We start from the raw sequence: 71,417 nt of genomic DNA on the forward strand, positions 1-71,417 counted from the left end.
CTGAGCAACACAGATTAATCTGAATAGTATGCAAAAGCTTGAAAGAAACGACATTTACTTCGTTATTCACCCTGCTTTGCTATTCTTTCCAGTTCCACATGAAACAGACACCAGGCAACAGAAGGGTTTAGAAGCCTTGGTAATGTTGGTTGGGGGTTGCTCAGCAAACCTCCCCCCACATAGCCACCAAGATCTCATAGTCGTCTCACCAGATGTTACAAGAATGCTTTTCTTAAAATGTATTGCTTCTGACAATTGGGTTTTCAAAAAACCAGAGTCTGTGTTAACACGGGTGCACTTTGGCTGGGGGTGGGGGGGATGCATTGGAGAATGAGATGTTCCATGGAATCAGCAAGCTGAATTAGAAGTCTGCTGCCTGCGAAACATAGAATCAGAGAATCACAGAGTTGGAATGGTCCCATAAAGGCCATCTAGTCCAACATAAGAGAAGCCATGTTAGATCAGGCCAATGGCCCATCCAGTCCAACACTCTGTGTCACACAGTGGCAAAAATTTTATATACACACACGCACACACATACGCACAAACACACAGGGGCTAATAGCCACTGATGGACCTCTGCTCCATATTTTTATCTAAGCCCCTCTTGAAGGTGGCTATGCTTGTGGCCGCCACCACCTCCTGTGGCAGTGAATTCCACATGTTAATCACCCTTTGGGTGAAGAAGTACTTCCTTTTATCCGTTTTAATCTGTCTGCTCAGCAATTTAATCGAATGCCCACGAGTTCTTGTATTGTGAGAAAGGGAGAAAAGTACTTCTTTCTCTACTTTCTCCATCCCATGCATTATCTTGTAAACATCTATCATGTCACCCCGCAGTTGATGTTTCTCCAAGCTAACGAGCCCCAAGCGTTTCAACCTTTCTTCATAGGGAAAGTGTTCCAGCCCTTTAATCATTCTAGTTGCCCTGTTCTGGACTTTCTCCAATGCTATAATATCCTTTTTGAGGTGCGGCGACCAGAACTGCACACAGTACTCCAAATCAGACTGCACCATCGATTTATACAGGGGCATTATACAGAGGAGAGTGACGAGGATGATTGGGGGCCTGGAGATCAAGCCCTAGAAGGAAGAGGACACGATTGCTCTCAATTAAGTATTTGAAGGGCTGCCGCTTAGAGGAGGGCAAGGAGCTGTTCCTTTTGGCAGCGGAGGAGAGGACTCACAAGAATGAGGTGAAATTAAGGAAGGAAAGAGCTAGAGCTTCCTTTACCCCGTTCCCTGGATCCCATGGGAGAATACAAAGAAAGCACTTTTAACTGGAGAGCCAGTTTGGTGTAGTGGTTAAGTGTGCGGACTCTTATCTGGGAGAACCGGGTTTGATTCCCCACTCCTCCACTTGCACCTGCTGGAATGGCCTTGGGTCAGCCATAGCTCCAGCAGAGGTTGTCCTTGAAAGGGCAGCTGCTGTGAGAGCCCTCTCCAGCCCCACCCACCTCACAGGGTGTCTGTTGTGGGGGAGGAAGGTAAAGGAGATTGTAGGCCGCTCTGAGCCTCTGTCCTTGAAAGGGCAGCTTCTGGGAGAGCCCTCTCAGCCTCACCCGCCTCACCGGGTGTCTGTTGTGGGGGAGGAAGGGAAAGGAGATTGTAGGCCGCTCTGAGCCTCTGTCCTTGAAAGGGCAGCTTCTGGGAGAGCCCTCTCAGCCTCACCCGCCTCACCGGGTGTCTGTTGTGGGGGAGGAAGGGAAAGGAGATTGTAGGCCACTCTGAGCCTGTCCTTGAAAGGGCAGCTTCTGGGAGAGCCCTCTCCAGTCCCACCCACCTCACAGGGTGTCTGTTGTGGGGGAAGAAGGTAAAGGAGATTGTAGGACCAGACCAAACTGATTAATTATTGTAATTTTAGCCACCTCATGTGTAATTGGAACTGATGTATGATAATGCGTAAATTGTGACCGATAGAAGTATAGCACCTATTTCTATCTATTTTTATATTTTTATATTTTCTAATTTTAAACTTTAATTAATTTATAACTGTACCATTTAAATCATTGTGTATCTGTCTTAACCAAATCATGGCTTGCCATGTCTGTGAGCCGCCCTGAGCCCGCCTTTTGGCGGGGGAGGGCGTGATATAAGAATAAAATTTGCTTTGCTTGCTTTGCTTTGCTTAGGCCACTCTGAGCCTCTGTCCTTGAAAGGGCAGCTTCTGGGAGAGTCCTCTCCAGTCCCACCCACCTCACAGGGTGTCTGTTGTAGGGGGGAGGAAGGTAAAGGAGATTGTAGGCCGCTCTGAGCCTGTCCTTGAAAGGGCAGCTTCTGGGAGAGCCCTCTCAGCCTCACCCGCCTCACCGGGTGTCTGTTGTGGGGGAGGAAGGGAAAGGAGATTGTAGGCCACTCTGAGCCTGTCCTTGAAAGGGCAGCTTCTGGGAGAGTCCTCTCCAGTCCCACCCACCTCACAGGGTGTCTGTTGTGGGGGAGGAAGGGAAAGGAGATTGTGAGCCGCTCTGAGACTCTTCGGAGTGGAGGGCGGGGTATAAATCCAATATCTTCACCTTCTGTCTTCTTAAGATCAATGAGTGCTAACGTCTTAAGCATGTTTTTAGTTTAAAAACATATATGTATCTGTGTTCTTTATAAAATTTATAAAATCTCTGCTACCTTATCTTAAATAGGTACACACATGGCCTGGCCCAACATAGCCTCATTTATGTCAGATACGGCCCTCGTGAGTTCGACACCCCTGGTCTAGAGTATCCTTGACCGGTGTTTACCCAGCCACTGCTTCAAGACTACCAGGGAGGGGGAGCTCAACACCTCTCTCCAGAGCCAACTGCACTGTTGAACAATCCTGATTGTAAAAATTGGTTTTCCTGCTATCCAGCTGGTACCTTCCCGCCCTTAATTTCACCTCATTCTTGTGAGTCCTCTCCTCCGCTGCCAAAAGGAACAGCTCCCTGCCCTCCTCTAAGCGGCAGCCCTTCAAATACTTAATAGAGAGCAATCGTGTCCTCTTCCTCCTAGGGCTTGATCTCCAGGCCCCCGATCATCCTCGTCGCTCTCCTCTGCACCCGCTCCATTCGGTCTGCATCCTTCTTGAAGCGTGGCCTCCAGAACGGCACACAGGACTCCAGCTGCGGCCTGACCAATGTAGTATGCGGAGGGACTCTGGCATCTTGCAATTTGGATGTTATGCCTCTGTTGATACACCCCAAGATCATCTTAGGCCACAGGTGGCCAGACTGTGGCTTGGGAGCCACATGTGGTTCTTTCACACATGTTGTGTGGCTCTCAAAGTCCCCGCTGCCCTGTCACCCAACTTGGAGAAGGCATTTGTCTCTTTAAAAGACTTTTTAAAATGAGAGCCAGTTTGGTGAAGTGGTGAAGTATGTGGACTCTTTATCTGGGAGAACCAGGTTTGATTCCTTACTCCTCCACTTGCAGCTGCTGGAATGGCCTTAGCTCTGGCAGAGGTTGCCCTTGAAAGGACAGCTGCTGTGAGAGTCCTCTAAGCCTCACCCACCTCACAGAGTGTCTGTTGTGTGGGGGCAAGATAAAGGAGATTGTGAGCCACTCTGAGACTCTTGAGTGGAGGGCGGGATATAAATCCAATGTCTTCACGGATTGTCAATGTCATGTGGAGAGCCAGTTTGGTGTAGTGGTTAAGTGTGCGGACTCTTATCTGGGAGAACTGGGTTTGATTCCCCACTCCTCCACTTGCACCTGCTGGAATGGCCTTGGGTCAGCCATAGCTCTGGCAGAGGTTGTCCTTGAAAGGGCAGCTGCTTTGAGAGCCCTCTCCAGCCCCACCCACCTCACAGGGTGTCTGTTGTGGGGGAGGAAGGTAAAGGAGATTGTGAGCCGCTCTGAGACTCTTCAGAGTGGAGGGAGGGATATAAATCCAATATCATCTTCTTCTTCTTCATCTACCTCACAGAGTGTCTGTTGTGGGGGAGGAAGATAAGGAGATTGTGAGCCGCTGAGACTCTTCGGAGTGGAGGGCGGGATATAAATCCAATGTCTTCATCTACCACACAGGGTGTCTATTGTGGGGGAGGAAGATAAAGGAGATTGTGAGCCGCTCTGAGACTCTTCGGAGTGGAGGGCGGGGTATAAATCCAATATCTTCATCTACCTCACAGGGTGTCTGTTGTGGGGGGGAGGAAGGGAAAGGAGATTGTGAGCCGCTCTGAGACTCTTCGGAGTGGAGGGCGGGATATAAATCCAGTATCTTCATCTACCTCACAGGGTATCTTTTGTGGGGGAGGAAGGGAAAGGAGATTGTGAGGCGCTCTGAGACTCTTTGGAGTGGAGGGCGGGATATAAATCCAATATCTTCATCTACTTCACAGGGTGTCTGTTGTGGGGGAGGAAGGGAAAGGAGACTGTGAGCCGCTCTGAGACTCTTCAGAGTGGAGGGCGGGGTATAAATCCAACATCTTCATCTACCTCACAGGGTGTCTGTTGTGGGGTGGGGGGAAGGTAAAGGAGATTGTGAGCCACTCTGAGACTCCTGAGTGGAGGGCGGAATATAAATCCAATGTCGTCGTCTTCTTCAAGCCAAGCCAGCCAACAGCTGGGAGAATGCACTTAAAGTTCTATTCTTTCCACCTCTTCCTCCTCCCTCACCCCATCCATTTGCCTTCCTTCCTGTCTCATGGCTCTCAGACATCTGATATTTATTCTATGTGACTCATACATCAAGCAAGTTTGGCCACCCCCCGCCTTAGCCTTTTTTGTCGCTGCATCACACTGGCTGCATCACTCGTATTTTCAGTCCCCCCCGTATCCCAGGATCTTGTTCACACACACTGCTGCCTGCTGCCCTGAAGTGCAACCCCCATCCCAGTATGTGTGTTCCTCATTTTTGTAACACGGATGTAGAACTCTGCATTGATCCTCGTTGAACTGCATCTTGTTAAACCGCATACTCTTCCAGTATGTTCCGATCCTGTTGAATTCTATATAGCAGGGGTGCCCAACCGTAGCTCTCCAGATGTTTTTTTGCCTACAACTCCCATCAGCCCCAGCCACTGGCCATGCTGGCTGGGGCTGATGGGAGTTGTAGGGAAAAAAAAAAACCTTCTGGAGAGCTACCGTTGGCCCCCCCTGCTATATATCTTCTGGTCTGTTTGCTGCTCCTCCCAATTTGGTATCACCTACAAATTCAATGAGTTATTAGTCCCTCCACACCCTCATCCAGATCATTGATAAAAACGGGTGGGATTCTAGCAGGAGCTCTTGTGCATATTAGGCCACCCCCCCCCCCCGATGTAGCCAATCCTCCAAGAGCTTACAAGTTTTTTTTTTGTAAGCTCTTGGAGGATTGGCTACATCGGAGGGGTGTGTGTGTGTGTGTGGCCTAATATGCAAAGGAGCTCCTGCTAGAATTCCACCCTTGGATAAAAATATCGAAAAGTACCGGGGGTCCAGCGTAAAAGAATCGAGAAAACAGGGATGTGTTTTTCCAAAACAACTTTATAGGTTAACTGAGGAGAACAGGTTTCACTGCTATTGGTGGATAAGCACGTACTGCAAGCATCCGATCAGCTTGCAGCTGGAGACACCGTTCAGACGTTACTCTCTCTCGAGCACCCCTTTGTTTTTTTGAAATCAGAGGTCTCCAAGACCTCCAAAGCCAGCTAAGCAGTCCCGGATCGCTCAAGAGCTGCCAGCCGCCTTTTCCACACAAGGACCCTTCCACCCAGTCTCTCCTTTTCGAACAAATGGCAGCAGATAAAAGCTCACCAGCTATGGTAGATCGGAGTGGACACGGAAGGAGCTTGGGCGTTAGACGTTCAGCGCCGATGAAGGAAGAGGCCCTTTAAAGCCTCAATACGTGTGAGCTTTTCTCTACCCAAGCAGCGTTGCATGCAGCCCATCCCACCCCCACCCCCCACCGGAACGCTTGGGCCTTGAAGCGTAAAGCCACGAGTTTCGCACAATTAGGAGACACCACGATATATCAACTGACTGGCATTCAGAAACCGGTGATCCGAAGTCCGTCGGGGAAACCTCTCGCCCGCCGTCGCCTCGTAAAGCGCGTTTTGCAAACCAAACGGTCCCTTCTCGAGCTTCCGCGCCCGTCCTGTACGCGGCCACCTTCCAGAGCACTTCTCTTCGCCTTCACTCTGAGACAAGGCCTGGGGGGGACCAGCCGCTGGCCCTGTATGACTTGGGAACGTGTGCACGGCAACCCGAACCACAGCTGAGCCCAGGCTATAATGCCTCCGGGGTGCCTCCACTGCCATTTCTGGAGCTGCAGCAGCCACCTGCCTCGTCGTCTCGCCATCCCTTTTATTGTATTTTTTTCCCACTCTGAAACTTATCTTGCTTGCTCTGCTCAATCCTACAAACTCTTGCGTTCCAGGCTGAGACGGCTAGGGGACGGACAGTGCTCATACGAGAGAGGATGGAAACGACACTGTCTCTCGGTTTCGACGGTTCTTGCGGAACAGCGATTTGTTCCCCTCCATCGTTCCCGCTGTGCTCCCCCAGCTTCCCTCTCTCTCTCCTGGGATTCCAGCCTCTCTGTTTTCCCACCAGCCAGCCTCTCTCTCTCTCTCTCTCTGTTCCCAGCATCCTCCTCTCCTCCTCCGCAGAGGCACTGCTGTGGGGAGCAAGCGCAGAGTGCTCCCCTCCCCGGAAAGGGGACCCGCGTCCCGTGTTTCACTTCTGCTCTAGCTCGTCTGCTACCGTTGTCACCTCGATGGTGGTGTGCTCTTCCGTGGCCGGGCTGCCCTCGACGACACTGGACGGCACGGTCACGATGGTGCTCCCTCCGGGAGCCACCTGCGTCATGTTCTGGATGGCCGTGCTCAGTCCGGGGAGGGTGAGCAGCTGGATGGGGCTGACCACTTTCAGCACGGTGCTGCCGTCTTGGATGGCCGCCGTGCTCAGGACCGTGAGGTTGGAGGCGTCCGGGTGGATCTCGACGGTGTTAGGGAAAGCGGACCCCGCGGAGGCCAGGACGGTGTAGCCGCCCAGCAGCGGAGAGACTGGAGAGTTCGCGGAGGTGACCTGCGTCACGGTCTTCCCGAGGGTGGACGCCGGGAGAGTCGAGACCACTTTGCCGAGGGGCAGGTTGGCGAGCTGAGTGATGGGCATTCCCGGGGCCAGGGCAATCTGCGCCGACTGGGTCAGGATTTGAGAGGTGATGGCCGGGGGACCCGACGTGGCCCTGGTCAGCCTGGGGCGCTTCGCAGCCTGGGACGGAAGGGAGACCGGCGTCAGGGTCATCAGGACGTTGTTGAGATGCTGCGATTTGTGCTTCAGCTCCTTCGCTCTCTTCCGGTGCTCGTCGCACTGCTGTTCCAAAGCTGGAGGGAGAGGAATGACAAAGGGGTAAAGAAGATCCCTTAAGTGTGAGAGGGTCTGCCCGTCAGGGACCACTGAAACTGTCCAACACGCTCTCCTCTCACGCCAACGTTATCAGGAGATACGGACAAGATTAATTAGCCCCTTCCTAAGTAGGTTTCGGGGCCATTCCAGTCTTTCTAATTCTGAGGTCACTAGGAAGTTTCTAATGGGAGCGAACCCACAGATCACAGGTCCTCGTGCAAGGGTCGTTTCAAATGCATGCAAAGTTTGCAAAGATATATTATGTCCGGAAGCTAAATTCTAATTGCTATTTTATATATCCTATTTCCTGCTGTTAGAGAGCCCCGTGACGCAGAGTGTTAAAGCTGCAGTACTGCAGTCCTAAGCTCTGCTCGCAACCTGAGTTCGATCCCGGTGGAAGCTGGGTTCAGGTAGCCGGCTCCAGGTTGACTCAGCCTTCCATCCTTCCGAGGTCGGTCAAAGGAGTCCCCAGCTTGCTGGGGGGAAAGTGTAATGACCGGGGAAGGCAATGGCAAACCACCCTGTAAAAAGTCTGCCGTGAAAACATTGTGAAAGCAACGTCACCCTAGAGTTGGAAACGACTGGTGCTTGAACTACCTTTACCTTTTTTACCTTTAAGTAGATTTTGGGGCCATTCCAGTCTTTCTAATTCTGAGGTCACTAGGAAGTTTCTAATGGGAGCGAACCCACAGATCACAGGTCCTCGTGCAAGGGTCGTTTCAAATGCATGCAAAGTTTGCAAAGATATATTATGTCCGGAAGCTAAATTCTAATTGCTATTTTATATATCCTATTTCCTGCTGTTAGAGAGCCCCGTGACGCAGAGTGTTAAAGCTGCAGTACTGCCGTCCTAAGCTCTGCTCGCAACCTGAGTTCGATCCCGGTGGAAGCTGGGTTCAGGTAGCCGGCTCCAGGTTGACTCAGCCTTCCATCCTTCCGAGGTCGGTCAAAGGAGTCCCCAGCTTGCTGGGGGGAAAGTGTAATGACCGGGGAAGGCAATGGCAAACCACCCTGTAAAAAGTCTGCCGTGAAAACATTGTGAAAGCAACGTCACCCTAGAGTTGGAAACGACTGGTGCTTGAACTACCTTTACCTTTTTTACCTTTAAGTAGATTTTGGGGCCATTCCAGTCTTTCTAATTCTGAGGTCACTAGGAAGTTTCTAATGGGAGCGAACCCACAGATCACAGGTCCTCGTGCAAGGGTCGTTTCAAATGCATGCAAAGTTTGCAAAGATATATTATGTCCGGAAGCTAAATTCTAATTGCTATTTTATATATCCTATTTCCTGCTGTTAGAGAGCCCCGTGACGCAGAGTGTTAAAGCTGCAGTACTGCCGTCCTAAGCTCTGCTCGCAACCTGAGTTCGATCCCGGTGGAAGCTGGGTTCAGGTAGCCGGCTCCAGGTTGACTCAGCCTTCCATCCTTCCGAGGTCGGTCAAAGGAGTCCCCAGCTTGCTGGGCGGGAAAGTGTAATGACCGGGGAAGGCAATGGCAAACCACCCTGTAAAAAGTCTGCCGTGAAAACATTGTGAAAGCAACGTCACCCTAGAGTTGGAAACGACTGGTGCTTGAACTACCTTTACCTTTTTTACCTTTAAGTAGATTTCGGAGCCATTCCAGTCTTTCTAATTTTGAGGTCACGAGGAAGTTTCTAATGGGAGCGAAGCCACAGATCACAGGTCCTCGTGCAAGGGTCTTTTCAATTGCATACAAAGTTTGCAAAGATATATCATGTCCTGAAGCTAAATTTTAATTGCTATTTTATATACCCTATTTCCTGCTGCTATCTTATGCAATACTTGAATATTTTATAAGTATTTTAGCTTTGTTCTTTAAAGGTAAAAAGGGTAAAGCATGTCCCCGGTGCAAGCACCAGTCGTTTCCGACTCTGGGTTTACGTTGCATTCACAACATTCTCACAGCAGACTTTTTACAGGGTGGTTTGCCATTGCCTTCCCCAGTCATCTACACTTTCCCCCCAGCAAGCTGGGGACTCATTTTACCGACCTCGGAAGGATGGAAGGCTGAGTCGATCTGGGGCCGGCTACCTGAACCCAGCTTCCACCGGGATCAAACTCAGGTCGTGAGCAGGGAGCTCAGACTTCAGTACTGCAGCTTTACCATACTGCACCACGGGGCTCTAGATAGATAGATAGATAGATAGATAGATAGATAGATAGATAGATAGATAGATAGATAGATAGATAGATAGATAGATAGATAGATAGATAGATAGATAGATAGATAGATAGATAGATAGATAGATAGATAGATAGATGATAGATAGATAGATAGATGGATAGATGGATAGATGGATAGATAGATGGATAGATGGATAGATGGATAGATGGATAGATGGATAGATGGATAGATAGATGGATCAGATAGATGGATAGATGGATAGATGGATAGATAGATCAGATAGATGGATAGATAGATCAGATAGATAGATAGATAGATAGATCAGATAGATAGATCAGATAGATAGATCAGATAGATAGATCAGATAGATAGATCAGATAGATAGATGATAGATGATAGATAGATAGATAGATAGATAGATAGATAGATAGATAGATAGATAGATAGATAGATAGATAGATAGATAGATAGATAGATAGATAGATAGATAAGTAGGTAGGTAGGAGGTAGGTAGGTAGGTAGGTAGGTAAAGGTAGTCCCCTGTGCAAGCACCAGTTGTTTCCGACTCTGGGGTGACGTTGCTTTCACAGCGTTTTCACGGCAGACTTTTTACGGGGCGGCTTGCCATTGCCTTCCCCAGTCATCTACGCTTTCCCCCCAGCAAGCTGGGGACTCCTTTGACCGACCTCGGAAGGATGGAAGGCCGAGTCGACCTTGAACCAGCTTCCGTTGGAATTGAACTCAGGTCGTGAGCAGAGGGCTCCGACTGCAGTACTGCAGCTTTTTTTCTGATTTGTGCTGGTCATTGACCATATCAAAATCGAATGAACGAACACACTGCTAACCAAGGCCTCCTTCCAGTCCAGTCGAAATTTGCATGTCTGAATGTGACAGTGCACCAATGATGGCGTTAACAGACATTTCATATAGGACATCATTTAACACGTCCGGGAGCACAAAATTTGCTATCTCTCCTCGGACCAAGGGAAGCCAGCTTGAGCTCTACAAGGCCCGGGGCCTTCTCGGTGGCAGCACCAATGACGTGGAACGCCCTCCCAGAGGCCATAAGGGCTCTGAGGCATCTCTCCCAATTCTGCAGGGCCTGCAAAACAGAACTATTCCAATTGGCCTATACTAACTAAACGGGAGAGGACTGCCATCTTAATACTGGCTGAGCGACATCAATAATGAGGAACTGGGACCATCGTATGGACCACTGTCAGGAAAAGGAAGAAATTATGACGTCAATATCCATTGGTCTGCTGCCTGAAGAAAGCTGTGATCCCACCTATATTTTTTTTTTTAGTAGCACCGTAATGCAGCTTAACAGATTTTAATGTCTTAAAGTTTTATTGTATTCATCTAAAATTGTTTGTTTAAATGATTGTCAGCTGCCCTGAGTCCACTTGCGGAGAGAGCAGGATATAAATTTGAACATATGAAGCTGCCTTATACTGAATCAGACCCTCGGTCCATTGAAGTCAGTATTGTCTACTCAGACAGGCAGCCATTCTCCAGGGTCTCAAGCTGATGTTTTTCTCACCTATTTGCCTGGACCCTTTTTGAAGATGCCAGGGATTGAACCTGGGACCTTCTGCTTACCAAGCAGATGCTCTGCCACTGAGCCACCGTCCCTCCCCTGCTCTCCAGGGTCTCAAGCGGAGGTTTTTCATGCCTACTTGCCTGGACCCTTTTTAGTTGGAGATGCCGGGGATTGAACCTGGGACCTTCTGCTTACCAAGCAGACGCTCTACCACTGAGCCACCGTCCCTCCCCTGCTCTCCAGGGTCTCAAGCTGAGAATTTTCATGCCTACTTGCCTGGACCCTTTTTAGTTGGAGATGCCGGGGATTGAACCTGGGACCTTCTGCTTACCAAGCAGATGCTCTACCACTGAGCCACCGTCCTTCCCTGAAACTAAAGTGAGTAAAAAGGAAGGGAGGGAGGGAGGGAGGGAGGGAGGGAGGGAGGAAGGAAGGAAGGAAGGAAGGAAGGAAGGAAGGAAGGAAGGAAGGAAGGAAGGAAGGAAGGAAGGAAGGAAGGAAGGAAGGAAGGAAGGAAGGAAGGAAGGAAGGAAGGAAGGAAGGAAGGAAGGAAGGAAGGAAGGAAGGAAGGAAGGAAGGAAGGATCTCTTCCAGGCAAATCTGCATCACCTGGGCAGATCCCCCCCCCAGTGGTAAATGCAGGGAGATATGTGCCTGCCACATGGGCGATGACCAATGCTTCCTCTAAGCTGTGGAGTCTTGTGAGCAGAAATTTTACTTGGTGAGCTACTGGCATTCAAGTTGTGAGTGAGCAATATGGCTACTGTATACCTTTAGGTTGCTCTGGGGCCAGTTTTCCTGGACTAGGACAAACATCTGCAAGCCAGAGGCTAAAAACAATGAGCTAGCTCACGCTAACTTGACTTAGAGGGAACACTGGCGGTGACATTGGCACGTGTGAAAACCCAGCACCACACCTGCCCTGCTTAAATCCCGAGAGGGAAGGGGTTCTCCTGTCCAAAATTCCCTAGAAAAAACAAGAGTGTATCTCTCATATACAAGAATAAGGGGCGGCACCTGCTAAGTCTCGGGTGTATTGCTCTCTGGAACGGTCCATTTGGCATTTGTGGCTCGCCAAAACTTTCTTCACCAGATCTAACATGCCAAAGTTCTGGACGGTATTGTTGAGTAAGACGGCATCTAAAAAAAATAAAATAAATAACAACATAGGAACATAAGAGAAGCCATGCTGGATCAGGCCAGTGATACATCCACGTTGGATCAGGCCAGTGATAAAGTGATACAAAATAATACATCCCTATTGTCAAGTCTGCTATGAATTACTCAATACCTGTATTAAGTTTGGTTCTGAAGTGAAGGAGTCTGGGTACTTTACAGTGTACACCGATTGCTGCTAGCTCACTTTCCTGCCCCCTCACTAGAGAAGCCTTTGTTGTGTAGTCTGCTTTGAAATGCTAACATGTGAATAAGATAAGGGCGCCTTCCCAGCCTTGCTCTCTGTGGGAGAGGCTTCGGCCTGGGAACGAAGGGAGTAGCATCCTAGTGCGAAAATGTGTTGCATAGATTACCCCCACCGTAGGAATTCCTTTCATCTATACCTTAAATGCTGGTTTAGAGCCTATGTATTTTAGTCCTTCAATCTTTGCCATGGTCTCTAGTTCTGTTTACAATAAACTTGCTGCTCTGTTTCACCAAGAGACTCGTTATTGAATTCAGCCGACTTGACATTTTGAAGGACTCCCCTATCTTGGAGTTCAACCTTTCCGGCAACTGAAAAGGCGATGTCCGAACAGTCTCCGGAGAACGGAGAACTCCCAACCAGAGTGGAGGGGGCCGAGACACCCTGGCACATCCATACGGCCAGAAGGACCGCGGCCTCCCCTCCCCAGTTTCAGCTGGTGGTGACCCCACGGCAATACCAGCCAAGGACCTCCACCACGCTGATGGATCAAGCCCCGATCCGACGGGAGGCGATCATGACCCGCCACACCAAGTGGGTCCAACTGGCCGAGGCCGCCGCCGCCAACCCGGGCGAGACGAGCGAAGGCGCCGGAGCTGCGGGGACTCAAGACCCCGGGAGTGGAGGCGAAGGGGCCGAGTGCGGAGCGGATGACGGAGGGGCGAGACCCAAGGACCAGACCGATGAGGATTACGAAACGTTTCGGGCGATGGTCCGCAGGGAGATTGACGGGGCGGTGAGAGACCTCAAGGACCAGATGCAGACCCTGACCGCGCAGCTGGGCAGAGCGCTGGGGGTGACCGGGGCTCGCCAGCAGCAGCCAGCCCCGGCGGGTCCGCGGGGACCCCCGGCTCAACCGGGCCCTGCCGCCCCTCCACCCGGAGCGGCCCCGCAAGCCCCAGCGGCGCCCCCTCCTGCCCCGGTCAGACAAAGAGACCTGGGGGGAGGCCGGGAGCTGGACGCCACGTTTGATGGAGACCCGGAGGAAGTGAACTACTTCGCGATCCAGGCGAACAGCTACATGTACTACTGGGGGGACCTATTCCCCGATGAGATGAGCCGCGTGGACTACCTCGGGTCGAAGCTGCGGGGCGCAGCAAAGAAGTGGTATGTGAGCCTATGCGAAACTAACAGCCCGGTCCTCCACTTCGTAAACACCTTCGTGCAAGCCCTACTGACCCAATACGAGGACCCCCTGCAAGAAGCCCGAGCGCTGGCGGCGCTGCGGAACATGAAGCAAGGGGCCCGATCCATCCGAGAGTACGCGGCCGACTTCCAGGCCAACGCCGCCCGGGCTCGGAATTGGAACGAGGTGATGAAGATCGAGCACTTCACCAATGGGCTGAACCCGAGCATCCTGGATAGGGCGCTCACGCAAGCCAGCCCCGATACCCTGGTGGGGTGGATTCAGCTGGCGGGGGAGGTGGAGACCAACCTGAAACGAGTGGCAATGCTGCGCCAAGCACTAGCCGCCGGCAGGGGAACGCCGAAAGCAGCCCCCGGGAAGGCTGAGCCACCTAAAGTCAAGAAGCCGGCGGGGGCTGCTCCGGGGGGGCCCCGACGTTGTTTCCGGTGTGGGGACCCCAACCATCTGGCCTCCGGCTGCCCCCAACCAGCCACCGGGGATGCCCCATCGCAGGGAGCCACCCGCCCGGGCACCCCCGGCCCCAAAAAGACCACCGGCCGCCCTAAGGATGCGGCGAAGGGCAGCGCGCTCCTAGTGCAAGAGGACCTGCAGGAGGAGGAGGTGCGTCTGTCCGAGGAGCTGGCCGAGCTGGCGTGGGAAGAGGAGCCGGCGGGAAACGACGCCGACCTGCTTTGAACGGTGCCAGCCAGCAGGTCGACCGGGAGGAGGCACCACTAATGGTGAGACCCACGGGAAGGTTGTACTTTATAGTGGTCAAATTGTTGAACCCAAAGCTAAAAAGGTTCCTACAGATCCGGGCCCTCATAGACTCGGGCTGTAATAGAGAGCTGATTTCCCCCAAGGTGGTGGAGGCTCTGGGGTTGGAACGCTTTCAACTGCCCCACCCCATGCACTTTGAACAGATGGATGAGTCAGTAATGGGGGGGGAACCCTGCACGCAAGAGACTGAGCCGTGCCCCCTGGGGATTGAGGACCACTGGGACTCAGAGACGTTTGTGATCGCGCCCGCCTGCGGCTACCCCGTGGTCCTGGGAGTGGGATGGTTGGAGAAGCACGAGCCTCTCATCCGCTGGAGAGCCCAGACCATCAGATTTCCCGACCCAAGTTGCAGCCAGCACCTTTGGCAAGCGGCATGGGGGCCACGAGCGCCCACCGCTCGGGAGAGGGCGTGCGTCCTGGTGGAAGAGGTGCACCATGTCCCGGACGCCTACCGCGACCTAATGGAAGTGTTTAGTGAACGGGAGGCCAACCAGCTACCCCCCCACAGGAGCACAGACTGTGCGATAGAACTGATCCCCGGGGAAAGCCTTCCCAGGGCCAAACTCTACCAAATGGGGTGGGCTGAGAAAAAGGAGTTGCGTAAATTTCTAGACCTGAACTTGAAAAGGGGGTTCATCAGACCCGCGACGGCCCCCCACGCGGCCCCCGTGTTGTTTAGAAAGAAGAAGGACAACAGTCTTAGGCTTTGCACTGATTTTCGCGGGATTAACGCGATTTCCATGTCAAACGCCTACCCCATCCCCCTCATCAAAGACCTGCTAAGCACGGTGGCGGGGGGGGAAAATTTTCACAAAGCTTGACCTGCGGGACGCGTACTTCCGAGTGCGCATCAAAGAGGGGGATGAGTGGAAAACGGCGTTCAACACACCGATGGGACAATTTGAATACTTGGTCATGCCGTTTGGATTGCAAGGGGCACCGGGGGTGTTCATGAATTTCATAAATGATGTATTGCGGAAATTTCTGTACAAGGGGGTGGTGGTGTACCTTGATGACATCATTATTTATTCTCAAGATGAACAGTCCCATGTGAAACTAGTGAGGGAGGTGTTGGCCACCCTGCTGAAGCACCAGCTCTACGCCAAGTTGTCCAAATGCGAGTTTCACCGCACGGAACTAGATTATTTGGGCTTCCGGGTGTCTGGGGACGGGCTGGCCATGGATCCAGCCAAAGTTCAGGCAGTTTTAGAGTGGGCCCCCTCGAGGACACGTAGACAGCTCCAAAGTTTCCTCGGTTTCTCCAATTTCTATAGGGCATTCATTGAGGGGTTTGCCCAGATCGCTCTGCCCCTAACAGACCTCCTGAAGACGAAGGGGAGGGGGGAAGAGGCAAAGCGACCAGGGGCCAGGCTGAATTGGACACCGACTTGTCAGGCGGCTTTCGACCGGTCTTAAGCCACCCAGATAAGCGGAAGGGGTTCGTGGTCCAATGCGACGCCTCCGATGTCGCCGTAGGAGCCATTCTCATGCAAAGGGATGAGGAGGGGAAGCTCAGACCCTGTGCTTACATTTCGCGAAAGTTCTCGGAGGAGCAGAGGAACTGGTCGGTGTGGGACAAAGAGGCCTTCGCTGTCATGTTTGCACTAAAAACTTGGAGGTCCTGGTTGGAGGGAGCCAGGGTGCCCTTTGAGATATGGACGGACCACAAAAATTTAGAGGCCCTAACAGGGAAAAGGAAATTGAGTGAAAAACAAATCAGGTGGGCGGGCTTCTTCTCCAAATTCGACTTCACCCTGAAGCACATCCCGGGGACCCGCAATTTTCTAGCAGACGCCCTGTCCACGCTCCCACAGCATGAGAGCCAGAGGGAGGAGGTGATAGACTCCCTGATTCCCCCCACGCAAGTGGCGGCTATGGTTACCACCCGCTCACAGAGAAAAAAGGAATTGAGTGGGTTAAGCAAAGAACGAATCGCCCTAGAGGCTGAACGGGAGGGAGGTGGGCGGCCAGAGGGGTTGCAGAAAAGAAAAGATGGTCTTTGGTACAAGGGGGAGAAACTGTACGTCCCGGAAACCTTAAGGAAAGAAATTCTCCAACTGTGTCACTGCTCCAAGCTAGCTGGGCACTTCGGCTATGTCAAAACCTTGCACTTAGTGCACCGGCAGTTCTGGTGGCCGTCTCTAAAGAAAGATGTGTCGGACTTTGTGGCTGGTTGCCCGGTGTGTGTGATGGCAAAAAAGAGGGGGGGGGAAACCCCAGGGCTCCTACAGCCGTTAGAAACAGCGAAACGGCCATGGGCCGTGGTGTCCATGGACTTTATAGTCGAGCTGCCACCCTCCCGGGGGAAAACAGTCATACTGGTGGTAGTGGACACGTTTTCAAAACAAGCCCACTTCATCCCCTGCAGCCAGTTACCCACAGCCAAGAAACTAGCAGCTTTATTTTTCGACCACGTGGCCAAACATCACTCCATCCCTGACAAGGTCATAAGTGACAGGGGCCCTCAGTTCGTTGCCACCTTCTGGCGGGAGTTTTGTAAATTATTAGGGATGGAACAGGGGCTAAGCTCTGCCTATCACCCCCAGACGGACGGACAGACAGAGAGAGTGAGCGGGGTGCTAGAGCAGTACCTACGGTGCTTTGTAAGCCTACGCCAATCAGACTGGGTGGACCTCCTCCCCTTCGCAGAATACGCTTACAACAACAGCGCTCACAGTTCCACCAAAGCATCTCCCTTTGCAACAGTGTTTGGGTATGAGGGGAAGCCGATCCCCATGTTGCCAGGGGGGGAGGGATTGACGGGCTCAAGTTTCGAGCAATGGTGGCAAGGTCCCAGCCAATGTTGGCCAGCCATACAAGAAAACCTGAAGCTGGCCAAAGAGGCGTATAAAAGACAGTACGATAAAAGCCATGTGCCAGTCTGGGACTTGAAGGTGGGGGACTCTGTATTTCTGTCAACAAAAAACCTGCCTCTGGCACAACCGTCTAGAAAGTTGGCTTTTAAGTTCCTAGGGCCATTTAAGATCAAGCGGGTAATCAACCCGGTGACAGTAGAGCTAGACCTTCCCCCTGCTCTTGGTAAAGTCCACCCTGTTTTTCATTGCAGCCTACTGCGCCGATCTCCGGGGCCGTCCAAGTGGCACTCACAAGATTCACCAACCCTCCCCTCGAAGGGGGAGTGCCGGAGCCTCTCGGGGCCCGAGTTGCTGAGCCATAAATGTGAATCGCCCTCCTCGCAAGGCCGCCCGGCAGGGGAGGGGGCCTAGGGGGGGCAGTATGTCAAGTCTGCTATGAATTACTCAATACCTGTATTAAGTTTGGTTCTGAAGTGAAGGAGTCTGGGTACTTTACAGTGTACACCGATTGCTGCTAGCTCACTTTCCTGCCCCCTCACTAGAGAAGCCTTTGTTGTGTAGTCTGCTTTGAAATGCTAACATGTGAATAAGATAAGGGCGCCTTCCCAGCCTTGCTCTCTGTGGGAGAGGCTTCGGCCTGGGAACGAAGGGAGTAGCATCCTAGTGCGAAAATGTGTTGCATAGATTACCCCCACCGTAGGAATTCCTTTCATCTATACCTTAAATGCTGGTTTAGAGCCTATGTATTTTAGTCCTTCAATCTTTGCCATGGTCTCTAGTTCTGTTTACAATAAACTTGCTGCTCTGTTTCACCAAGAGACTCGTTATTGAATTCAGCCGACTTGACACCTATACCTGGGGGATCAACACCTACACAAGGCACACCTTAATACACAAGGAAGGCTGTTCTCCCCAACAAATAGATTTATTTCACATTGCCATTTTTTAGCTGAAAGCTAAAGACAAGTACATAAACAGAGTCACACATTAGTGCTAACTTCTATTAAGTCTGCTCAGGTCAGTGTAAGAACATGAGAGAAGCCCTGTTGGATCAGGCCAGTGGCCCCTCCAGTCCAACACTCTGTGTCACATAAGAACATAAGAGAAGCCATGCTGGATCAGGCCAATGGCCCCTCCAGTCCAACACTCTGTGTCACATAAGAACATAAGAGAAGCCATGTTGGATCAGGCCAATGGCCCCTCCAGTCCAACACTCTGTGTCACATAAGAACATAAGAGAAGCCATGTTGGATCAGGCCAATGGCCCATCCAATCCAACACTTTGTGTCACATAAGAACATAAGAGAAGCCATGTTGGATCAGGCCAATGGCCAATCCAGTCCAACACTCTGTGTCACACAGTGGCCAAAAAACCCCAGGTGCCATCAGGAGGTCCACCAGTGGGGCACAACACTAGAAGCCCTCCTGCTGTTCCCGCCCCCCCCCGCCCCCCGCCAAGCACCAAGAATACAGAGCATCACTTGCCCCAGACAGAGAGTTTCAATAACATGCTGTGGCTAATAGCCATTGATGGACCTCTGCTCCATATGCTTATCCAATCCCCTCTTGAAGCTGGCTATAGTTGTAGCAGCCGTTACCTCCTGCGGCTGTGAGTTTCACGTGTTAATCGCCCTTTGGGTAAAGAAGTACAATAAAAAGGACCACTGTCCTAACTGAAGGTATTGAAGAAAGCTGGAAATTCTCACTGCTAACAATACACTGGCTCTCCATGCTTTTTGTGGATTGCAAACGGCACTCTGCCATGCTTAACACTGTAGTCAAAGCATAACTAATGTTTTTCCTCCCAGATGATAAAAGGTACCAGGCGGTTTGCAGCAAGGAAGAAGAGCTGGTTTTTACAACCCACTTTTCTTGGCCCGATGGGAGTCTCTGAGAAGCTGATGATCACCTTCCCTTCCTTTCCAAATTTTCCAAATGAAGGGAAGATGATATTGGATTTATATCCCACTCTCCACTCTGAATCATGGAGTGGCTTACAATCTCCTTTACCTTCCTCCCCCAAAACAGACACCCTGTGAGGTGGGTGGGGCTGAGAGAGCTCTCCCAGAAGTTGCCCTTTCAAGGACAACTCCTACGAGAGCTATAAAAACATAAGAGAAGCCATGCTGGATCAGGCCAATGGCCCATCCGGTCCAATGCTCTGTGTCACATAAGAGAAGCCCTATTGGATCAGGCCAATGGCCCCTCCAGTCCAATACTCTGTGTCACATAAGAGAAGCCCTGTTGGATCAGGCCAATGGTCCCTCCAGTCCAATACTCTGTGTCACATAAGACAAGCCCTGTTGGATCAGGCCAATGGCCCATCCAGTCCAACACTCTGTGTCACATAAGCGAAGCCCTGTTGGATCAGGCCAATGGTCCCTCCAGTCCAATACTCTGTGTCACATAAGAGAAGCCCTGTTGGATCAGCCCAATGGCCCATCCAGTCCAACACTCTGTGTCACATAAGAACATAAGAGAAGCCCTGCTGGATCAGGCCAATGGCCCATCCAGTCCAACACTCTGTGTCATACAGTGGCCAAAAAAACCCCAAGCGCCATCAGGAGGTCCACCAGTGGGGCCAGAAGCCCACCCACTGTGCCCCCCCCAAAGCACCAAGATCACTTGCCCCAGACAGAGAGTTCCAACAATATGCTGTGGCTAATAGCTACTGATGGACCTCTGCTGCTCCATACGCTTATCCAATCCCCTCTTCAAGCTGTCTATGCTTGTAGCCACCACCACCTCCTGTAGCAGTGAATTCCATGTGTTAATCACCCTTATAAGAGCATAAAGGTGACTTATGGCTGACCCAAGGCCATTTCAGCATGTGGCAGAATTTCTACTGGGGTTGGTCCTCTTTATGAAACTGGCCACAAGAGCTTCAAGCAGTATCAAGCATTCCTATTGCTAGCGGCTTAGACTGAGAATCTAGGTCAGTAAAAACTAGGTGAAAGCTAAATGCTATCTAAGGGCAGCCTTAAGCCTTATATGGTATGGGCAGGAACCGGAAAGAGTAAAGGTAACTGTCCCTCTGCAGACGCAGCTGGGGGTTCTGGAATGCATAATATCAGATAAGAGAAGAGTATACTGATATGAGTTTTCGCGAGGAATGCTTTATAAACCTCGGGATTTTGAGCAGAGGTTGCTGGCTGCGTTAGAGGCACGGGACCTCTATGCTGGTCAAGCCATGAAATTAACAACCCTTGTTAATTGCACGCCATCTCCTGTTTGAGGCCTCAAACATAGAACATAGAATATAGCTCAAACACAGAATGTAACGGTTAAGGGGAGGTGGCTATCATTCCATAGTGCTGACAATCTCACTGAACTAACATAACTGAAACAAGAAACATCAGAATAACTAGAACATTAACGTGCATCTTGGACTTTTAATGACTATATAATGGTAATGATTTTATTGTGTACTTGTTTTTAATATTCAATGTTGTTTTTATTTGTTGTTAGCCGCCCTGAGCCTGTCAGGGAAGGGTGGGATATAAATTTGATTAAACAAACAAACAAACAAACATAGAATATAGCTCAAACGCAGAATAGAGTTCCAATATAAAATGGGACTTATGCTTTCACAGAATTAACTCTTTAGCAGTATTAGATTACAAGATAGAGTTAAGTTTGACTATAAGAACTGGGTAAAGTTCATCTGAATTCTGAATTACCTAAAATGCATAACCTTCTATGTATCCGGAACCTGTACTCATGTTATCTATTGTTTTGCCTTTCTGCTTATGTATTTTCAAGCCTTCAGACCAGAGTAGAAACTGAAGTGTAATAAAGTTTCTCTATGCCAGTTCCTGAGGTTGTTTGGGTTACGAAGGGTACGAAAAGTGTACAAAAGTAAATCCCGCCTCACGGCAGCTGCAAGTAGAGGAGTGGGGAATCGAACCCAGTTCTCCCAGATGATAATGATGATGATGATGATAATAATAATAATAATAATATTTTATTTATATCCCGGCCTCCCCGCTGAAGCAGGCTCAGGGTGGCTAACAGCATTTCATACAATAAGTTATACAATGGGTATTAAAAACAACATTCATCTTAAAAACATTCTAATTATAAGTTAAAATCAACATTTCTGGTGCTATTCTATCAGCGAATATGATGGCAAGTCACTCTGAGCAAATCCTTTGATCATTCAATCGGCAAAGGCCATCTTAAAAAGGATGGTCTTGCAGGCCCTGCGGAACTGTTCAGGGCTCCGCAAGGCCCGCACTTCTTCCGGGAGCTGGTTCCAAAGGTATGGCGCTGCAATAGAGAAGGCCCGTGTGCGAGTATTTTGGAGTCTTGCCTCCTTTGGCCCGGGGATAGTCAGCTGGTTCTTCCCCGCTGACCTCAGTGCTCTCTGGGGTTCGTATGGGGAGAGACGGTCCCTTAGGGAGACAGGTCCTCGGCCATATAGGGCTTTAAAGGAATAACCAGCAGTTTGTAACGAACCCAATATATACGAACCCGCGCACTTCACCACCACACCAAACTGGCTCTGCAGCTGGCCCACGGTTGCCCAGCACGCTTCACGTGGAGGAGGAGGCGAGGGGAATCACAACCCGGGAATCACAACCACTATGCCATGCAGGCTCTGTTGGTGTTAAGAGAAGGATTCTTACCGCTGAGCTGCAAAGGGGGGTCCCGAACCCTCTGCTGGAGGGCCTTCATCATCTCCATCAGCTCCAGGTGGAACTCCTGGATCACTTCTTCCAGCAGGCCGGCTTCCTTCAAACCTCGCCAGAACGCGAAAGTATCATCTTCGAGAACAGAAGAGAGAAAGCCAGGAAGGTGGCATGAAATGACTCTCTGTCTGACACCTTCCACTCCAAAGAAGGAAGAACACGTTGGAATAAAGCAGCCTTGCCATTATAGCACATAGCCTACAGAACGTGTGGCAAAACCGTTCCTGGATTAGAACAAAATTTGAGTCCAGTGGCACCTTTAAGAGTTAGATTTAGAAGAAGAAGATATTGGATTTATATCCCGCCCTCCACTCCGAAGAGTCTCAGAGCGGCTCACAATCTCCTTTCCCTTCCCCCCCCCCCACAACAAACACCCTGTGAGGTAGATGAAGATATTGGATTTATATCCCATCCTCCACTCCGAAGAGTCTCAGAGCGGCCTACAATCTCCTTTCCCTTCCTCCCCCACAACAGACACCCTGTGATGTGGGTGGGGCTGAGAGGGCTCTCACAGCAGCTGCCCTTTCAAAGACAGAGAGCAGCTCACAATCTCCTTTCTCTTCCTCCCCCACAACAGACACCTTGTGAGGTGGGTGGGGCTGGAGAGGGCTCTCCCAGCAGCTCCCCTTTCAAGGACAGAGAGCGGCCTACAATCTCCTTTCCCTTCCTCCCCCACAACCTCTGCTCCATATGCTTATCCAATTTCCTCTTGAAAGCTGTCTATGCTTGCAGCAGCCACCACCTCCTGCGGCAGTGAATTCCATGTGTTAATCACCCTTTGGGTGAAGAAGGACTTCCTTTTATCAGTTCTAACCTGACTGCTCAGCAATTTAATTGAGCGTCCACGAGTTTTTGTGTTGTGAGAAAGGGAGAAAAGTACTTCTTTCTCTACCCTCTCTATCCCATGCATAAGAATATGCAGAACATCTCAGCTTACACACATCCCTCTGTCAACAGAATCTGGACCAATAAAAAGACTACGTTTCCCAGTTTACATCCCAACCGCAACCGCAAGGAGCTGCTGTGGCAGACTGAGCAGGTTAGCGGAGCCGTGGACAAACTGCTGTATACCAAAATTTTAAGCAGCTTATTACAGATGAGCATCTTGCCCTTAGAAGCCTGCTATCCTTAAGCCACAGGAAACCCTTAATGAAAGTTACCTCCGATACTGGTGGTCCAATCGGTGGAGTCCTCGCAAGTTTCTATGGTGATAGTGGCAGGCGATCCATTGACTGAGATTCAATCAAAACCCAAACAAACCAAAGTTACCACAGGTTTCACAGCAGAAGCCGTTCACATTACACCCTTGCGAGCTAAGCCAGCTCTTTTACAGCATGCCAGGGGTGGCCAAACTTGCTTAACGTAAGAGCCACGTAGAATAAGCGTCAGATGTTTGAGAGCCGCAAGACAGGAAATGTCAGATGTTTGAGGACCGCAAGACAGGAAGGAAAGAAGACAAATAAAACGGGGAGAGGGAGAGCAGAGAGAGAGGTGGAAAGAAAGCAACTTTGATTAGGGTTTGTAGAATCTTTCAGGCTCAAGTGCCGTGTTCTACTGGAGAAAGTTTTCCTTCCAGACGTTTCGTTCTCAGCTGCGGAGAACATCCTCAGTGGCATTGCAGCCAAAGCAGGCGCTCTGACCTTCTTGGCTGACCTCCTTGGCTGCAATGCACAGCAGCCAAGAAGGTCAGAGCGCCTGCTCCGGCTGCAACGCCACTGAGGATGTTCTCCGCAGCTGAGAACGAAACGTCTGGAAGGAAAACTTTCTCCAGTAGAGCACGGCACTTGAGCCCGAAAGATCCTACAAACCCTAATGATGTTACCAGCCGTGAAAACCTGAAATCTTTGATAAAGCAACTTTGACTTTAAATGTAATCTCCAAGCGACCAGCTGGTTGGAGAAGTAATGTAAAGAAACAAACACCTCCCACATGCCAGGCGGCGGAGGGTTTGAGAGCCACACAATATCTGTGAAAGAGCCACGGTTTGGCCGCCCTTGCTGCATACTGTAAACAGAGGCTCCCTGATTTCTACCGATCTGTTATGACCAATTCTGGGTGAAAAATTAGAATAATCATCTTCCCTTTTTCAAAACCGGCACCATTTATCTTCAAATCAGCGCTTCAAAATTCTTGAGTTATGCTTGTAAGGACATCTTTACACGATCAGTTATCAAGGAACAGGTATGGCCATATCATGGGGTTATCCCAGCTCGCCTTCACAATAATGAGGGCAGCATTCAGAGATTCTGCCAGTTGGCCCCGCAAATTTTACAGCGGTGGGAATTTAAGACTCCTCCTATATTTGAAAAACAGATTTTCCTGGGGTTTTTTTTTCCAAATCTCTTTTGTATTTATTATTTTTTCATTTATTTATGCACGTTTTGAAATTTTTTATGACAACATTTGCGATGGGCCTTTGACTCCAGAAAGCTCTTACCTGTCAAAATCTTGCTGGTTTCCAGCAGTGCTAACAGTTACCCTCCAAAACTGGGCATCTTGCCATTCCCAATCCAATGTTCTGCTTCCCTTGCGATAACAAATATTTGTTTCTCCTGCCCTCTGGAGTCTGAGGGACTACAGACAGGACACTGAGGGTGGAGCATGGGCGTGTGCTCAAACAACATTTCTTCTTAGCAGGGCTTTTTCTGTAGCAGAAACTCCTTTGCATATTAGGCTACACCCCCTTATGCAGCCAATCCTCCAAGAGCTTACAGGGCTCTGAATACAGGGCCTACTGTAAGCTTCAGGAGGATTGGCTACATTGGGGCAGTGTACCCTAATATGCAAAGAAGAAGAAGAAGACAGCAGATTTACACCCTGCCCTTCTCTCTCTGAATCAGAGACTCAGAGTGGTCTACAATCTCCTTTGTTTTTTTCCCCCACAACAGACACCCCGTGAGGTGGGTGGGGCTGAGAGCGCTCTCCCAGAAGCTGCCCTTTCAAGGGCAACTCCTGCGAGAGCTATGGCTGAGAAGAAGACAGCAGATTTATACCCCGCCCTTCTCTCTAAAGCAGAGACTCAGAGTAGTCTACAATCTCCTTTATTTTTTCCCCCACAACAGACACCCTGTGAGATGGGTGGGGCTGAGAGAGCTCTCCCAGAAGCTGCCCTTTCAAGGACAACTCCTGCGAGAGCTATGGCTGAGAAGAAGACAGCAGATTTATACCCCGCCCTTCTCTCTGAATCAGAGACTCAGAGTAGTCTACAATCTCCTTTATTTTTTTCCCCCACAACAGACACCCTGTGAGGTGGGTGGGGCTGAGAGAGCTCTCCCAGAAGCTGCCCTTTCAAGGACAACTTCTGCGAGAGCCATGGCTGAGAAGAAGAAGACTGCAGATTTATACCCCGCCCTTCTCTCTGAATCAGAGACTCAGAGTGGTTTACAATCTCCTTTATTTTTTCCCCCCATAACAGACACCCTGTGAGATGGGTGGGGCTGAGAGAGCTTTCCCAGAACTGCTTCCAGAACAGCTTCTGACAGAGTTATGACTGACCCTAAGTCAATCCAGCAGTTGCACGTGTAGGACTGGGGAATCAAACCCGGTTCTCCCAGATAAGAGTCCGCAAACTTAACCACTTCACCAAAGTGACACCAAAGGAGTTCCTGTTACAAATAAAAGCCCTGATTCTTAGGGAACCCAGAGCAGAATTTAATGCACAAGGCCTGGCTGATGGGTGTACATACCATCTGCAGAGGCGGGGGTGAGAGGGATGTACTCAGTTGAAGTCTGGCTGGTCAGAGAGACTCTGGCTCCTGTCAAATCTATTTTGGTGCTTCGACAGGTATTGGAGCACACCTTGGTGTGTTCGTAGAAGTCGAGCTCGCCTGAATCCATGATCTTTCTGGAGCGCACAGAGAAAACACAAAGCCACACATGGCAATGATTTCAACCAAAAAAATCCTGATGCCAAAACGTTTTATAATGATCGTCATCTCATACATTTTGACACAGCCTGTGCAGGGGACATTTTGAGTGAGTCCTCGTGTCTAGAATGAACACTGGTTGATAGGGGACATTGAAGATGAAGAAGATGATATTGGATTTATATCCCGCCCTCCACTCCGAAGAGTCTCAGAGCAGCTCACAATCTCCTCTCCCTTCCTCCCCCACAACAGACACCCTGTGAGGTAGATGAAGATATTGGATTTATATCCCATCCTCCACTCCGAAGAGTCTCAGAGCGGCTCACAATCTCCCTTCCCTTTCTCCCCCACAACAGACACCCTGTGAGGTAGATGAAGATATTGGATTTATATCCCGCCCTCCACTCCAAAGAGTCGCAGAGCGGCTCACAATCTCCTTTCCCTTCCTCCCCCACAACAGACACCCTGTGAGGTGGGTAGGGATAGAGAGGGCTCTCACAGCAGCTGCCCTTTCAAGGACAACCTCTGCCAGAGCTATGGCTAACCCAAGGCAATTCCAGCAGGTGCAAGCGGAGGAGCGGGGAATCAAACCCGGTTCTCCCAGATAAGAGTCCGCACACTTCACCACTACACCAAACTGGCTCTCAAAGGACATAGTCCTGCCTGTAAGCTTGACGTGAGACCCAGCTTCTTACTCATTTTATTTTTATTCAAAGCACTTTATATGCTGCCTTTCAACCCAATCAGGGCCCCCAAGGAGGCAAATATAAAACAAGTTATAACGTTTGAATGGTTAAAAATGCAATTTGAAATTAAAAAATAACGCAATTGAAAACACACAAAACAACACTAGAAGAAGGACCAGCAGCCATTATTGGGCGTATCAACAAAATACTCTCCGTTGACAAAACTATTTCTCAGTATAATGTATAAGGTCTTCAACAATTCTTAATAGCGTTACAGTTCAAAAATGCAGTTAGAAAACTATCCAGTGCACAACATAGCTTCTGTCCATCGATCGTAATTCTTTCTGAATCCAGTCCCGACGATAAAAAGAACCGGCCCAATTTCGTTTCGGATATGAGCTCTCCTTCCACATTCATAGGTTCAGTAGACTTGAAGTGCCGCAACAATTCCTGGCTGCCTCCGGTTTTTAAAAATATTTTTAAATTTTCTGTGGAACGCCACTGCCGATTCCTGTCCGTTAGCATAAGAGTTGGGACACAACTATTACGCTGACGGAAATTGGCAGTGGCGTTCCACAGAAAATTAAAATATATATATCAAAAAACAGAGGCGGCCAGGAATTGCTGCGGCACTTCAAGTCTACTGAACCTATGAATATGGAAGGAGAGCTCATATCCGAAATGAAATTGGACCAGTCTTGAACAAAAGAGAAGCCCTGTTGGATCAGGCCAATGGCCCCTCCAGTCCAACACTCTGTGTCACATAAGAACATAAGAGAAGCCCTGTTGGATCAGGCCAGTGGCCCCTCCAGTCCAACACTCTGTGTCACATAAGAACATAAGAGAAGCCCTGTTGGATCAGGCCAGTGGCCCCTCCAGTCCAACACTCTGTGTCACATAAGAACATAAGAGAAGCCCTGTTGGATCAGGCCAGTGGCCCCTCCAGTCCAACACTCTGTGTCACATAAGAACATAAGAGAAGCCCTGTTGGATCAGGCCAGTGGCCCCTCCAGTCCAACACTCTGTGTCACATAAGAACATAAGAGAAGCCCTGTTGGATCAGGCCAATGGCCCATCCAGTCCAACACTCTGTGTCACAGAAGAACATAAATAGAAGCCCTGTTGGATCAGGCCAATGGCCCATCCAGTCCAACACTCTGTGTCACAGAAGAACATAAGAGAAGCCATGTTGGATCAGGCCAGTGGCCCCTCCAGTCCAACACTCTGTGTCACATAAGAACATAAGAGAAGCCCTGTTGGATCAGGCCAATGGCCCATCCAGTCCAACACTCTGTGTCACAGAAGAACATAAGAGAAGCCATGTTGGATCAGGCCAGTGGCCCCTCCAGTCCAACACTCTGTGTCACATAAGAACATAAGAGAAGCCATGTTGGATCAGGCCAATGGCCCATCCAGTCCAGCACTCTGTGTCACATAAGAACATAAGAGAAGCCCTGTTGGATCAGGCCAGTGGCCCATCCAGTCCAACACTCTGTGTCACAGAAGAACATAAATAGAAGCCCTGTTGGATCAGGCCAATGGCCCATCCAGTCCAACACTCTGTGTCACAGAAGAACATAAGAGAAGCCATGTTGGATCAGGCCAGTGGCCCCTCCAGTCCAACACTCTGTGTCACAGAAGAACATAGGAGAAGCCATGTTGGATCAGGCCAATGGCCCATCCAGTCCAGCACTCTGTGTCACATAAGAACATAAGAGAAGCCCTGTTGGATCAGGCCAATGGCCCATCCAGTCCAACACTCTGTGTCACAGAAGAACATAAGAGAAGCCCTGTTGGATCAGGCCAGTGGCCCCTCCAGTCCAACACTCTGTGTCACAGAAGAACATAAGAGAAGCCATGTTGGATCAGGCCAATGGCCCATCCAGTCCAGCACTCTGTGTCACATAAGAACATAAGAGAAGCCCTGTTGGATCAGGCCAGTGGCCCCTCCAGTCCAACACTCTGTGTCACATTAGAACATAAGAGAAGCCATGTTGGATCAGGCCAATGGCCCATCCAGTCCAGCACTCTGTGTCACATAAGAACATAAGAGAAGCCCTGTTGGATCAGGCCAATGGCCCATCCAGTCCAACACTCTGTGTCACAGAAGAACATAAGAGAAGCCCTGTTGGATCAGGCCAATGGCCCATCCATTCCGACGCTCTGTGTCATATAAGAACATAAGAGAAGCCATGTTGGATCAGGCCAATGGCTCATCCAGTCCAACACTCTATGTCACAGAAGAACATAAGAGAAGCCCTGTTGGATCAGGCCAATGGCCCATCCATTCCGACACTCTGTGTCATATAAGAACATAAGAGAAGCCATGTTGGGTCAGGCCAATGGCTCATCCAGTCCAACACTCTGTGTCACATAAGAACATAAGAGAAGCCCTGTTGGATCAGGCCAATGGCCCATCCAGTCCAACACTCTGTGTCACACAGTGGCCAATATATGTGTGTGTGTATACACACACACATATATATAACATATACTGTGGCTAATAGCCACTGATGGACCTCTGCTCCATATTATCCAATCCCCTCTTAAAGCTGGCTATGCTTGTAGCCGCCACCACCTCCTGTGGCAGTGAATTCCACACGTTAATCACCCTTTGGGTTTGTCATCGGACTGGTTTATTGGACTGGATTCAGAAAGAATGATGATTTATGGTCAGTAGTGATGCTGTGCACTGGATGGTTTTCTAACTGCATTTTTGTACTGTAACACTGTTACGAATAGTTGAAGACTATATATATTATACTGAGAAATAGTTTTGTGAACAGAGAGAGTATTTTGTTGTTTTTCCCAGTTGTTGCACCTCAGTGGTCCCGCTGTCTGTTGACATGCTTGGGGATATGCTAAACAAAACGAGAAAGTCCTCAGCTGGAGAAAAGACACCAATTGAGGGAAAACAGAACAATATCCCTGGTGCCACGACTGAGAAGACCCTTTCTCAGGTAGCCACTCATCAAGCCTCAGATGGTAGGGGAAACTGAAGCAGGGCCTCCAAAGGCGACCGGAGTCAGGGGTGGAATTCTAGCAGGAGCTCCTTTGCGTAGCAGGCCACACCCCCTGATGTAGCCAAGCCTCCAAGAGCTTGGAATTCTAGCAGGAGTTCCTTTGCATATTAGACCACGCCTCCCTGATGTAGCCAATCCTCCAAGAGCTTACAAGGCTCTTTTTTGTAAGCTCTCGGAGGACTGGCTACATCAGGGGGTGTGTGGCCTAATATGCAAAGGGGCTCCTGCTAGAATTCCATTCCTAAGTGGAGTGAATGGGTAGGTTCAATGGGAGGAGGAGGTCCTTAGGGTATTCTGGTCCCAGGCTGCACAGGGTTTTAAGGGTCAATTCCAGCACCTTGGATTGAGCCTGGAAGCCAGTGTAGATGGAACAAAACTGGACTGATATAGTCCTCTACAGCCCTGAGATCCATTCCGACTCTGAATACGCAAACAAGCAGCTAACCTTAGCATAATCCCATTCATCCGGATCGCCCTCTTCCAGTCCTTCAGGGTGGATTTGCCAGCCAAATGCACAAATTCCTTGGGACTTATCAAGTGGTTGTTGTACTGGAGAGAAGAGACATGGAAATGCAAAACTACAGCACCAGCCGTACAACTCCTTTTCGAAGAACGTAAGAGAAGCCGTGCTGGATCAGGCCAACGGCCCATCCAGTCTGACGGTCTGGGTTCCACGGTGGCCAAAACCCAGGAGCCATCAGGAGGTTCACCAGCAGGGCCAGATCTCCAGAAGCCCTCCCGCTCTTGCCCAGTCCCCAAGAACCAAGAATACAGCATCGCTGTCCCAGACAGCATTCCATCTAGACCATGCCGCTAACAGCTGCTCATGGACCTCTGCTTGCTTCTGTTTTCTGGCCTTTGTCCCTTTCTCAGTGAACAGAGCAGGCCTCAGAAGCCTCTCTCGCCTGGCCCACATGACAAGATGTAGGAAACTGCAGCTGTCTGAACTGCAGCTTCACATGTAAAGACATCAGTGCAAATTAAGAAAAATTGAAAGAATTAGCTCTTCACTAAAAACATAAACACGATAGGTTGGTTTCTTATCTCACTGCACATGCTAATGTCATTTAATTCTTGCATTTGTACGTAAACCCTTTTTTATCATGCTAATCCACTGTTATCCACAGGTTTTACCAACTGCCTTAATCCAGTTTGAGCAACACTTACTGCTATGATTGAGAGGGGAGAGCCAGTTTGGTGTAGTGGTGAAGTGTGCGGACTCTTATCTGGGAGAACCGGGTTTGATTCCCCCCTCCTCCACTTGCACCTGCTGGAATGGCCTTGGGTCCGCCATAGCTCTGGCAGAGGTTGTCCTTGAAAGGGCAGCTGCTGGGAGAGCCCTCTCCAGCCCCACCCACCTCACAGGGTGTCTGTTGTGGGGGAGGAAGGGAAAGGAGATTGTGAGCCGCTCTGAGACTCTTCGGAGTGGAGGGCGGGATATAAATCCAATATCTTCATCTACCTCACAGGGTGTCTGTTATGGGGGAGGAAGGGAAAGGAGATTGTGAGCCGCTCTGAGACTCTTCAGAGTGGAGGGCGGGATATAAATCCAATATCTTCATCTACCTCACAGGGTGTCTGTTGTGGGGGAGGAAGGTAAAGGAGATTGTGAGCTGCTCTGAGACTCTTCAGAGTGGAGGGCGGGATATAAATCCAATATCTTCTTCTACCTCACAGGGTGTCTGTTGTGGGGGAGGAACGGAAAGGAGATTGTGAGCTGCTCTGAGACTCTTCGGAGTGGAAGGCGGGATATAAATCCAATATCTTCTTCTACCTCACAGGGTGTCTGTTGTGGGGGAGGAAGGGAAAGGAGATTGTGAGCTGCTCTGAGACTCTTCGGAGTGGAGGGCGGGATATAAATCCAATATCTTCATCTACCTCACAGGGTGTCTGTTGTGGGGGAGGAAGGTAAAGGAGATTGTGAGCCGCTCTGAGACTCTTCGGAGTGGAGGGCGGGATATAAATCCAATATCTTCATCTACCTCACAGGGTGTCTGTTGTGGGGGAGGAAGGGAAAGGAGATTGTGAGCTGCTCTGAGACTCTTCGGAGTGGAGGGCGGGATATAAATCCAATATCTTCATCTACCTCACAGGGTGTCTGTTGTGGGGGGGGGGAAGGTAAAGGAGATTGTGAGCCGCTCTGAGACTCTTCGGAGTGGAAGGCGGGATATAAATCCAATATCTTCTTCTACCTCACAGGGTGTCTGTTGTGGGGGAGGAAGGGAAAGGAGATTGTGAGCTGCTCTGAGACTCTTCGGAGTGGAGGGCGGGATATAAATCCAATATCTTCATCTACCTCACAGGGTGTCTGTTGTGGGGGAGGAAGGTAAAGGAGATTGTGAGCCGCTCTGAGACTCTTCGGAGTGGAGGGCGGGATATAAATCCAATATCTTCATCTACCTCACAGGGTGTCTGTTGTGGGGGAGGAAGGGAAAGGAGATTGTGAGCCGCTCTGAGAATCTTCGGAGTGGAGGGCGGGATATAAATCCAATATCTTCTTCTACCTCACAGGGTGTCTGTTGTGGGGGAGGAAGGGAAAGGAGATTGTGAGCTGCTCTGAGACTCTTCGGAGTGGAGGGCGGGATATAAATCCAATATCTTCATCTACCTCACAGGGTGTCTGTTGTGGGGGAGGAAGGGAAAGGAGATTGTGAGCTGCTCTGAGACTCTTCGGAGTGGAGGGCGGGATATAAATCCAATATCTTCATCTACCTCACAGGGTGTCTGTTGTGGGGGGGGGGGAAGGTAAAGGAGATTGTGAGCCGCTCTGAGACTCTTCGGAGTGGAGGGCAGGATATAAATCCAATATCTTCATCTACCTCACAGGGTGTCTGTTGCGGGGGAGGAAGGGAAAGGAGATTGTGAGCCGCTCTGAGACTCTTCGGAGTGGAGGGCGGGATATAAATCCAATATCTTCATCTACCTCACAGGGTGTCTGTTGTGGGGGAGGAAGGGAAAGGAGATTGTGAGCCGCTCTGAGACTCTTCGGAGTGGAGGGCGGGATATAAATCCAATATCTTCATCTACCTCACAGGGTGTCTGTTGCGGGGGAGGAAGGGAAAGGAGATTGTGAGCCGCTCTGAGACTCTTCAGAGTGGAGGGCGGGATATAAATCCAATATCTTCATCTACCTCACAGGGTGTCTGTTGTGGGGGAGGAAGGGAAAGGAGATTGTGAGCCGCTCTGAGACTCTTCGGAGTGGAGGGGGGATATAAATCCAATATCTTCATCTACCTCACAGGGTGTCTGTTGTGGGGGAGGAAGGGAAAGGAGATTGTGAGCCGCTCTGAGACTCTTCGGAGTGGAGGGCGGGATATAAATCCAATATCTTCATCTACCTCACAGGGTGTCTGTTGTGGGGGAGGAAGGGAAAGGAGATTGTGAGCCGCTCTGAGAATCTTCGGAGTGGAGGGCGGGATATAAATCCAATATCTTCTTCTACCTCACAGGGTGTCTGTTGTGGGGGAGGAAGGGAAAGGAGATTGTGAGCTGCTCTGAGACTCTTCGGAGTGGAGGGCGGGATATAAATCCAATATCTTCATCTACCTCACAGGGTGTCTGTTGTGGGGGAGGAAGGTAAAGGAGATTGTGAGCCGCTCTGAGACTCTTCGGAGTGGAGGGCGGGATATAAATCCAATATCTTCATCTACCTCACAGGGTGTCTGTTGTGGGGGAGGAAGGGAAAGGAGATTGTGAGCTGCTCTGAGACTCTTCGGAGTGGAGGGCGGGATATAAATCCAATATCTTCATCTACCTCACAGGGTGTCTGTTGTGGGGGGGGGGGAAGGTAAAGGAGATTGTGAGCCGCTCTGAGACTCTTCGGAGTGGAGGGCGGGATATAAATCCAATATCTTCATCTACCTCACAGGGTGTCTGTTGTAGGGGGGAGGAAGGGAAAGGAGATTGTGAGCCGCTCTGAGACTCTTCGGAGTGGAGGGCGGGATATAAATCCAATATCTTCATCTACCTCACAGGGTGTCTGTTGTGGGGGAGGAAGGGAAAGGAGATTGTGAGCCGCTCTGAGACTCTTCAGAGTGGAGGGCGGGATATAAATCCAATATCTTCATCTACCTCACAGGGTGTCTGTTGTGGGGGAGGAAGGGAAAGGAGATTGTGTGCCGCTCTGAGACTCTTCGGAGTGGAGGGCAGGATATAAATCCAATGTCTTCATCTACCTCACAGGGTGTCTGTTGTGGGGGAGGAAGGGAAAGGAGATTGTGAGCCGCTCTGAGACTCTTCGGAGTGGAGGGCGGGATATAAATCCAATATCTTCATCTACCTCACAGGGTGTCTGTTGTGGGGGAGGAAGGGAAAGGAGATTGTGAGCCGCTCTGAGACTCTTCAGAGTGGAGGGCGGGATATAAATCCAATATCTTCATCTACCTCACAGGGTGTCTGTTGTGGGGGAGGAAGGGAAAGGAGATTGTGAGCCGCTCTGAGACTCTTCGGAGTGGAGGGCGGGATATAAATCCAATATCTTCTTCTACCTCACAGGGTGTCTGTTGTGGGGGAGGAAGGGAAAGGAGATTGTGAGCTGCTCTGAGACTCTTCGGAGTGGAGGGCGGGATATAAATCCAATATCTTCATCTACCTCACAGGGTGTCTGTTGTGGGGGAGGAAGGTAAAGGAGATTGTGAGCCGCTCTGAGACTCTTCGGAGTGGAGGGCGGGATATAAATCCAATATCTTCATCTACCTCACAGGGTGTCTGTTGTGGGGGGGGGGGGAAGGTGTAGGAGATTGTGAGCCGCTCTGAGACTCTTCGGAGTGGAGGGCGGGATATAAATCCAATATCTTCATCTACCTCACAGGGTGTCTGTTGTAGGGGGGAGGAAGGGAAAGGAGATTGTGAGCCGCTCTGAGACTCTTCGGAGTGGAGGGCGGGATATAAATCCAATATCTTCATCTACCTCACAGGGTGTCTGTTGTGGGGGAGGAAGGGAAAGGAGATTGTGAGCCGCTCTGAGACTCTTCGGAGTGGAGGGCGGGATATAAATCCAATATCTTCATCTACCTCACAGGGTGTCTGTTGTGGGGGAGGAAGGGAAAGGAGATTGTGAGCCGCTCTGAGACTCTTCAGAGTGGAGGGCGGGATATAAATCCAATATCTTCATCTACCTCACAGGGTGTCTGTTGTGGGGGAGGAAGGGAAAGGAGATTGTGAGCCGCTCTGAGACTCTTCGGAGTGGAGGGCGGGATATAAATCCAATATCTTCATCTACCTCACAGGGTGTCTGTTGTGGGGGAGGAAGGGAAAGGAGATTGTGAACCGCTCTGAGACTCTTCAGAGTGGAGGGCGGGATATAAATCCAATATCATCTTATTATTATTATTATTACTTACGCAACTTGACTCTAATTGGCCCTTCCTGCCAACACCCTCCCCACCCTCTAGCTAAACTTAATGATGGGTGACCTCTGTTTCCACGAATCTGAAGAAGTGTGCATGCGCACAAAAGCTTATACCCAGAATAATTTGTTGGTTTGAAGGTGCCACTGGACTCAAACTTTGTTCTGCAATAGGCTTCATTTCAAGTTATCATGAAAGCCATGTTGGGCTTCTTTGGAAGAAGGTGGGATAAAATGAAACAAGCAGTCAAATACAGTTTCTGGGGTGGGGGTGGGGAAACTACATTGGTCTGAATCCAAAGACTTGAGTTCATTAGCATCTTGAAGGCCTTCAAAGTTTCCAGGGTACATAAGTTTTCAAGAATCAAAGCTCCCCATCAAAGGACAATGAAGGCTAATAGCCACTGATAGACTTCTCCTCCATGAATCTATCTAATCCCTTTTGAAAGCTCTTTTTTCCCTTGCAGCCTCAGACAAACGTGGGAAGAAGAAGATGATGATATTGGATTTATATTCCGCCCTCCACTCCGAATCTCAGAGCGGCTCACAACCTCCTTTATCTTCTTCCCCCACAACAGACACCCTGTGGGGGCTGAGAGAGGTCTCCCAGAAATTGCCCTTTCAAGGACAACTTCTACGAGAGCTAAGGCTGACCTAAGGCCATTCCAGCAGCTGCAAGTGGAGGAGTGGGGAATCAAACCCGGTTCTCCCAGATAAAGAGTCCGCACGCTTAACAACTACACCAAACTGGCTCTCCAAGATACAAAGACCTCTCCGTAGGAATCTGTATTTTCTGCAGCCTGCTCACCTGGACGCATTTCACATTGATGCCGGGACAGACAAACTTCCGCCATATCAGGTTGGCTTTGCTGTCTCCACAGGTGATGGGGTAAACAATCTCCGCTTCCACGCACTCGTCTCCTTCGGCCATCTTCACTTCAGGGAGAGGGATCAAAAACGTTATTTCCGTGGGTTAGTGACTATCACAGGAAGATATTTTAGAATGAAGTTTTTAAAAGCCAGGAATCTGGGGGGGGGGGGGGGGGGAGGGACCAACAGCACCGAGGCGGATAACAATTCTTCCTCCTGTTTTTAATACTGAGCTTCCAACTAGGGTTGCCAAGTCCAATTCAAGAAATGTCTGGGGACTTTGGGGGTGGAGCCAGGAGACATTAGGGGTGGAGCCAAGATCAAGGCTGTGACAAACATAATTGAACTCCAAAGGGAGTTCTGGCCATCACGTTTAAAGGGAAGGCACACCTTTTCAATGCCTTCCTTCCGTAGGAAATAGTGAAGGATAGGGGCACCTTCTTTTGGGGCTCATAGAATTGGACCCCCAGGTCCAATTGTTTTGAAACTTGGGGGGTATTTTGGGGAGAGGCACTAGACGCTGAACTGAAAATTTGGTGCCTCTACCTCAAAAAACAGCCCCCCCAGATACCCGCGGATCAATTCTCCATTATTTTCTATGGGAATAAATCTCCATAGGGAATAATAGAGTTCCCAGCAGACATTTCCCACCCCTCCCCCCGCTTTCTGATGACCCTGAAGCGGGGGGAGGGCCTCCATACCGGGGGATCCCCTGCCCCCCTACCTGGGGATTGGCAACCCTACTTCCAACTGAGTAAATTACTTGCATAAAAGACATTCATTATTATGCTATTCCTTAAGTTCTGCTCACGACCTGAGTTCGATCCCAGCAGAAGCTGGGTTCAGGTAGCCAGCTCAAGGTTGATTCAGCCTACCATTCTTCTGAGGTTGGTAAAATGAGCATCCAGCTTGCTGAGGGAGGAAGCGTAGATGACTGGGGAAGGCAATGGCAAACCACCCCGTAAAAAGTCTGCCGTGAAAATGTTGTGAAAGCAACGTCACCCCAGAGTCGGAAAACGACTGGTCTTGCACAGGGGACTGCCTTTATGTTTATAGTGTGAGGGTATATAGCAGGGGTGGCCAAACTTGCTTAACGTAAGAGCCATGCAGAATAAATGTCAGATATTTGAGAGTCACAAGACATAATGTCAGGTGTTTGAGAGCCACAAGGCAGGAAAGAAGGAGGGAGAGAGGTGGAAAGAAAGCTACTTTAAGTTTAAATGCGTTCTCCAAGCCACCAGCTGGATTGGCTTAGAAAAGTGATTTAAACAGAAAAATGCCCTCTCCAAGCTGGCCAAAGGGGCAGTGGTGGCTTCAAGAGCCACACAAAATGTAACATTCTACGTAGTAACCTTACATATCTGTCTGTTTTAGGATGCTTACAATTTAGACCTCAGTGCGTGAAATTGAAGCTTATGCTGAACTCGACATCCCGTCCATTGATGGGATTACGGTAACAAGCAAGATGTTCCTGGAGCTGGATTGGCTTAGAAAAGGGATTTAAACAGAGAAATGCCCTCTCCAAGCTGGCCAACGGGGCAGTGGGGGCAAGTCCTGTAGTGAGTGCCTCACGGTTTGTTTCAGAAAAAAACAAATCAACAACTGCGTAAAAAACACATAACATATATAAAGTCTCTCTTATTTGTCTCTGTTTGTTTACATTAATACCACATACACGATATACAAAAATATCTCACAAAGGATCCACAAAACTTCAAATGTCCAGAGGTTACTCAGAACTTCACACCTCTTGTTCAGTTCTGCGGGGTAGCCAAATTCCATACAAACCCAAATCCCAACCGTGATGTTCCCTTTACGCGCCCGTCAACCTGGATCGCGTTTCGCATTAAAAAGCTTCCTCGAAGAGCCAATCTGCCGAATTTCTCTTTTGGACGTTAACGAAGGCCACTTAGCCTAATTTTCAATAGGCCGCTAGCTAGAACTGAACAAGGGGTGTGAAGGACTGAGGATCTTCTGGACATCTGAAGTTATGTGGATCCTTTCCCTTTGTGAGATCTTTTTGTATACTGTGTATTTGGTAGCACTGTAAACAGAGACAAATGAGAGAGACTTTACATACATACTTTACATACACACAAAAAAACCCCCCAAATTGACAACTGTGCACAAGGCAGGAAAGGAGGAGGGAGAGAGGTGGAAAGAAAGCTACTTTAAGTTTAAATGCGTTCTCCAAGCCACCAGCTGGATTGGCTTAGAAAAGTGATTTAAACAGAGAAATGCCCTCTCCAAGCTGGCCAAAGGGGCGGTGGGGGCTTCAAGAGCCGCACAAAATGTAGCATTCTACATAGTATTATATTATTGTGTGTTTTGTGTACAGTTGTCGATTTGTGTTTTTTCCCCCTGTTCTATACTGTGTTGCCACTTTACTGAGGTGTCGCCGTTTATTTCAGCAGGTCACACAGAAGATAAGCTTGGGCAGATGCTGCCAGACGGCACTGTCCAAATGTTAAATCCTTCTGCGGAATTTAGCGCTAAACCTCACCTTGTGCTCTGGTCATCTTACACTTTGCATTATCAAAACCTTTATTTCTCGTGGGGAATGACGGTTCTGCAGCCGACACCAGGGAAGGAGATGGAGACACAACCTCGTGCGTGCCTGTAGTCCACAGCTGGGCAATCAAGTCACCAATATAGCACTCTCTGCCCCGCCCCCCCGCCGATAACACTACATACTGATGCTATTGACTCGAATACAAACAAGGCAAGCCAGCACCCATCATTTCACCTACCTAAAAGGGCTTCTTTCAGATGCGTGGAAGCTGTAAAGGCGGCAGCGGCTGCAGCAGCTGCATTTTCTGACTCTAAGGTCTCTTCATTTAAATCGCTGTTGGTAAAAGGGGGGGGGGGGAGAGTATAAGCAAAAATAAATAAATAAATGAACAAACAACTCTTCATTTTACAGAGCAAATCAAAGTAATTAACATGTGGAATTCACTGTCGTAGGAAACTGCAGCAGCGACAAAGAAGAAGATATTGGATTTATATCCCGCCCTCCACTCTGAAGAGTCTCAGAGCGGCTCACAACCTCCTTTCCGTTCCTCCCCCACAACAGACACCCTGTGAGGTAGGTGGGGCTGGAGAGGGCTCTCACAGCAGCTGCCCTTTCAAGGACAACCTCTGCCAGAGCTATGGCTGACCCAAGGCCATGCCAGCAGGTGCAAGTGGAGGAGTGGGGAATCAAACCCGGTTCTCCCAGATAAGATTCACACACTTAACCACTACACCAAACTGGCTCTCCCAACCTTACATATCTGCTTTACAAGCATTCAAGAAGGGATTAGATAAGCGCAGGGACAAAGGACCATCAGTGGCTATGAGCCGCAAGGTATAGATCCGGGGTGTCAAACTTATTTATGATGAGAGCCGGATCTAACCTAAATGAGACCTGGTTGGGCTGGGCCATGTGTGTACCTATTTAAGATTAGGTAGCAGAGATATGAACTTTTTAAAGGACATAGACAAAGACACTAAAGATAATTTTTAAAAAAACCCTTAAAATAAAACATACTTAAAACGTTAGAAATTGTTGGTCTTAAAGGTGCTTTTTTGTATTTCTCCCATGGGATCCAGGAACTGGGCAAAGGAAGCTCTGGCTCTTTCCCTCCATCCCCAGGGGACCAGGAGGGGGAGGAGCCTCAGCCAATGGAGAAAATAGAGGTTTTGCTCTGTAGCTCCTGTGCGATTGAGCATGCCTTGCAAAACAAGCTGAGATGCAGAAGGAAGCAAGAGAGAGAAAGAAGGAAGCAGACAAGAGCCACTTGCTGGGGGGGCCTGATGGGAGCCCTCCGGGGACCTGATTCGCCCCCCGGGTCACATGTTTGACACCCCTGTATAAGCTAAGTAGGATCAGCCCTGGTTAATACATGGATGGAAAGAAAAGGTCCACTGTGCAAGCACCAGTTGTTTCTGACTCTGGGGCGACGTTGCTTTCACGTTTTCACGGCAGACTTTTTACGGCGTGGTTTGCCATTGCCTTCCCCAGTCATCTACACTTTCCCCCCCAGCAAGCTAGGTACTCATTTTACCGACCTCGGAAGGATAAAAGGCTGAGTCAACCTCGAGCCGGCTACCTGAAAACCCAGCTTCCACCGGGGATCAAACTCAGATTGTGAGCAGAGCTTAGGACTGCAGTACTGCAGCTTTAACGCTCTGCGCCACGGGGCTCTTAATACATGGATGAGAGACCTTTAAAAAATGTATATCTCTGCTATCTAATCTTAAATAGGTACACACATGGCCTGGCCCAACAGGGTCTCATTTATATCAGATCCAGCCCTCATAACAATTGAGTTTGACACCCCCCGGTTTATGAGATCTGACAAAATCAGGCTAGCCTGGGCCATCCAGATCATGAGACAATCCCTCTGCCCTTAGGCCAAGGTCCAGATCAGGAGCATCAAACATGTGGCCCAAGGGCTGGATCAGGCCCTCACAGGGCTCCTTTTAGGTCGGCAAGCAACTCACTGTCCTCTGCTTTCTTTGCTCTCTCTAGCTTCCTTCTGCATCACAGCTTGCTTGGCCAGGCATGCTCAATTGCACAAGAGCTACAGTGCAAAGCCTCTGTTTTCTCCACTGGCTGACAATGGCATAAGAAGCAATTTATGTACAAAAGCTCGCAATGCCCAGCCATTTCATGTTTTCCTCTGGGTCATAGGCTCAAAGCATTGACCATGAGATTTCTGTAACGAATGTCAATAAATCAAAAGCAGGATTGCAATTTACAGACTTGAGCAGCATACTCAAGACTGCCACAGCACAGACATTGTCTCCAGATTTTGATGTACTAATAGAGAGCAAGAGGTATCAGTTATCAGACACTGTTAAATAAACAGATCCCAGTAGGCAGCCATGTTGGTCTGAAGCAATAGAACAAAACAGAACGAAGACCAACTAAGTTTTATTCAGAATGTATGCTTTCGTATGCTCTTAAGCAGACTCCATCAGACAAAATGGGAATGGCAAGCAGAAATTCTTAAAGTAAGTGGGCAGTGAGTTGGTATATAGAATCATGGGGCTGTTTTTAGCAGATTAAAAGAATCACAAATAGGGATCGAACAAACACAGATCCCTATTGGTGATTCTTTAAATCTGCTAAAAACATTCCCATGATTCTATGTACCAACTCACTGCCCACTTACATTAAGAATTTCTGCTTGCCATTCCCATTTTGTCTGATGGAGTCTGCTTAAGACCCTACGAAAGCTTGCATTCTGAATAAAACTTAGTTGGTCTTAAAGGTGCAATTGTCTGCTGCTTTGTTAAATAAGCAATTATTGCAAGAGTGGTAATCTTCTAATTGCATGGCAGAGCTACTGAGGCAAGCCTCTCTTCCGCCTGTTGGCTGAGGCTCAACAAGCCAGTACAGTGGATTAGGCTGAGTGTGCGTGTTCGTCTGTGTCCTTTATAAAGTTTATACCTCCGCTGCCTGGAATTACATTTTAGGACACACACGGCCCAGACGGACAAGGTCTCATTTATGTCAGATCCGCCCCTCATAACAAACGAGTTCAACATTTGTGGTCTAGATACTGTTTACCTACCTGTGCTGGGAAAGATTGGTGGTGACCAGCACCGTTTTCACCTCTTCCACACCGCTGCCATCCACCATGTTGTCCGGGGTCGTTACCACCACCACCTCCTCCATATGAACGCTCACGTCTGGGGTCGCCATGGCGAGGAAGGGAAGAGTGGCAAAAAAAAACCACAGGGGGAGAGGCCTCTTCTGGAACCTCTGTCCTGTTTCAAAACAAAGATTCCAAGTCACTTTGCTGCAGCTGAACGGCAGAACGTTCCATTTCCTGCACCTGAATGTAACAGAGTTCGGGAACTCTTTTTTTGCATATAAAATGATACTGTGGCTTCAGCACAACTGGTTTCACAACACCAAGGCCCAGCCGTCCACCGTTAACTCGACTGCTGCTTCCAGAGGACACTGCCAACCACAGAGAGGAGCCCAAATCAGCACAGCCCTTTCGCCATGCTCATTCAGTTTCGCTCTGTTGTCATAGTTTTGTGCTGGGTTCAGGGCTGGCGCACGGGAGTAGGTGGGATAGGCAGCCGCTTGGGCATGCCACCAGGTGCCCCCTTATTCCCCTTCCCTGGCTGGAAGGCGGCTCGGCCGCCACGCTCTTTGGTGTGAGAGCCAGTTTGGTGTAGTGGTTAAATGTGTGGACTCTTATCTGGGAGAACCGGGTTTGATTCCCCACTCCTCCCCTTGCAGCTGCTGGAATGGCCTTGGGTCAGCCATAGCTCCAGCAGAGGTTGTCCTTGAAAGGGCAGCTGCTGGGAAAGCCCTCTCCAGCCCCACCCACCTCAAAGGGTGACTGTTGTGGGGGGAGAAGATACAGGAGATTGTAAGCCACTCTGAGTCTCTGATTCAAAGAGAAGGGCGGGGTAAAAAACTGCAATTCTTCTTCTTCTTGGAGACTTCCTTAGAAGCCTCTGAAGAGTGCGGTTTTTTAGCGCCGCCCGGCAGCTTTCAAGCAGAAAGTGGCCGCTGCGCTCTTTGGAGGGTTCCTTGGAAGCCTCCGAATAGCGTGGTTTTTCAGTGGCGCCCAGCTGCTTTCGGGGTGAACGCGACCGAGCAGCGCCTTCCCATGAGGGTGCCGCTCAGCCGCTTTCAACCCGAAAGTAGCTGGGTACCACTGAAAAACCACACTATTTGGAGGCTTCCATGGAAGCCCCAAAAAGAAGAAGAAGAAGATGATATTGGATTTATATCCCACCCTCCACTCTGAAGAGTCTCAGAGTGGCTCACAATCTCCTTTCCCTTCATCCCCCACAACAGACACCCTGTGAGGTGGGTGGGGCTGAGAGAGCTCTCCCAGCAGCTGGTCTTTCAAGGACAGAGAGCAGACTACAATCTCCTTTCCTTTCCTCCCCCACAACAGACACCCTGTGAGGTGGGTGGGGCTGAGCGGGCTCTCCCAGCAGTTGCCCCTTCAAGGACAGAGAGCGGCCTACAATCTCCTTTCCCTTCCTCCCCCAAAACAGACACCCTGCGAGGTGGGTGGGGCTGAGAGGGCAGCCCAGGAGAGCCCCAGGCAAGCGAGATCTGCTTGGGCTGGCTGGATCTCTAGCCAGCCCAAGCAGGCCTCGCTCACCCGGGGCCCTCCTTTCTTGTATCCATCTACCCATCTATCTATCTATGAGCCCCATGGTGCAGAGTAGTAAAGCTGCAGTACTACAGTCTGAGCTCCCTGCTCACGACCTGAGTTTGATCTCGGCGGAAGCTGGGTTCAGGTAGCCTGCTCCAGGTTGACTCAGCCTTCCATCCTTTGCCACACCCCCAGCAGCCCTCATTAATCTCTGGAGAAGCCCATGCCACCCTTTCTCCACTTCTTGTGTGATTTTGGGTGGTGGGTGGCTTGCTGGCCTTTTGCCAGGCCACCAAGGAGAGCGAAGCCTGCTTGGGCTGGGTTGCTTTTGGCTGGGGTGGTGGTGGCATATGCTTATGAGCTCCACCACCTATTTTTCTACAAAACGACCCCTGGATTTCACTTATAAAACTGAATCTTCTTCAGTATGCCGGCTTACTGTCCTGCTGTCAATAGAATAGTCATTATGTCAAAGCTGGTTGTTCTGAGAGCCTGAAGTGAATCTTTTTCTCTGCCAGATAGAACTCAAGAAAATGGAGCAGGGGTTATACTCAGTGTTCTGCATAAACCTGTGCGTGTGAGCTGCCACTCATTAACACAGGAAGCCCCGCTCAGCAGCGATCTGCCCATTTTCGTTTTAAGATCACAGCAGTTCTATTCTGCCCGGGATGTGAACTGCTCCGCTCAGTAGGGGGGAAAAGATCAGAGGGAACGGTGGTTATACTATAGCTTTGAAGACGCCCTGAGCAAGGAACGAAGGGGCAGGAAGCAAAAAAGAAAAAGCTTGCGTTAATGGAAGGCAAGGAGCTGCAAAGCCAGTGCAGGCAATAAAAGGGGAACACAGGAGGAGGAACACGGAGTAGGTTGTCGTCTTCCCACAGCACAAGTTATTTCAGTGTTACTGAAGAAACTTCACATAGGATTGCACTCCAGTACTCTATATCAGCGTTTCCCATTTGCAGGGTCACGATCCAGTACCGGGCTACAGAAGCCTCATACCGGGTCGCTAGGGGTGGCCCAAAAGCTCCCATCCCCTCCCCTCTCTATTTATCTTTGGCGCTGCATGCACGCAGTTTCTGTATCCCTCTCTGATCGTCTTCTGTCCAGACCATGGGGAAGGAATAATAATAATAATAATAATAATAATAATAACAACAACAACAACAACAACTTTATTTTTATATCCCGCCCTCCCCCGCCGAGGCGGGCTCAGGGCGGCTAACAGACATGGAGATCCCATGATTCATATAAACAATTTTAAATATATCAATTGCATAATAAATTATTTAGAATAGATAAAAGGTATAAAATGGGTGCTAAAATACTGTAATCATAATATCCACAAGATGGCTAGATGTCCACACGTCAGATTAATCGGGTTCTATCTCGAAAGCGAGCTGGAAAAGAAATGTTTTGCAAGCCCTGCGGAATTGGTTCAGGTCCCGCAGGGCTCGCACCATCTCTGGAAGGTGGTTCCACCAACGAGGGGCCATCACTGAGAAGGCCTGCTCCCTAGTAGCCTTCAACCTAGCATCTCTTGGCCCAGGGATTGTTAGTAAGTTCTGAGAGCTAGATCTCAGTGCTCTCTGGGGCACATATGGGGAGAGGCGGTCCCTTAGGTAGGCAGGTCCTCGGCCATATAGGGCTTTAAAGGTAATAACCAGCACTTTATAGCGAACACGGTACACAACCGGCAGCCAATGCAGATCCCGCAGCCCAGGCCGCGCAGGTTCCCACCGTGGTAGTCCCTCCAGCAGCCTGGCCGCCACGCTCTGGACTACCTGAAGTCTCCGTGTTCGGTATAAGGGCAGCCCCATGTAGAGGGCATTGCCCATGTAGAGGGAACCAGGCCATGGGGTGGGGGGCAAGTTTGGGAAACCCTGCTCTATATTTTTATGCTGCCTCTTCAGAGCCCTACTCGAGGAGGAGACTGGATTTATATCTCGCCCTTAACTCAAGAGTCTCAGAGCGGCTTACAATCTCCTTTCCCTTCCTTTCCCCACAGCAGACACCCTGTGAAATAGGTGGGGCTGAGAGAGCTCTGAGAGAACTTGGGACTGACCCAAGGTCACCAGCAGCTGCATGTGGAAGAGTAGGGGTAGCTGACGTAAGAGCTCTCTCAGCCCCACCTACCTCACAGGGTGTTTGTTTTGTGTGTGGGGGGGGGAAGGTAAAGGAGATTGTGACTGCTGTGAGATTCAGAGTACACGGTAGGATATAAATCCAATAACATCATCATCTTCTTCAGAAAACTCATCCCCTACCACAAATTTTGATAGCCTTTAAGGCGATACATAACAGTCACTTTGCATTTAATTTGTACCCAAAAGACATCAGATAATGTGCGATGCTGCAGATAAAGCTAAGGCAAGAAACAATGGGATCCATTCCTTCATGACCAACACCAAACGATGTGCTTTAGCATCATGGGGGCAGATGGGGGGACTACTATGTGCTATCTGGAGTTCGCAATTAGTGATCATTTCGCACAGATGAAGAATAGGGCTGTGGCACACATAAGACAGAACATATCCTTAACTACTATAGAGTCTTGTGCCATCTCTGAAGCTGCCTTATATTAAATCAGACTACTGGCCCATCATAAGAACACCAGAAGAGCTCTGCTGAATGAGGCCAGTGGTCCATCTAGTCCAGCGTCCTGTCTCACACATTGTCCAACCAGCTCCTCTGGAGGGCCAACAACAGGGCAGAGAGGCCAGGACCTTCATAAGAACATAAGAAGAGCCCTGCTGGATCAGACCAGGGGTCCATCTAGTCCAGCATTCTGCCTCACAGAGTGGCCAGCCAGTTCCTCTGGAGGGCCAACAACAGAGCAGAGAGGCTGAGGCCTTCATAAGAACATGAGAAGAGCCCTGCTGGATCAGACCAGGGTCCATCTAGTCCAGCATTCTGCCTCACAGAGTGGCCAGCCAGTTCCTCTGGAGGGCCAACAACAGAGCAGAGAGGCTGAGGCCTTCATAAGAATATGAGAAGAGCCCTGCTGGATCAGACCAGGGTCCATCTAGTCCAGCCTCTTGTCTCACACAGTGGCCAACCAGTTCCTCTGGAGAGCCAACCACAGGGCAGAGAGGCCGAGGCCTTCATGAGAACATCAGAAGAGCCCTGCTGGATCAGACCAGTGAGGGTCCATCTAGTCCAGCCTCCTGCCTCACACAGTGGCCAACCAGTTCCTCTGGAGGGCCAACAACAGGGCATAGAGGCCGAGGTCTTCATAAGAACATCAGAAGAGCCCTGCTGGATCAGACCAGTGAGGGTCCATCTAGTCCAGCCTCCTGTCTCACACAGCGGCCAACCAGTTCCTCTGGAGGGCCAACCACAGGGCAGAGAGGCCAAGGCCTTCAGAAGAACATCAGAAGAGCCCTGCTGGATCAGACCAATAAGGATCCATCTGGTCCAGCATCCGGTCTTTCACAGTGGCCAGCCAGTTCCTCTGGAGGGCCAACCACAGGGCCTAGAGGCCAAGGCCTTCTCTTGTTGTTGCCTCCTGGCTCTAGGATTCAGAGGATTAGTGCCTCTGAATGTGGAGGTTCCCCCTCAGTCACCACAGCTAGTAGCCACAGGATAGATCTATCTACTATGAATCTATCTAATCCCCTTTTAAAACTGCAGGTGGTCATCACTACACCCACTGGCAGTGAACTACAAATTTTAATCTCTGTTCAAAGAAGTATTTCTTTTTGTCTGTTGTGACATCAAGATCAGTATTGCCGACTCAGGCTGGCAGCAGCAGCTCTCCAGGGTCTCAGACAGAGGTCTTTCATAGTACCTACTGCCTGAGATCTTTAAGCGGGGGTGCTGGGGATTGAACCTGGGACCTCCTGCATGCCAAGCAGAGGCTCTTCCACTGAGCCATGGCTCCTCCTCCTGCTCTCCAGGGTCTCAGGCTGAGGTCTTTCCCATCACCTGCTGCCTGTTCCTTTTAATGGGAGATTATGGGGATTGAACCTGGGACCTCCTGCATGCCAAGCAGATGCTGTACCAGCAAGCCACAGCCCTACCCTACTGAAGCTTGTGCACACACTTTGTAACCTGTGTGTGAGCCTATGCATACCCAATTGCACAGCCATTACAGCACACACCAAGCTGCATCTGACTCAGTCGTCTGTGGCTCACAAATTATGTTACAAACACTGGTTCGTCTTTCCAAGCACCCCAAGCTGCTACCAAGTCTGCCCAGGAAGGCTTTATATAGCACAAAGCCACAGAAAACACACGTCAGAACTTTTGCAACTTTGCTTTTGCAGAAAGACGTGCAAAGTTATGGCGAGCCCCTCTCTGGCATCCTATGCAAAGCCAAGCATTAAAAATAAGCCTTTTAACTGGGCACATGAGTGGCTGAGAGGTAAAAATGTATGAAGACTTCTAAAACCCTAATGCAAATCAGGCTCCTGGAGGGTTCCTATCAGGCCCCCGAGAAACTGGCTTTCATCTGCTTCCTTCTCCCTCTCTCTTGGTTCCTTCTGCATCACAGCTCGCTTTGGAAGGCTTGCTCAGTTGTAAATAAACTACAGAGCAAAACCTCTATTTTCTCCATTGGCTGAGGTGTCTCTCTTGGGAAGGAAGGGGTTGGGGGGGAGGCAGAGCATGTTTCTCCAGATTCTCTCAATGGCACAGCAAAGCTACTGAGCCAAGCCTCACTTAATTCTATTGGCTGAGGCTCCTCCCCCACCAGTCCCCTGGGGAAGGAAGAAAAGAGCCAGAGCTTCCTTTGCCCAGTTCCCTGGATCCCATGGGAGAAATACAAAGAGAGCACATTTAAAACTAATGAGTGGTGATATTTTAAGCAAGTTTTTAAGTAGTTTTTTTTTAAAAATAATTGTGTTTGTCTGTGTCCTTTATAAAGTTTATATCTCTGCTACCTAATCTTACATAGGTACACACATGGCTCAGCCCAACCCAACATGGCCCGGCCCGACAAGGTCTCATTTATGTCAGATCCGGCCCTCATAACAAATGAGTTTGACACCACTGCCCTAATGCATCAGTTATTTTAGGTTGCCATCTCAAGAGTAGTAGAACACCTGGAGAATTTGGTGGTGGAGCCTGAGCAGGGTGGGGTTTGGAGAGGGGATGGACTTTAGTGGGACATAATATAGAGTTACTATATTTTGAAAAACAAAAAAAAGAGGACAGATTTCCCAACTACTTCACATAAGTGATCACTGTGACAAATCTCACTTGAAATACCCTTACTATATAAACTGTGATAACTGCTGCTAACTAGGATTATTCCTAACCTTCCAACCCAAAAAGAGGGCATTTGCAGCAGTTTTGTAAAAAAGAGCCCCAAAGAGGCCAAAGACGTGAAAAAAGAAGACACAGTAACCCTATGCAACGCCACAGAGCCCAGCTTCTCAAGCGGTCATTTTCTCCAGCTGAACTGATTTCTGTAGCCTGGAGATGAACTATAATCTCAGAAGATCTCCAGCCACCACCTGGAGTATGGAAAGTCCCACTTTGTTGACTCGTACTGACTCACTGTGTGGGATCCCTGAGTCCCTGTAAAAAAGGTGGGCTTTATAATAAATAACAGAAAGAAAAAGTACAACCAGACTAGGGGAAAGTTTAAGTCCAGTGCACCAAAACCAACAAAGTTTAATTCTGGGTATAAACTTTCATGTGCATGCATACCAAGCGGCACTTTTAAAACCCACAAAGTTTAATTCTGGGTATGAGCTTTTAACTGACAAAGTTTAATTCTGGCTCAGAATTACCCAGAATTACCAGAATTACCCAGAATTACTCAGAAATACCCAGAATTAAACTCTGTGGGTCTTAAAAGTGCCATTTTGTGTGTGCATGCACAGGAAAGCTACTACCTTGGATTAAATTTTGTCAGTCTTAAAGGTGCCACCATGTGTTGGCAGCTTCTACCCTGAATTAAACTTTTGTCCATTGAAAGTTTATGCCCAGAATTAAACTTTGTGGGTCTTAAAGGTACCAGTTTGTGTGTGCATGCACAGGAAAGCCTATACCCAGCATTAAACTTTGTGGGTTTTAAAAGGCGCCGCTAGACTCAAAACTCTGTTCTGCTGATTCAGACCAACACAGCGAGCCACACCTCAATCACACCAGGGGAAGAACAAAATAGGAGTCAAGTTGCTCCTTTAAGACCAACTTGGTTTTACTCAGAACGTAAGCTTTTGTGTGCTCTAAACACACTTCATCAGACGAGGAATCCAGCACAGTGAGCAGAGCCACACATAGCTGGTAGGTAGTGGCTCAGAATGCAAACTGGTACAAATTTAAGATCCAATGACAGAATAGTAAAATTATTCGGCAAACAGTGGTTTAGAATGCAAAATGGTACAAATTTAAGATCCAAAATTGATCCAAGGGAGAGCCAGTGTGGTGTAGTGGTTAAGTGTGTGGACTCTTATCTGGGAGAACCAGGTTTGATTCCCCACTCCTCCGCATGCAGCTGCTGGAATGGCCTTAGGTCAGCCATAGCTCTGGCAGAGGTTGTCCTTGAAATGGCAGCTGCAGTGAGAGCCCTCTCAGGCCCACCCACCTCACAGGGTGTCTGCTGTGGGGAAGGGAGATAAAGGAGATGGTGAGCCGCGCTGAGACTCTTCAGAGTGGAGGGCGGGATATAAATCCAATATCTTCATCTACCTCACAGGGTGTCTGTTGTGGGGGAGGAAGGTAAAGGAGATTGTGAGCTGCTCTGAGACTCTTCGGAGTGGAGGGCGGGATATAAATCCAATATCTTCATCTACCTCACAGGGTGTCTGTTGTGGGGGAGGAGGGAAAGGAAATCGTGAGCCGCTGAGACTCTTCGGCGTGGAGGGCAGGATATAAATCCAATATCTTCATCTCACTCATAGGGTGTCTGTTGTGGGGGAGGAAGGTAAAGGAGATTGTGAGCCGCTCTGAGACTCTTCGGAGTGGAGGGCGGGATATAAATCCAATATCTTCATCTACCTCACAGGGTGTCTGTTGTGGGGGAGGAAGGGAAAGGAGATTGTGAGCCACTCTGAGACTCTTCGGAGTGGAGGGTGGGATATAAATCCAATATCTTCATCTACCTCACAGGGTGTCTGTTGTGGGGGAGGGAGGGAAAGGAGATTGTGAGCCGCTCTGAGACTCTTCGGAGTGGAGGGCGGGATATAAATCCAATATCTTCATCTACCTCACAGGGTGTCTGTTGTGGGGGAGGAAGGGAAAGGAGATTGTAGGCCACTCTCTGTCCTTGAAAGGGCAGCTTCTGGGAGAGCTCTCTCAGCCCCACCCACCTCACAGGGTGTCTGTTGTGGTTGAGGGAGATAAAGGAGATTTTGAGCCGCTCTGAGACTCTTGAGTTGAGGGCGGAGTATAAATCCAATTAGGGTTTGTAGAATCTTTCGGGATCCTTCTGGAAGGAAAACTTTCTCCAGTAGAACACGGCACTTGATCCCGAAAGATTCTACAAACCCTAATGATGTTACCAGCCGTGAAAACCTGAATTCTTTGATATAAATCCAATGTCTTCTTCTTCTTCAACAGAATAGTAAAATTATCTGGTAGGCAGTGGTTTAGAATGCCAAACGGTACAACTTCAAGATCCAACGACACAGCAGTAAAATCGACAAATTGAGCGAACCTGTGATCCGAGTAGCACGAGAATGCAAAAGCAATAAAACGGTAATACGTCGAAAACGTGAGAATGTCGGTGAATGACTCTATCGTATAAGCCTGGGCCAAAAAAAAAAAAAAAAAAGGAAGGTATTTCAGAAGAGACTTCAGTGCCAAAAAGCGCGTTGCAAAGCCGCATCAGGCAAGATGCAGCGTGCGGCAGGAAAGGAAAGCAAGAGAAGAGAAGCGGCGCGGGGCACGAGACGGCTCCAGGTCGAAGGCTAGCCGGGGTCGCGAGACACCCCGTTCCAGGGAGCGCGCAGGCGCACAAGAACCTCTCTGTGTTTTTTTTCCCTTCCTCCCCTCGCGTGCCGGGGGAGGGGGGGGCTGCGGCGCGCGCTCCTCGGCGCCTGTTGTGTGTGTGTGAGGGAGGGAGGAGGGGCGGAGGCGGCCGAGCGCCGTCGTCGCCGTCGCCCCGCCGCTGCCGTAACGTCCTGACGCTCCGCAGGGACCCGCCGGCCGGACGAAGGGAAGGGAAGGCCCCCGCGGTGTCCTCCGCTCCGCCCCGGGGCTCTCTTACCTCAGCCGTCCGACGAGCCCGCCTCAGGTTCCCAGCGACGGCGAGGAGAGGCAAGGAAGGGAAGAAAGGGGGAAATGTCCGCTCGCTTCTAGGTGTGAGGGGGGGGGGGAAGAGAGAAACCGCTCGCGCCCCGCCTGGGCGCTACTGCGCAGGCGCGCCCTTTCTCTCTCAGAACGCGCCACCCCCCTACTCCGGGATGGTACCTACCTAAGCCGCCGCGTTCGAATGACAGGAGCGGGGAAGGAAGAGGGGGAGGCGGCGGTTGGTTGAAGCCGCTTGGATTTTTTTTTTTTTTTTAAAGAAAAGGCTGCCTTAGTTGAGTCGGGCTCGCGGGGAGCTCAGTGCGCCTGCGCCGAGGGGGAAGCCTTCTCAACCCCTCCTCCTCCCCACTCCGAGGGGGGGGGGAGAGATTTGCGTGCGCGTGCGCCGAGAGGGAAATGCCTCGCGCCCTTGTTCCTCCCCGCGTAGGAGCGCGCGCTCGTGAATGCTTGGCGTGCTGCAGAAGGATTTTTTTTTTTATTTAAATATGTAGATAGATTCAAGCGGGCAGCCGTGTTGGTCTGGAGCAGTTGCACAAAGCGGGAGTCAAGTCGCACCTTTAAGACCAACCCGTTTTTATTTAGAAGGTCAGCTTTCGTGTGCTCTCTAAGCACACTTCATCAGACGAGGAATCCAGCACAGTGAGCAAAGCCATACAGAGCTGAGCAGAGCCATACGTAGCTGGTAGGCAGTGGCCCAGAATGCAACAAGGTACGCTACAGTGGTAGGCCACTGCCTACCAGCTAGTATGGCTCTGCTCAGCTCTGTATGGCTTTGCTCACTGTGCTGGATTCCTCGTCTGATGAAGTGTGCTTAAGAGCACATGAAAGCTTGCGTTCTAAATAAAAATTGGTTGGTCTTAAAGGTGCAACTTGAACATATGAAGCTGCCTTATACTGAATCAGACCCTTGGTCCATCAGAGTCAGTATTGTCTTCTCAGACTGGCAGCTGCTCTGCAGGGTCTCAAGCTGAGGTTTTTCACACCTATTTGCCTGGACCCTTTTTTGGAGATGCCAGGGATTGAACCTGGGACCTTCTGCTTCCCAAGCAGATGCTCTACTACTGAGCCACCGTCCCTCCCCAACCGTCCCTTGACTCCTGCTTTTTTTGTATCTGTGTGGCATGTTTAAATTAAGCCTCTGAGAACCTTATGCCGTCCTTTTAACCCAGCAATGAAAAAAAAAAACAGAGAAGGGGAGAAAGACTAAACAACCAGAAAGCAGCAGATATCTCCCATGTATAATGAAAACAATGCACTAATATCTCCAGCAGATAAATAATACATAAAACACTAGTATTACTGATGAGAAAAATTCAAAATGTTGTCACACACACACTGTTGCCAATAAATACAATATCCAGAATAACATAAACCAAACCACCAAATTCCGTTACAGTTCCAGGCTTCCAAGGAATATGTAAAGACTTGTACAACACTCAAAGGTGAAATGAATATATTCTCCAACTGTGGGTCAAATATGTTCTCAATGGAATTTCATTTGTTGAGAACAGACTTTATGCACAGTTGGAGAATATATTTGTATCACCTTTGAGTGTGGCACAAGTCTTTACATATTCTTTGGAAGCCTGGCACTGTAATGGAACTTGGTGGTTTGGTTTATGTTATTCTAGATATTGTATTTTTTGGCAACAGTGTGTGTGTGACAAAATTTTGACTTTTTCTCGTAAGTAATACTAGTGTTTTGTGTATTACGGTATTTATGTGTTGGAGATATTAGTACATTGTTTTCATTATACAAGGGAGATATCTGGTGTTTTTTGTCTCCTTTTAACCCAGAGAAGACTCTTATTTATTGCAGGATACTTAATGGACATCAATCTGCTATACTGATGTTTATGACTGTTTTTGTTGTTTTAGCCCAGTGGACACAGACTGGCAGGCGCTAGGCCCCAGCTTGTGATTCTTTTAATCTGCTAAGGGGTATTTCCATCCATGATTTTGCATGCTGATTCACTGCCCACTTCCTCTATATTTAGGACTGCTTGCCATTCCATCCTACTTGTCGGATGAAGTGTGCTTCTAGCACATGAAAGCTTACATTCTGAATAAAACTTGGTTGGTCTTAAAGGTGCAACTGGACTCCTGCTTTGTTCTACTGCTTCAGACCAACATAGTGTCCACCTGGATCTATCTGCAGCTCCTGCAGTTTAATTTGGAAGGGAGCTGAGTGGGGAGGGGGAGGGTGGCCTCCGTTGGCAGCTGTTGAGGGCGGGGGGGGGGTGCTTGTCATGCACAGTTGTTTTAAAAATATATATTGGGCTGATAATAATGCAAAAACTTTTAAGTCTGTCTGGGATTGTTAATATTTTTTTACAATTGTTTCCTTCAAGAAATAGAATGCCTTATTTATTCGTTTGGGCAGATTATCAACCCTTCTTTCCTCAAGGTGGCTTTCAACACAAGGCACCTGCAGTGTCCATAAAGTATTTTTTTAAAAAAATCAAGAATACACCCCAGAATTCCAAACCAATGCACTAGGTAATACAACGCATAAAGATTTGGGGATGTTGTTAAAAACTCCAGAAACCTAAAAAGGCCTGGAAACCTAACAATCTTCAAAGAAGAGATTTTCCTTGTCCTGCTCTCCACAGCCTCTTTGACAGGTAGGCACCCTAACTGAGAAAGTACTTGTTTGGACAGAGAAGTGGAGCAAATAATCTTGGGCAGAGGAATGGGGAGAATGTTTGGGTGAACACCTAAGAACATAAGCACAGCCATGTTGAATCAGGCCAATGGCCCATCCAGTCCAACACTCTGTGTCACACAGTGGCCAAAAAACCCCAGGTGCCATCAGGAGGTCCATCAGTGGGGCCAGGATCCTAGAAGCCCTCACATTGTTGCCCCTCCCAAGCACCAAGAATACAGAGCATCACTTGCCCCAGACAGTTTTTTTTTAAATCCCCCCCCCAAAAAAAACTACCAAGAAAGGGGGGGACCCCTCAGCATGCAGTAAACTGTATATGGGAATGCGCACACACACACACACACACATATAGTAGAGACAAAAATATAGCAGCAGTGCCCCTCTCTAAGTGGAATGCACTGTCGTCTATGTATGTATGCTAGAGTGGATCCTATTCCTTCTGCAATTTCTGCAGCTAGAGAACAGCAGCAAAAATTTGATACATTTTCACATCTAAGTTAATATTAAAGGCCAATCCAGACCTAAAAATCTTCCATTAAAAAAAGAAGTCTTTTTTATGGAAGGTTTGCACGGATTGAGGGATTTTACATTGAATAGACTACGATGATGAGTTTTCCTCACTTTCTCAGCTAATGTCTAGATACGACTTGTCATTTCTGCTGAATGGCAGTATTTACAATTGCTGCATTTGTTGTTATCTCAGTATGACCCAGCGGGTATGAAGTGTCACAGTCTCCTGTGCTCCTGGAAATGCTAATTGAATTGATGCAGAAAACGAAGTCTACAATATTGTTTTCTTTTCTTTCTTTTTTTTTTTTGGTATTTTGTATTTTTTAAAATGTGTGTGCCTGCACCTGAAAGTGATGTTAGCCTCTGGTGACTGACCCCTACTGGGGGCTGGAGGATATTCAGAGAGATGGCTGAAGAAACCCTGCCCCTGTTCTCCTGGTTGGGTATTTCAAGGAGGTCTCCCATCCAAAGTACTTGCCAGAGTCAATCCTGCTTAAGCTTCCAAGATCGGATGAGATCGGGCTTGCCTGGTGTGGCAAAATTTCTTTTGGGGTTGGTTCTCTTATGAAAATAAGTTATCCGGCACTATCAAGCATTAGGCTTTGAGCTCGCTACTAGAAAAGTATGTTAAAAGTAAAGTTATCTGAGGGCAACCTTAGCTTTATATAGATTGATTTGGCAGCATAATTTTTGATGTTAAGAGGTATGAGAAGAACCGGATAGAGTAAAGATAGCCAGTCCATTGGCAGAGGGTGAATAGCCAGCTGTTGATGCAGCTGGTGGTTCTAGAATGTAGATGATGCATATAGATCAGATAAGATTGAGATAGTGATACCGGTTTCCGGGGGGCGGGGGAACTCTTGAGATTTTGGTAAAGGGTTCTGGCTTGCACTAGAGGCAGGGTGTCCCTATGCTGGTCAAGCCATGAAATTAGCAACTCTTATTAGAGATCTCTAATATAGAATGGGACTTAGATTTTCATAGAATTAATTATTTAGCAGGTATTAGATTATAAGATAGAGTAAGTTTGACTACAAGAACTGGTAAAAGTTCATCTGAATACTACTGTATAACCTTCTAACTGTATTCTGAAATTGTACAAATGTGCGACTGAACAACAAAACTAACGTTATCTAATAGCTTTGCCTTTCTACATAAGCCTTCTGTTTAAAAGAGAAGCTTGGAGTCTAATAAAGTTTATCTGTGTAGCCTGGAAACCTAATTTGATCATATGGACGAGTTTCTGAAAACTACGGCTGGTTTGGATTACTGAGGGTACTAAAAGGTGTACAAAAGCAAATCCCGCCTCACCTGGTCTATCCAGGTCAGGATAATATTTTTCTTCATAATAAATATATGCAGAATCTCAGGAGTGAGTGGAATAAGGAGCTAGATTGCCTCGTTTTACCGAAACAATGGAATACAGCCTGAAAGTTTATATACCAGCTCTCTATAAACCTTAAGTTGCGACTTATTCAGGAAAAAATTATGTTTAAGAAGAATAAATTGGATTTATATCTCACCCTTCACCTGAAATGTCAGAGTAGCTTACAGTCTCCTTTCTCATCCCCTCCTCACAACAGACACCCTGATGAGGCAGGTGGGGCTGAGAGAGCTCTCTGATAGCTGCTGATAACAGCTCTGAGAGAATTATGACTGACCCAAGGTCATAACAGCAGGTGCAGGTGGAGGAGTAGGGAATCAAACTCTGTTCTCCAAGATTAGAGCCCAAACACTTAACCACTACAACAAGTGAAGGGTGGAATATAAATCAGATCTGTTCTTCAATATTTGAATGCATGGCATATAGACCACAATCATGTATGGTGTCTGGAAACCATATATCGATGCTTACGTGTGGAAGATCCACCTACACGACAGCAAGCCACTTCATGGACCTCTCTCAAAAATACAGCTGCTTGAGATTTACTGTAAATTTGTGAAGGCAGAACCCAGGTCCCTTGGGCTGCAATTCACACATTATGAAATTAACACCTTTAGAAAGCTGGTGTCACAGAAAAGCAATAGATGATACATTAACCCTGTGATGCTCCATCGGAAGAGTTAATGTGAATATTGTAAGACCTGATTTCAGCTTGCAGGTGTCTGTGATTTCAGAGCTCTTGCTACCGCTAGCCTTGTCTCATTTAAGACATGGAATGTGGTAATTGGGTACATCAAGGAAATCTGTGGTTAATTGGATAACATGATAGAAGGGGGAAAATAGGAGTAGAAGCCAGCATCTTCAGGAAGAAGCAAATACCAGAGTTTTCTTGAAGATTCCTGGGAAGATCTTTGGTTAGATAAGAGAGACCACTTGAGTCTATGGGGCAAAGGACTATAATTGGGGCTATTAAGGGATATTCTTATATGCTGCTGTGCATGATGGCTATTGATAGAATACTGCAGGGGTGGCCAATGGTAGCTCTCCAGGTGTTTTTTTGCCTACAACTCCCATCAGCCCCAGCCGTTTGCCCTGCTGGCTGGGGCTGATGGAAGTTGTAGGCCAAAAAAACACCTGGAGAGCTACCATTGGCCACCACTGGAATGCTGCTATGCTGCTGCTTGGACCTTAAAGCTGTATTATTTTCTAATGATCATAAAGACTTTGCTGTCTGTAGTGCAGGCATGAAGTGTATTAGAAAAGTAGCTTTGTTATTCTTGTTCGCTACCTCTGACGAGATTGTACTTGATTATTGGTTATTTTTTTAGCTCACTTAATAAATCCTTAATTAATTTTACAATGTCTGGTTTATTGTGTGCAAGCCCACACAGAAAACTCACAGGTGAAATTGGTTTGAAGGCATGGCATATAGACCACAATCATGAGCTACTCATTGCAAAATTCAGGCTTAAGCTGAAGAAAACTGGGGATGCCATTAGGCCATACAGGTTTGACCTTGATCACATCCCTTATGAATATATAGTGGAGGTGAAGAATAGGTTTAAGGAACTAGAGTTTATGGACAAAGTGCCTGAAGAACTATGGATGGAGGTTCGTGACATTGTACAGAAGGCAGCAATCAGCACCATCCCAAAGAAAAAGAAATGCAAGAAAGCAAAGTGGTGGACTGCAAGAAGATCAAATCAGTCAGTCCTAAGGGACATCAGACTTTTCCCTGAAAGGTTACTTGCTGAAGCTGAAGCTCCAATACTTTGGCCACCAAATGAGAAGGGAGCAATCGCTGGAGAAGACCCTGATGCTGGGAAAGACAGAAGGCAAAAGAACAAGGGGATGGCAAAGGATGAGATGGCTGGACAGCGTTACTGATGTAACTAACATGAATTTGAGCAGACTTCGGAGGATGGTGGAAGACAGAAGGGCCTGGTGTGACTTGGTCCATGGGGTAGCAAAGAGTCGGACTCGACTGTGCGACTGAACAACAACAACATGTATGGTGTCTGGAAACCTGGCTTCAGGGGTTCCGGGAGCGGGAGTCAGGAGGCAACAGTCCTGTGGAAATACAGCCTGTTATTTAAATTGTGCTCTTCTAGGGCCAAAACAGATAGGGTGGGATCCGCAGGTCCACGGACACCATGGCCAAGGGATTTAAAATGCTTCAAGGGCCTCATCCTGACTGGGAATGCAGCACAGGGGACTGAGGCCCTCTTCTCCCTGTGTGCCTTTTCAAGTACTGAAACATCCACGAATTTTTTTCCCCACCATTTGGAATGAGTGAAATGCTTTTTTAAGACAGGGCTGTACTCAAAATGTGTGGTACAAAGATATTTATGTAAGACAGTCTGCAGTGTTTGTAATTAATACCTGTGTGCATGGTAGATGTATAGAGCAAGTTTTCAATAAAAGCATTGGCCATGCTGGTTGGGGCTGATGGGAGTTGTAGGCAAAAAACACCTAGAGAGCTACCGTTGGCCACCCCTGCAATAAAGTATTTGTTTTTAAATGTAACTGATTTTTCCTCCAATTAACATGCTGTACTGTATATGATAGTTCACTATTGAAGATTGGAGGACTCTGAGCAGGATGGAAAGGCAGTGTAGAAATGTTATAAATAAATAATGCCATTACAGGGCTTTTTTTGTAGCAGGAACTCGTTTGCATATTACGCCACCCCCCACCCCCCCGATGTAGCCAGTCCTCCAGGAGTTTACAGGAGGCCCTGTACTAAGAGCCCTGTAAGCTCTCAGAGGATTGGCTACGTCAGGGAGTTATGGCCTAATATGCAAAGGAGTTCCTGCTACAAAAAAGCCCTGAAATTGCTATAGATGAACCCAGTATCCAAATGTGCTTCTTGCCCTATTGTGACTTGATGGGATGCATCTGTAAAGGACAGTAGTTTGCCAACCACGCATACTCCCTCAAGTACCGGAAATATTAAAACAGTTTTGCTCGTTGGAAAATGAGGCTTTTGTACTTTTACATTTCATAAATATGCTAAGTAATATATTTGTAAGGAAAGGAAAGGCCCCCTGTGCAAGCTCCAGTCGTTTCTGACTCGGGTGACGTTGCTTTCACAACGTTTTCACGGCAGACTTTTTTACGGGGTGGTTTGCCCTTGCCTTCCCCAGTCCTCTACGCTTTCCCCCCAGCAAGCTGGGTACTCATTTGATCGACCTTGGAAGGATAGAAGGCTGAGTCAACCTGGAGCCGGCTACCTGAACCAGTTTCCAGTGGAATCGAACTCAGGTCGTGAGCAGAGGGCTCCGACTGCAGTGCTACATGTCAAGAGTCACTCCATCTTGTTCCTCTTGTCGTATGTATTCCATTGTATAATGCTATGCTGTGCTTCAATGCTATGCTGCGCTTGCTATACCTTTGATATAACTGTAACTTGTTGCTTATCTGGAGGGAGAATGGCGTGTTTGGGAATTGGCTAGTTGCTAGGTAACCAAAGAGCTGGAGGAGATGTGAACCATGAACTGATAGTGGGCACCTGTGGTGATGAGAGCTTAGCAGAAACCCCCGCTTTTGCTTGGCGCGCTTTGGCTTGAATTATAATGGTCAGGGCAACGGTTTATGTTGGGGGAACTGACAGAGAGGTCAGTTCCGACAATGCGTGTGTATGCTCATGAGGCTGGAATAAAGATCTTGAACTTCAGTTGTCTTTTCCTTGACTCTGGGTCTGACACGGCAGCTTTAACACTCTGCGCCATGGGGCTCTTTCCTATAAGGAATTACTATATAAGTGTGTGTGTGTGTGTGTATATATATATATATATATATATATGAAGAAGAAGATATTGGATTTATATCCCGCCCTCCACTCCGAAGAGTCCCAGAGCGGCTCACAATCTCCTTTACCTTCCCCCCCCCCACACAACAGACACCCTGTGAGGTAGATGAAGATATTGGATTTATATCCCGCCCTCCACTCCGAAGAGTCCCAGAGTGGCTCACAATCTCCTTTCCCTTCCTCCCCCACAACAGACACCCTGTGAGGTATATGAAGATATTGGATTTATATCCCGCCCTCCACTCCGAAGAGTCTCAGAGCGGCTCACAATCTCCTTTCCCTTCCTCCCCCACAACAGACACCCTGTGAGGTGGGTGGGGCTGAGAGGGCTCTCACAGCAGCTGCCCTTTCAAGGACAACCTCTGCCAGAGCTCTGGCTGACCCAGGGCCATTCCAGCAGCTGCAAGTGGAGGAGTGGGGAATCAAACCCGGTTCTCCCAGATAAGAGTCTGCACACTTCACCACTACACCAAACTGGCTCTCCAGTATATAATATATTTGTAAACCAGGTTCTTAATTATTCATTTTATTTTCTTAAAGTAGTCAAATAAGTTTTGGTTTGACAAGAAACCAATTTTTTCATCCCTCCCCCCCCCCCCCCCCCGTTGAACATTTTCAACATTCCCCCCCCCCCCCCCGGGGGGAAAAAAATCTCTTCCCTGCCTGCATGGCTTTAGCACAGGGGTGGCCAAACGTGCTTAATGTAAGAGCCACATAGGATAAACATCAGATGTCTGAGAGCCACAAGATGTGAACTTCAGATGTTGGAGAGCTGCAACAGAGCAAGGGAGGGAGGGAAGAAAGCAGGAAGGAAGGAAGGAAAGAACAAAAGAAGACAAAGAGATGGGAGATTGAAATAAACTTAAATTGAAATAAACTTGAGAGGGAGAAGTGGAAATAAAGCAGCTTTAATTTTAAATGCCTTCTTCAGGCTGTCAGCTGAGTTGGTTTGGAGCAGTGATTTAAAGAGAGAAATGCCTTCTCCAAGCTGGTGGGGTGGGGGCTTCAAGAGCCACACAATACGTGTGAAAGAGCCACAGTTTGGCCACCCCTGCTTTAGCATTTGTAGCAGGAGCAGGCCTTGGATTCAGCAGGAGCTCACAGGAGCGCAGTGCCTGAAACTTTCGGAGGGTTCCCCCACCTACCTACCTTGTCCATTGAATAGTAGGTGCAGCTGCATAACAGTCTCTGGATGAGCTCTACCACCTATTTTTCTACAAAACGACCCCTGAGTAGGAGTGTTACATCTTTAGCATGGGAGCAAGAAGATAACATTCCTCAACATGTGAAAGTGTTTGTGATTTTATTGGTGAAAACACCAGACAACAAAGTGTATCTGTGGGCATTACATGTCTTAGCTTTTCAGAAGGTGTAGGCTCTGTGTACATAATAGTCATGGAAAAATACTGCACCCAGCACCTGCAGAGTATGTTTCTCACACATTATGGCAAGAATATGGACTGTGAAAGAAGGGGGAACCTGGCTAAACTGACCTGTAGCCACCTAACCATCTTATATACGACTGTGAACTGTAGTACCTTAACTTAATTTTAATTTATAATAGCTGTTTTATCTATTTTAACTAACCTATGTAACCTAATTGTATCTTAATCTGTTGTCTTGATTGTATTTTATTCAAATCATGGTTGTCCCATGTCTGTGAGCCGCCCTGAGCTTGCCTTTGGCGGAGGAGGGCGGGATACAAAAATAAAATTTACTTACTTACTATCGAATCTACGAATGTAAGGAAACAACATTCTTGGAAGAATACAAGAGCAATCCTCATTTTTACCCACCTTGTTGCTAGACCTGTTCCAAGGAGAGCTGGAAATTAGGATACCGAAAGAATGACTCATTCTCCAGTGATGTATTTGGGATTATCGGTGGAAGACATTTTCTTCTTGGAGCGCTCTTCAGACTGGGTAAAGTCTTGTAAAACCTCATCTTGCCATAGGCTAGGTATCCTGTTTCGGCATGCATGCCCTAGTTCCCAGAATCCCGACCTGAATTCTTTCCTTAGATTTCAGATATTTTACAGGAAGCTTTTCAAACAAGTCCTTCAACATAAGCCAACTGCTCCAAGGTTCTGTGCTGAGTTTGTATTGTGGCTAGGCATTAGCCATAAAGATCTCTCGCAACGATAATATGGGGAATCTGGGAGACTCATGTTATTAAATTGCCCTTCTGCTGGCTCCTTTGCTTCCTTCTTGCATGTACATCACGCTGTGCTTGCGGAACCTGAAAGATCCACATCAGCACTTTGGTATTCCCATTGTGCAGACAAACATACCATAGCTGGTCTTGTTTACTTCAAAAATAAGATGATTCTTATCTCACTGCCCCATCTTCCCAGCTGGGTGGAAGGCTGAACGTCTGAGCACATTTGTCTGTCTGGAGCGCTGTCACTAAAGCTGCAGTCTTAATGAGGGAATTCTAGTTTAATTTTAAAAAGGCAAAAAAAAAAAAAAGTCTAGGAAGAGGATTCCGGGTGTGGTTCCTGGGTCCGTGTTCTATTCATCTGACATGTCTTCGGAACCCCCACCTGCTGTAGAGGATTCTGGGTATGTTTATGGCTCACCAGGGGTGGAATTCTAGCAGGAGCTCCTTTGCACATTAGGCCGCACCCCCCCCCCCGATGTAGCCAATCCTCCAAGAGTTTACAAGGGTCTTTTTTGTAAGCTCTTGGCGGATTGGCTACTTCAGGGGGGTGCGGCCTAATATGCAAAGGAACTCTTGCTAGAATTCCACCCCTGGGGCCTACTCTAAACTCCAGGAGGATTGGCTACATCAGGGGGTGTGTGGCCTAATATGCAAAGGAACTCCTGCTAGAATCCCACCCCTGAGGCTCACACTCTATGCCCAATGAGTGCCTGTTAGCTATGGCCACATGTGAATCAGAATGTATTCTTCGGTATACACCTTTGCCCATGCAGGGGAAGGTTGGGAATGGTGGATATGTTGTTTTTCGGGTGCTTGGACCAGCCTGTTGAAGAGGATCCAATCTCCATCCTGCTGTGGGAGCTTGCTGGGTGACCTGGGGCAAGCCCAGGGGTAGGGAACGTTGGCTCTCCAGATGTTTTTTGCCTACAACTCCCATCAGCCCCAGCCAGCGTAGCCGATGGCTGGGACTGATGGGAGTTGTAGGCAAAAATCTGGAGAGCCAACGTTCCCTACCCCTGGGCCAGCCAAACAGTCTCAGCCTAACCTACCTTACAGGGTTGTGAAGATAAAATGGAGGAGAGTGGAAGCACATAAAGCATTCTAGCTTCCCGCTGGGGAGAACAGTGGGCTATAAATGGAGTAAGGAAATAAATAACTACTGCATTGCAAGATTAATGCTACTCAAATCAAGAAACGAGCAGACCCATGGTTTCATATCAAGTTTATTTCTTTGTCCTTCCCCCCCCTTCATTAATCACTTCTTTTGCACAACAACAACCCCAAGTTGACAATGAAATGCACATGGTAGACTTAAAAGGAATCAAATGAGGCTCTTATGTGCGTGGAAAGTCCACTGGTGACACCGTTAACAGTTTTCTTATTGTCGTTTTTGTCTATTTGAGAACAGAGACGGCACGCGCTGCATTCTGTAAAGTGGGCCCCGTGCGAAGCTAGTAACATTCAAACAGACTATACCAGGAGAGAACATGACGGTAGTTCTGGGGCAAACTGAAAACATTATCTAGGTTCCGGCAGCTATATGGATATTTTTAAGCCTTTTTTTCTATCTGAGCCCTTTCTTTGTACGTGGAAGAAATCGTAGTTAGACAAATTAATACTTCAACTCCTACTTAGTGCTTCTTGATGCCTCTGCGAAGCAGGGAAATGCTCTTCCTGTTTTTTGCGTGCAAAGGCACCAAGAAACAAAGTATGGCAGCTCAAAACCGGCCAAGTTCCTTCACTGCTAAGCCCCAGCAGTTTCAATCTACATTTGCTTTGAAGGATAAGTGCAGAGACAGTTGTGCTGTATCCAGGGGTGGCATTCTAGCAGGAGCTCCTTTGCATATTAGGCCACGCACCCCTGATGTAGCCGGTCCTCCAAGAGCTCACAAAGCTCTTTTTTGTAAGCTCTTGGAGGATTGGCTACATCACGGGTGCGTGGCCTAATATGCAAAGGAGCTCCTGCTAGAATTCCACCCCTGGCTGTATCTGTTTGGAATAAGGGCTCCAGCATCCTTCTCAGGTGTCACCCTTTAGCCACTGTCCTCTTCATTTGCTACATTTTGCAGAAGGTGTACATTGGCCATACTTGCCCAGCATTGCTTAATAGGCATCTAGCTATAAAAATACAGCTTATTATTGGCTGTATTATTGGCTCTGACCATAAAGTCAGCGGTACCATAATATCAGGGATGCCTGTACGTCGGGCTTTTTCCCTTTTGGATGGATTCTGCCACATGCGCTTAATGATATAGTACACAGTGCTTATGGGTGCAATGCCATGCACATTTTCCTGGGAGTAAGCCCCACTGAAAGTAATGGAATTTGCTTCTGAGTAGGCTTGTGCCGCATGTGCGTTGAAGCGGTAGGTTTGTGCTGCATGCGTGCCAAATGCACGCATTTGTGTGCAGCTGCCATTGTACGGAGTGAGAGTTCCCTTCCTCAGCAATCGGCGTTTGTTGAGTGAATCCAACTGCGCCTAATAAGAGTGCTGAGAAATCAAGGAAGGAAAGAGGGAAAGTTGATATCTTAAAGTGAAGCATGTGCGCGACAAGAGGGTATTTGGAACGACTCCACACTGTCATTGACCATGAGGTTTGTTCTACAGCACAACGACAACATTGTGCTTGGAGGAATGGGAACTTCCAAAACACGCACAGACAATTGTCATTAGCTCATAGAACCTGGAGTTTTATAGCCATGTATAGAGTACAAGGCAGAATTTTTACTTGGTTGAAAAAGAAGACGACTGCAGATTTATACCCCGCCCTTCTCTCTGAATCAGAGACTCAGAGCAGCTTATAATCTCCTGTGTCTTCTCCCCCCACAACAGACACCCTGTGAGGTCGGTGGGGCTGAGAAGGCTCTCCCAGCAGCTGCCCTTTCAAGGACAACCTCTGTGAGAACTACGGCTGACCCAGGGCCATTCCAGCAGCTGCAAGTGGAGGAGTGGGGAATCAAACTCGGATATCCCAGATAAGAGCCCGTGCACTTAACCACTACACCAAACTGGCTCTCCAATGCTTGGAGAAGCTGGAGCCCTTTTCTTGGAATTTCTAATGATCCTGCCAACTTGGATATTTGCGCAAAGCAGACTCTCGTTTGCACATGGAAATGTGACAAAATCAGCATCTGAAGTGCGCTGAATCCACACGCCTCATCATTTGTATTCCCTCCCTCTTGTACTTGAACTAAAGTGGGTAGACAGGCTCTGAGCTGATTTATCCCCTCCCCACATTTATTTTGGTTGCTGAGACAGATAATTTGGTTCATAAGATGCTCCCAGAGATGCTCATTAGCCTCCCAGGCTAAGAGGCATTTGAGGGGCGCATTGAACGAGGAGTATCTGGGCAATCAGCAACAGACAAGCAACTGCGACAGGGAACGATACAGAGAAGGGAAATGAGAAAAGGTCCCCGTCCTAGCTTGCAACGGCTCTGCATTTATCAATTCGAGGAGGAGCGTGTCCGTTTTATTAATCCTCCCCCATTTATTTGCACCATGAGAAAGTGGTTTCTGTAAGCACTGTAATTCAAGTTCTGTCCATTGCTATCTTTATAAAATGTCATTTCTTTGATGCATTTCTAAATACTGGACATAGCTTATCCCCCCCTCCCCGCCCCCAGCTTCCTGATACATCCAGTCGTACAGTTAATGTTATCTCTGGCATGGTTTTCTTTGTATGGCATGCTACACCGGAAGTTCACGACTAACTCAAAACGCCATTGCATAACACACCCCTTTTCTCTTCCCGATACATCAAACATACCCTCATCTAATCCATCTGTAGACACACCTGCTATTTCTTAAAACACTGACACGGTTAAGGCAAGGGAACGAAAGTTTCCACTCTTGACAGCTCAATGAATATCTTAGCTTGGATTTCTTAGCCATGTTAAGGGTCGGTTCAGACGTGCACGCTCAGCACCTGGCTGCGAACAAGAGGCCGACGTGTGCGTTAGTGGACCTTGGATCTCACATTGCCGGTCAGACTTTCTTTCACACAGCCTCGATTACAGTGCTTTTCAGCGGAGCCGGTTCATACATTCGAGCTATCTGATTTTTCAAGTGGAAAGAAATGACATTATGCATTCTGATTAGGGCTGCCAAGCCACCGAGCCAGGCGGAGGTTCTCTTGCCTGGGAGGTTCCCGGCCTGCCAACCCACATTGGGCCAGTGGGGGGAAACCTCCCCCGACGTTGCTGGCATGATGATGTCACCTGCGATGATGTCATCACACCCGTGATGTTGTGCATCAGCTGCTCTAGGCATTTCCGGGAAAACTCTATGGTTTCCCTGGACACTCTAGCATTTTGGGAGGGAAAACTATGTGGGGAACCATAGAGTTTTTACCTCCCAAAATGCTAGAGCATCTGGGAAAACCATAGCATTTTCCCGGAAACACCTAGAGTGGCCAGCGTGTGACATTGCCGGCGCGATAACGTCATCGCGACATGCGTGCAAAATCAGTCCCCCACTGGAGGCCACGAGGGACTTGGCAACCCTAATTCTGATATAAATTGGCCCCACGTGGTAAAAGAATTTAATTCCGAACCTATGCCCAAGATCAAAACTGGATTGGGAATGGTAGATGGATAGCAGCTACTAAAGGCAAATAGTAATGAAGCAACTACCGAAGATACCAAACTCTGGTGACTGGAGAGTCCAGAAGCAAAAGGAGATTCCCACTAAGGATGAGAAGACTCTTCCAATTCCCTCCGGATTCACCGAACCTCAAGACAGTAACTGGGTCCAGCTCCATTTGAAATAGTAACCCTTGCGAAATCATTTCCACCTTGTCCTTTCCTCCTACCATCAATAGAACAGCTTTGCCCAGTTCCTGCCATGCCCTCCTCCCTCACTTCCACCTATGGCCCTTCCTCCAAATATCGGGCTTTGTTTTATGCGCGCCTCGACTGCTCCAGCAGGCACCAAGACTTGGACACGAGCATTTTCTGCTCTGACTCAACCATAGTCCTCACCGGGGCTTTTTTTTTTTGTAGCATGAACTCCTTTGCATATTAGACCACACACCCCTGATGTAGCCAATCCTCCAAGAGCTTACAATAGGCCCTGTACTAGAAGCCCTGTAAGCTCTTGGAGGATTGGCTACATCAAGGGGTGTGGCCTATTAGGCAAAGGAGTTCCTGCTGCAAAAAAAGCCACTGAGGCAGCCAGGCAATGCTGGCGCTTTAAGATCACAGACAACCCATCTGAGCATTGCTCCTTTATATGTAAACTCTCTGTGCACACAGAAAACAGCATTTCAGGGAGATAAGGTTAAAATCCTTCTCCCCGGCACAATTGTTTGCTGTGCACGGGCCATTTTCCCCCCCATGGAGGAGTCACGAGCCTCCCATTTGCAACCTCAGGTGGTACGGCTACCCACAAGTCTGCCGCCACAGTGAGCGACGGAGGCTCAGATTTCCCACCTTAAACCCTTTGCATGCCTAACTTAGGCTTTTTCCACACTAACCTTGCTCCGTGGCAGGCTTCTGTTTCTGTCCGGAGCAAGCTAACAATTTCGCACCAGCTTCTCCGTGCCGCAACTTTGCTCCGGGGCAACCTGCGATTTGCCACGCAGCGGCGTAAACCTGAAAAAAAGCAGGTCTCCGGTGCTGTGCGCCAAATCGCAGGTTGCCCCGGAGCAAAACGGCAGAGCAGCTGGTGCAAAATCGCTAGCTTGCTCCGGACGGAAACGGAAGCTTGCCGCGGAGCAAAATCAGTGCAGAAAAAGCCAGTATCTTTCTGTGCTCCAAGGAGAACAGTTGAAGGCTGCTTTTGAGCTCATGAGAATGACCTTTCTAGTTGTCACTACGAGAAGCCAATATCAGTCATCGTTAACCATAGTACTAAAAACAGTATTTACAACGTCAGAATTACACACCAAGCAAACACCCAGCACCACACCAAGTTAAGACATCGTTTTTAAAAAACAGCTTGCAGTTTCACAGATCCTGCCGAGAGGACGTGGGCACAGACAATTGCAACCGCTTCTTACACACAAAATTGTTAATTCCCCCCCCCCAATACCCTTAAAACTTATTTAATTTAAACATTTGTAAATGTATCATCACTATAGCATGGATGAGATGATTCTGCATTATACACAGGTGCTTATCTAAGACAGCTGCCGCTTAGTAGGAACAGACTCATTCGCGAGGCCGTTCAAACCCAACTTCCCCCACTTTCCTGATCCCGAGCACACTAGTTCTGAGATGTGGCGGAAGTCTTGAACAAGTCTAGCGTCCTTCTGAACCTCTAACAAACACTTCTGCGGGCCGAGAGCCCCTCTCTTTGGAAACAAAACCTTCTCTGATGCCTGAGTAAAAGGCAGAATGCATGCTGGGGAGGATGCCCAATTCCACCAGACATCCAGCCGGTTTTTGTCTGTGCTTTGACTGGGTCTTGGAATTGGAAGCTCACCTGTCCCTCCCCAGATGAGTGGCTTGGTGCCAGGCCTGTAGCTACCGTGGGGCCTGGGAGGAGCCAGACCCATCCTTTTAACGCCCCCCCTTCCAACTCTATGGCCCCTCCATTGGAGGTTTCCCCAATCTGTCCCCTTTGCTCACCGCCGCTCTGAACAGGTAGTAGCATTCCTGCTGGTCTTTTCGCTTTTTCTCTCCCCTTCCCTAACACACCTTGCAGAACAAAGGGGGGGGAGGGGCGAAGAGTCAAGAGGTCTCTGTCTCTCTGAGAGAGCGGCACATAAGAAAGGGCTGGGGGGAGCACAGCTGCTGTGCCTGCCCAGGCACGAAGGGGGGGTTAGCTTGTGGAACTCAAGCGGGCAGCCGTGTTGGTCTGAAGCAGTTGAAGAAAGCAGGAGTCAAGCAGCACCTTTAAGACCAACCCATTTTTATTCAGAACGTCAGCTTTCGTGTGCTCTCTTAAGCACACTTCATCAGACGAGGAATCCAGCACAGTGAGCAAAGCTTTGGTTGTTGGTTGGTTGTTGGTTCCTGCTTTGTGGAACTCAAGGCAACTTACAGTGCGGCGAGCTCTGGGCTGCTAAGCTGGGTGGCCCCCCTGGCCCCTCCAAACAACAAATCCTATTGTGGGCCCCCCCAAACATGAAATCCTGGCTACGGCCCTGCTTGGTGCACCTCCGCTTGTGAAAGTGTCTAGTGACGCCTGTGGACCTTGGATTCTGCGTGCTTTCTTGGAGGCTCTGCTTTAGCACAGTGCCACCGTGCCTGCCTGCCCAGCGGCCGCAGACAGTCTTCATTTTCAAGCCAGCCTGCGTTATTTATCATCGAATCCAAAAGATCCACACTGGGCGCTTTTGAAAGCCGCTGCTCCAACAAGAAATTTCGCTACTTAAAAAAAAAAAAAGTCAGCGGGATGGTTTACTCTTTTGGAGCTTGCCCTCAGGCCACAAAAATATGTCATTCTACTTAAGAGCAAGATTTGATTGCACTAGCACCTTAAAGACCAACCAGAAGACAAGGTAGAAGACTGCAGATTTATACCCTGCCCTTCTCTCTGAATCAGAGACTCAGAGCAGCTTACAATTGCCTATATCTTCTCCCCCCACAACAGACACCCTGTGAGAGGGTTCTCACAGCAGCTGCCCTTTCAAGGACAACCTCTGCCAGAGCTATGGCTGACCCAAGGCCATTCCAGCAGGTGCAAGTGGAGGAGTGGGGAATCAAATCCGGTTCTCCCAGATAAGAATCTGCACACTTAACCACTACCCCAAACTGGCTCTTGTATCGGCTTTTGAGAGTCAAAGCTCTCTTTATCGGATTTGTATCCCAAAAGCTTATGCCCTGGATATCTTGAGGTGCTCCTGAACTCGAATCTACAGCAGACCAGTACGGTTACCTACCTGAAATTTTCTGCATAAGAATCCATGCAACCCAATGGACAGTGAGAAGAAACCTGCAGTTCAACCAGGACTTAGAGAGGAAAGAGAGCTGGTGGGAGGGGGATGAGAGCAATGAAGATAAGCAATTTTACTGACTAGGTAGTGTTCCAAATGGCACCGTGCTGTCCTGACAAGGCACAACTCCAAAACAGAAAGAAAACTTTCATGGAATCCTAGAGTCGGAAGGGACCTCCAAGGTCATCTAGTCCAACCCCCTGCACAATGCAGGAAACTCACAAACACCGCCCCCTACATTCACAGGATCTTCATTGCAGTCAGATGGCCATCTAGCCTCTGGGTGCATTCGCACTACACTTACTAATATGTTTTACATCCGAATTTTAGCTATTCTTACACAGTAAAAATCCGAATGTAAAACGCATTAGTTAGTATAGTGCGAATGCACCCTCTGTTTAAAAATCTCCAAGGAAGGAGAGCCCACCACTTCCTGAGGAAGCCTGTTCCACTGAGGAACTGCTCCTTCTTAAAATGTGGTGCCTTCTTAAAATATCCTTCTTAAAACGTGATGCCCTAAACTGAACACCAAGCTGAACACGATTTCGGTCAGAAACAGAGAAGAAGGAAAGATCGGAAATGCATATGAACATATCAAGCTGCCTTAAATATTAAATCAGAGCATTTGTCCGTCTTGCTCAGCGTAGTCTACTCTGGCTGGGAGTGGCCCTTCGGATTCTCAGGAACAGACAGCTGTTTCTCAGTGGGAGTTAGCGGGGCTCGAAGAAGGACATTCTGCATGCAGAATGGGTGCTCTGTGAAACCCCTCCAAAACTGCTCAAGGAGTAACCTGCTACTAAGCGGCAGTGTTGTTCGCACGAGAGCTTTAGGATTTAGGCCCTTCTGACCGAAGAGACTTGCCCAGCAATGGCATGGTGGTTAGAGGATCTGACAGAGGTCTGGAAGACCTCCATTTGAATCCTCACTCTACTTGCTGGATGATCCTGGGGCAGTCACACAAGAGACACTTCCAGCCCAACCCTAACTCATAGGATTGTTGTGAGGAAAAGACAGAGAAGAATCCTAGAGTTGGAAGGGACCTCCAGGGTCAGCTAGTCCAGCCCCCCACACAATGCAGGAAACTCACAAACACCTCCCCCTGAATTCACAGGATCTTCATTGCTGTCAGATGGCCATCTAGCCTCTGCTTCAAAACCTCCAAGGAAGGAGAGCCCACCACCTCCCAAGGAGGAAGCCTGTTCCACTGAGGAACCACTCTTCACCGTCCGGAAGTTCTTCCTAATGTTGAGCCGGAAACTCTTTTGATTTAATTTCAACCTGTTGGTTCTGGTCCTTCCTTCTGGGGCCACAGAAAACAATTCCACACCATCCTCTATATGACAGCCCTTCAGGAACTTGAAGATGGTGACCCTATCACCTCTCAGGCTAAACATGCCCAGCTCTCTCCACCTTTCCTCATAGGACTTGTTCTCCAGACCCCTCACCATCTCTGTCGGCCTCCTCTGGACCCATTCCAGCTCGTCTGTATCCTTCTTAAAATGTGCCGCCCAAAACTGAACACAAGACTCCAGGCGAGGTCTCACCAGAGCAGAGCAAAGAGTAAAGAAGAGAATGATGCGAACTGCTTTGGGTCCCCCGCAGGGTAGAAAGGCGAGATAGAAAAGCAGAAAATAAATGAATACACCTGCCGATTTCAGACCCGGGGCTAGGCCAGGCCAAATGTGGTTTGCTGCGGGTTGAACGATCGGCCTACGCAGGCCCCTCTTGGGCGAGTCATTGAGCGCTTTCACACGACGACCGCTTGCAAGTGAATTTTGCTCTTCTTACACAGTAAAAATCCAGTTGCAATGTGTATTATTTAGCGTGTGTGAAGGCACCCGTCCGTCAGACTTTGTTCCCCACACCTGCAAAACTGGAATAGCAACAGAGTTACTGAGAGAGGGGATGGAATTACGTCGAAAAAGCACTATGCCCTAAAAGCTGTGCCTAAGAGTTACAGCTCAGGAGGTAGTCCTCCACAAGGAGGGTCATTCTAGGCTAGTCAGCACCAAAACAACCTGACCGACTGCAGGACCGTGAGATTTAATTTCCATCAGTAGAGGCCTCCATCAGCTAGGGGG

The 71,417-nt window shown here is 48.7% G+C and overlaps 1 protein-coding gene across 2 annotated transcripts; it reads right to left on the reverse strand.

Moving 5' to 3' along the window:
- Positions 1-5,418: 5,418 nt before the first annotated feature.
- Positions 5,419-41,363, reverse strand: GMEB2 (glucocorticoid modulatory element binding protein 2). Of its 2 annotated transcripts, XM_060230582.1 has the most exons (9): positions 41,172-41,363; positions 38,361-38,455; positions 35,549-35,676; positions 29,839-29,942; positions 25,505-25,662; positions 22,979-23,050; positions 21,756-21,893; positions 12,003-12,125; positions 5,419-7,277 (listed from the first exon to the last, which is right to left on the reverse strand). In XM_060230582.1, the coding sequence occupies exons 1-9, from the start codon at positions 41,300-41,302 to the stop codon at positions 6,628-6,630; spliced, it is 1,599 nt and encodes a 532-aa protein (XP_060086565.1). In that variant the 5' UTR covers positions 41,303-41,363; the 3' UTR covers positions 5,419-6,627. The 2 variants fall into 2 exon arrangements, with proteins under 2 accessions (XP_060086565.1, XP_060086566.1); XM_060230583.1 differs by lacking the exon at positions 41,172-41,363 and having other exon boundaries at positions 6,604-7,277; positions 35,549-35,671; positions 38,361-38,461.
- Positions 41,364-71,417: the final 30,054 nt, after the last annotated feature.

Source organism: Heteronotia binoei, chromosome 2 (genome assembly GCF_032191835.1).
Source record: "Heteronotia binoei isolate CCM8104 ecotype False Entrance Well chromosome 2, APGP_CSIRO_Hbin_v1, whole genome shotgun sequence".
NCBI lineage: Eukaryota > Metazoa > Chordata > Lepidosauria > Squamata > Gekkonidae > Heteronotia > Heteronotia binoei.

Coding starts and splice junctions, on each gene's coding strand:
- GMEB2 (XM_060230582.1), bottom strand. CDS start 41,302: ATGGCGACCCCAGACGTGAGCGTTCATATGGAGGAGGTGGTGGTGGTA. Junction 35,677..38,360: donor TCTGAAAGAAGCCCTTTTAG/GTAGGTGAAATG, acceptor CTCTCCCTGAAG/TGAAGATGGCCGAAGGAGAC. Junction 23,051..25,504: donor CACCCCCGCCTCTGCAGATG/GTATGTACACCC, acceptor ATTGAATCTCAG/TCAATGGATCGCCTGCCACT.